The 72,089-nt window shown below is 38.6% G+C and overlaps 5 protein-coding genes and 1 pseudogene across 5 annotated transcripts; 5 read left to right on the top strand and 1 right to left on the bottom strand.

Moving 5' to 3' along the window:
• Window positions 1-2,932: 2,932 nt before the first annotated feature.
• On the top strand, window positions 2,933-3,904 carry LOC136175655 (olfactory receptor 5M5-like). Its single transcript, XM_065945905.1, has one exon. The coding sequence runs from the start codon at window positions 2,939-2,941 to the stop codon at window positions 3,902-3,904; it is 966 nt and encodes a 321-aa protein (XP_065801977.1). The 5' UTR covers window positions 2,933-2,938.
• Window positions 3,905-14,976: 11,072 nt separating this feature from the next.
• Window positions 14,977-15,885, top strand: LOC136174606 (olfactory receptor 5M5-like). Its single transcript, XM_065944779.1, has one exon. The coding sequence runs from the start codon at window positions 14,977-14,979 to the stop codon at window positions 15,883-15,885; it is 909 nt and encodes a 302-aa protein (XP_065800851.1).
• Window positions 15,886-29,714: 13,829 nt separating this feature from the next.
• On the top strand, window positions 29,715-30,652 carry LOC136174947 (olfactory receptor 5M8-like; annotated as a pseudogene).
• An 11,192-nt stretch (window positions 30,653-41,844) lies between these two features.
• Window positions 41,845-42,774, top strand: LOC136175654 (olfactory receptor 5M3-like). Its single transcript, XM_065945904.1, has one exon. It carries the CDS (start codon window positions 41,845-41,847, stop codon window positions 42,772-42,774), a length of 930 nt encoding a protein of 309 aa, XP_065801976.1.
• An 8,823-nt stretch (window positions 42,775-51,597) lies between these two features.
• On the top strand, window positions 51,598-52,530 carry LOC136175042 (olfactory receptor 5M3-like). Its single transcript, XM_065945353.1, has one exon. The coding sequence runs from the start codon at window positions 51,598-51,600 to the stop codon at window positions 52,528-52,530; it is 933 nt and encodes a 310-aa protein (XP_065801425.1).
• Window positions 52,531-67,506: 14,976 nt separating this feature from the next.
• LOC136175653 (olfactory receptor 8U3-like) lies at window positions 67,507-68,463 on the bottom strand. Its single transcript, XM_065945903.1, has one exon. The coding sequence runs from the start codon at window positions 68,461-68,463 to the stop codon at window positions 67,507-67,509; it is 957 nt and encodes a 318-aa protein (XP_065801975.1).
• Window positions 68,464-72,089: the final 3,626 nt, after the last annotated feature.

The raw sequence follows: 72,089 nt of genomic DNA, 5'->3' as shown, positions 1-72,089 counted from the left end.
AGAATACTGGAGTGGGAAGCCACTCCTTTGGGTAGAGATCTTCTCAACTCAGCGATTGAAACTGTGTCTACTGTTACAGGCAAATTTTTTTACCATCTGAGTCACCAGGGAAGCCCCCTTTCTGTTACCATGCCCCTCTAATTGCTAACTTTCATCTGATGAAGGTGATATGTTCCCCCCCAAAAGAAAAAGGCTGTCATAAATGCATGCATCAAGAATAAGACACAATTCAGTCTGTGAAATGCTATCAGTTCAGCTCAGTTCAGTTCAGTCGTTCAGTCTTGTCCGACTCTTTGTGACCCCATGGACTGCAGCACGTCAGACCGCCCTGTCCATCACCAACTCCCAGAGTTTACTCAAACTCATGTCCATTGAGTAAATGATGCCATCTCTGTTTGTGCCATTTCCGTTGGTGAAACACTATAATGTAACTCAAATTCAGGCCTCATTTCTAAATACTGGGCCAGGTGTTTTGAACACTTGCCTCATGGACAGGTAAGTGCAGTATCTCGTTAGGTGAAAATTACCACCCTCATGAACATACACATGCAAAAACTGAACAGGTTTATATTCTGGCACTTTTCTACTCCTGAAAATATTTATAAATATACTGTGGAGTAGCATCTTAATGGTGAAAACATATATCAACGGTCACATCATGACACAGCCTCAGAGCGAGGGTGATTGTCGAGAGTACAGAGTTTGCCATTCCTCAGAGCCATTTCTTCCGCTTCTCTCTGAGTTTTTCTTGCCCAGTCTTCTAAGATACCGTGTTCTGTATTTGATATCAAAGGTCATGACCATAGAGTACTCAGGTAACTGATCTGGAATGGTCATTGTTTGCACTGTCTCATTTCTGCACAGTGAGAATCGAATGGAGATGCTAATCATTTGCAGTTTTGACTGAGGAGTCAATAAATACATAGTAAAGACACAATCCTTACTCTAAAATATGTTTACTTACTACAAGAAGAACTATAATGCTCAGTTCAGTAGCTCAGTCGTGTCTGACACTTTGCACCCTTGGACTGCAGCACACCAGGCCTCCCTGTCCATTATCAGCTGCCGGAGTTTACTCAGACTCATGTCTATCAAGTCAGTGACGCCATTCAACCATCTCATTCTCTGTCATCTCCTTCTCCTCCTGCTTTCAGTTTTTCCCAGAATCAGGGTGTTTTTCAATGAGTCAGTTCTTTGCACCAGGTGGCCAAAATAGTGGAGTTTCAGTTTCAGCATCAGTCAGTAGTTCCAAGGTACTATAATCTTAGAAAATTATGAAAAGAAAACCAAATGATTGTCATCCTAGTTGATTTTGATGACTTCTCTTTCATTTTCCAACCCTGTTCAATAAGTTCATATATCTCAGGAGTGTAATGAAGTATTGTCAATTCGAAAAAAAGGAGGGCTGGTTCATGTACAAGGTGATTTAAATGTGACCTATATCCATTCTTGGCACTGGAGCTATTAATGTGTCTTTATAACAATGACATACCTGGTTATGTGCTGTTGAAAGAAAGTGTAGTTTTTTAGCATGGCCTTCATGGTCTTCTTTATCATGCATAAATTTTGAGAAATGCACTTTATTCTTTCTTACAAACTTTCTCAATTTTATGGGCAATATAATTTTTATTATCAGTGTTATCTTTTACATGTTTTAAAAAACTTAGAATTCTTGGTGTAGATTTTATCTTTATTCTCTGCAAGAGTTAAAATGCAGTAGAGTGCAATAAAATCATTACAGTTTAGGGATGTATCTATCAATCACCTTATAATAATTGTGTCTTCTCCTAAGAGGAAACTTTTCATGCATTACTTTCCCCCAATAACACATTTAATGCATTATTGCTTCTCCAACAATATGTTTAATGAATTTAATACATTATTGATCCCCAAATAATATGTTTAATAGATTATTACTCCCTCATTTAATACCACTGATACAAGTGCATGTATAAAAGTATACACATATTGTTTATGTACTATATGCTTACCTGCTTTTACACCAAAAAAAGTGGCTTATTTGTGCCCCAGGAACCAACTTTTGCCCTCACTAATTGGCTGTAACATAGTTCAGTTCATTTCAGTTGTTCAGTCGTGTCTGACATTTGAGACACCATGAACTTCAGCACACTGTAATCTAGAAGGACAAGGATATCCTGAGATGTCTTAAAAGTTAAGTAAGATTTGGTGAGGGCCACCAGAGAGAAGCAAGAGTGGATAAAATGAACATATATCGCAAGGTTGAGGGACTATTTCTAAAATGACCTTGAGATTAGAGTGGCAGGTAGACAGACAGTGGTCCTTTAAATTAGTGTCTATTTCACTTACATAAGCCCATTCAACTGTTAAAAAATTAGTTTCATGTACTGATGTTTTTGATACATTATCAAAATTATACTAAAATCAAAGGATCATAATTTCAAAATGATACAATATATAAAGAATTTCAGTGGTCAATTCAAGCTAATGTTTTGCAGAAAAGATAAAAGCTTTTCAACTATGAAAAGAATAACACAGAAGCACTTGAAAATATGATTGACTTTCTGTAAAGAAACTGTATTAAGTTAGATAATAAAAATACATAGTTCATGCTTACTAGCTTATTTTTGTCTTTAATTTCTGATGTGGCCCATTTATAAAGTCTTTATTGAATTTGTTATATTATTAGTAAGTGTATAGTTCTATGTTTTGGTTTTTGGCCATGAGGCATCTGGGATCTTAGCTGTCTAACTGGGAATGAAGCACACACGGACTGCATTAGAAGGTGAGGTTGTAACTGCTGGATCACCAGGGAAGTCCCCTAAGTTATTTCTTTATACCACATGTATTTATGGGGAATAGGCAGCAGATAACATGATGTAAGGAATGGAGAAACGACAAAAGACCAATTCACTTTTATTTCCTTTTCTTTAGACATCCCCGGAAGCTGAGCAACACCATGTTCAAGGACAACTACACAGAGGTGACTGAGTTTATCCTCGTGGGGCTGACAGACCGAGCTGAGCTGCAGCCTGTCCTCTTTGTGGTCTTCCTAGTCATCTACCTGACCACAGTCTTCGGCAATGTGAGCATGATTTTGCTAATCAGAGCTGACTCAAAGCTTCAGACTCCAATGTACTTCTTCCTCAGCCACCTCTCCTTTGTAGATCTCTGTTATGCCACCAATGTCACTCCTCAGATGCTGGTTCATTTCTTATCTGAGAGAAAAACTATTTCCCGCCTTGGTTGCTTTATACAGTTTGACTTTTTCATTTCCTTGGGGATCACAGGTAGCTATATGCTCACAGTGATTGCCTATGACCGCTACATGGCCATCTGCAAATCCCTGTTATATGGCAGCAAAATGTCCCGAGGTGTCTGTGTCTCCCTTGTTGCTGCTCCTTATATTTACGGCTTTGCAAACGGTCTTGCACAGACCATTCTGATGCTCCGCCTCTCCTTCTGTGGACCCAAGGAAATCAACCACTTCTACTGTGCAGACCCACCGCTCATAGTCCTGGCCTGTTCAGACAGTTATGTCAAAGAGACTGCCACGTTCATTGTGGCTGGATTCAACCTCATGTGTTCTCTCACCATCATCCTCATCTCCTACATTTTCATCTTTACAGCCATTCTGCGTATCCGCTCTGCAGAAGGGAGGCGCAAGGCCTTCTCCACCTGTGGGTCGCACTTGATGGCCCTCTTTGTATCTTATGGGACACGGTTCTGCCTGTATTTGAGGCCGCCTTCTGAGACCTCTGTAGAACAGGGCAAAGTTGTAGCTGTTTTTGCTGTTTTTGTGAGTCCTATGCTAAACCCTTTCATCTACAGCCTTCGGAACAAAGACGTTAAAAGAGTAATAAAGAAAGTGATTCCAGAGAACCTGTTTGTCAAACCATGTTCGAATTTGTTCAGCAGTAGGTAATATTTTTGTATTCTCTGACAAATTAGAGAGACTGTTGAATTAATAAGTCACTTTTTGGCATTGGATTATTTTCTTTTGTAAATCACTTACAAAACTTGAAGGAATCTGTAAGGTCATTACCTTGTGATATTTCACTGTATTTAAAATGAATATCACTATTCCTGCTTTCTGGAGAGATTTAATCATAAATGAGTGTTGAATTTTGTCAAAGGCTTTCTCTGCATCTATTGAAATAAAACCCTAAAGACTCTACCAGAAAATCACTAGAGCTAATCAATGAATATAGTAAAGTTGCAGGATATAAAAGTAACACACAGAAATCCCTTGCATTCCTATACACTAACAATGAAAAAACAGAAAGAGAAAAAAGGAAATAATACCATTCACCATTGCAACAAAAAAAATAAAATACTTAGGAGTACATCTACCTAAAGAAACAAAAGACCTGTTCATAGAAAACTGTAAAACACTGATGAAAGAAATCAAAGAGGACACAAACAGATGGAGAAACATACCGTGTTCATGGATTGGAAGAATCAATATTGTCAAAATGGCTATTCTACCCAAAGCAATCTATAGATTCAATGCAATCGCTATCAAGCTACCAACGATATTTTTCACAGAGCTAGAACAAATGATCTCACAAATTGTATGGAAATACAAAAAGCCTCGAATAGCCAAAGTAATCTTGAGAAAGAAGAATGGAACTGGAGGAATCAACCTGCCTGACTTCAGACTCTACTACAAAGCCACAGTCATCAAGACAGTGTGGTACTGGCACAAAGACAGAGATATAGATCAATGGAACAGAATAGAAAGCCCAGAGATAAATCCACGAACCTATGGACACCCTATCTTTGACAAAGGAGGCGAGGATATACAATGGAAAAAAGACAACCTCTTCAACAAGTGGTGCTGGGAAAACTGGTCAACCACTTGGAAAAGAATGAAACTAGAACGCTTCCTAACACCATACAGAAAAATAAACTCAAAATGGATTAAAGATCTAAATGTAAGACCAGAAACTATAAAACTCCTAGAGGAGAACACAGGCAAAACACACTCCGACATGAATCACAGCAGGATCCTCTATGAGCCCCCTCCCAGAATATTGGAAATAAAAGCAAAAATAATCAAATGCAACCTAATGAAACTTAAAAGCTCTTGCACAACAAAGGAAACTATAAGTAAGGTGAAAAGACAGCCCTCAGATTGGGAGAAAATAATAGCAAATGAAGCAACAGACAAAAGTTTAATCTCAAAAATATACAAGCAACTCCTGAAGCTCAATTCCAGAAAAATAAATGACCCAATCAAAAAATGGGCCAAAGAACTAAACAGAGATTTCTCCAAAGAAGACATACAGATGGCTAACAAACACATGAAAAGATGCTCAACATCACTCATTATCAGAGAGAAATGCAAATCAAAACCACAATGAGGTACCATTACACGCCAGTCAGGATGGCTGCTATCCAAAAATCTACAAGCAATAAATGCTGGAGAGGGTGTGGAGAAAAGGGAACCCTCTTACACTGTTGGTGGGAATGCAAACTAGTACACCCACTATGGAAAACAGTGTGGAGATTTCTTAAAAAACTGGAAATAGAACTGCCATATGACCCAGCAATTGCACTTCTGGGTATGCACACTGAGGAAACCAGATCTGAAAGAGACATGTGCACCCAAATGTTCATCACAGCACTGTTTATAATAGCCAGGCCATGGAAGCAACCTAGATGCCCATCAGCAGATGAATGGATAAAGAAGCTGTGGTACATACACACCATGGAATATTACTCAACCATTAAAAAGAATTCATTTGAATCAGTTCTAATGAGATGGATGAAACTGGAGCCCATTATACAGAGTGAAGTAAGCCAGAAAGATAAAGAACATTACAGCATACTAACACATATATACGGAATTTAGAAAGATAGTAATGATAACCCTATACACAAAACAGAAAAAGAGACACAGATGTACAGAACAGACTTTTGGACTCTGTGGGAGAAGGCGAGGGTGAGATGTTTCGAGAGAACAGCATGTATATTATCTATGATGAAACAGATCACCAGCCCAGGTGGGATGCATGAGACAAGTACCCGGGCCTGGTGCACTGGGAGGACCCAGAGGAGTCGGGTGGAGAGGGAGGTGGGAGGGGGGATCGGGATTGGGAACACATGTAACTCCATGGCTAATTCATGTAAATGTATGACAAAACCCACTGCAATGTTGTGAAGTAATTAGCCTCCAACTAATAAAAGTAAATGAAAAAATTAAAAAATAAAAAAATAAATAAAATGAATATCACATAGAAATTCAATGATAAGACCAAACAGCATGTTTTTGCTCTCTAAAATTAATAAAGGCCAGATAATTCTACCCACAATATTTATGAGTAAAAAGTTCCAAAAGTCATAATTTCCAAATGATGCTAAGGCAAGTATAATTTGTTAGAGATGGGAGGCTTAATAATTTCCAAACTAATTTTCAAAACTTGGTTATTAGGAGGAGAAGTCTTTTGTTTGTATGTTTGTTTATTGTTTTTCCTTTATGTACATTTTACATCTGTTAAAATCTTTGAGTATCTTAAGCCACTTCTCTAGGATATATATTTAGGTATTAGTATTGACCTATTTCTGCTGAAGGAAATGGCAATCCACTCTAGTATTCTTGCCTAGAGAATCCCATAGCCAAAAGACCCTGGTGATCCCCAGTCCATGGGGTCACAAAAAGTCGGACTTGACTGAGCACTAAAACACACACGCACTGGTCTGTTTAGGTTTCCCTGTGGTTCAGATGGTAAAGAATCTGCCTGCAAAGCAGGAGACCTGGGTTCCATCTCTGAGTTGGGAAATTCCCCTGGAGGAGGGCATGGCAACGCACTCCAGGATTCTTCCCTGGAGATCCCCTTGGACAGAGGAGACTGGAGGGCTATAGTCCATGGTTTCCCAAAGAGTCGGACATGACCAAGCGACTAACCCCACAGTGGGATTCTCATTCATAAGACTTTTGACAGAAATCTCCGTTAATCAGTATGTCTACTTTGTAATGAAATAACAGAAGTATCTTAGAATATTTTAATTCTAGGTACATTCTGCTTCTAACTTATGTGACATCATTTGGAAGTATAAACTTGATTCTTGCCAATACCTTTTATTTATAAATGAACTTTAAATATTATTATTGTATATGAATGTAATTATTATTATATAAATGCTTATTTAATATGAATATTTCTTTAACTTTAGTGAACTTTGCCAATGTATCCCTCAGTGTTCTCATTACTCCCACACTTCAGGTTTAGTTTTCTTCTGTATAATAGATACCCTTATATTCAGTTATTTCAGGGAAACTTTGTGTGAGACAAATTCTCCTTTTGTATATTTCTGAGAATTCCTTTCTGTAATTACAATTCTCAAAGAATGTATTTGGATATAAATGTAGATATACAAATACTTTCTTTTCAGACTTGAAAATATTCCATTATCTGTCTTCCATTAGTTTTAGTAATACAGATGGTTGCACTATCAGATAATTTGTATTTCTCTGTAGGTAAAATATTGTGTTTTTATAATTTGCTAATTTTCAGTTTCAGCATTTGTCTTTGTTGGTATTTAGTTATATTTATCTTTTTACATTTTAATTGCCTCCTTGGCTGACCTTTCCAAGTCATATCCTCTTAGTATATGCTTTTAAAATATCATATAACTTTAGATGATAAAAGTTTTCACGATTGCTATTTTAGCAATATTTTTGTGATTTTTTTTAGTTTATTTCATCCCCAGGATCATCATCTTCAAATTGATTTAGGTCCATGTTTGAATTTGCTCAATAATTTAAAGTCAGTGTATATCCCCAAACCTAGCACCCAGGTGGTTCAGTAAATATCACTTGATTTAATAAACTGTCACTATGCCTTTTGCATTATAATTGAGTAATTCAAGATCTAGTCTCTTCAACTTTCCAACATGATTTTCACTGATACTGAAAGTTAGCTGCACAGTCTTGTCCTACTCTTTGCGATCCTATGGATTGTATCCTACTGGGCTTCCCTGTCCATGAATTTTCCAGGCGAGGAATGGGTTGCCATTTCCTTCTCCAGGGGATCTTCATGACCCATGGATTGAACCCAGGCCTCCTATACTGCAGGCAGATTTTTTACCAACTGAGTCACTAAGGAACTCTTCTAATTCTTAATAATTTAAAACCATATTGTACAACTGCAATGCTTCACCCTTCCCACCATAATGAAGACATACTTTAAAGACACAAAATATGGTTTGACTTTCTCTTAAACACTTTTCATTAAGCATATGGTGACAAAAAGAGTGCTCTCCCTGGATATTTTTTAGTTATGTGGATGAAGGAATGAATAAATTGACAGATAAATGAATGCCACAATATCCAGAGGATGTGTATATTTTGAAAATTTGTCATATTTATTTCCTAAACTCCTTGATTAAAAAAAACAAAACTATCTATTAGCCTGTTTGAATCCCAGTCTCACAATTCATTAGTTATCTCACCCAGAGAAAGTTAATTATACTCTACTAACTTCAATTTCTAATCTAAAAAAAATGAAGACAATAGTACTAATGGCCAATGGATTTGTGAGGATTAATTAAGGTAATACGTGTAAAGTGATTACCCTACTGTTGGCATAAATTAAGGATTCAGTGCCTATGATCTATATAAGTAATTACTCCAATTCTGTTTTCTTTCCTATAATATTTAAACAAAAGAATCACTTATGCCAAAGCATCTCCCTATAGAGTTTCTGTTTGAATGGATAAGGATGTCTCCAAAGAATTCAAAATTACCTGAGAAAGAAAAGCCAAGATTTGCTGTACAGTTCCTGAGTTAAATGCACACTGCACTTTCTTTCAATTATTCAGCATATATTTGCTCTTCAATTATCTCCAAAACTTTACTAGCTGTGGGTATCAGATTCTTGTTAAAAGTGTTTGCAAGCTATTAGTAGCAACAGAAATATTAGTAGGTAATGGAAGCAGTATGTAAGCCAAGGATATGGCAGAGTAGTGATATAGCATGTAGTATGGAGGTTAATAGCTTCAAGGGATTAGATCTGATAGAGTGCCTGGAGAACTATGGTCCAGGGTTCATAACATTGCAGACGAGGAGGTGATCAAAACCATCCCCAAGAAGAAATGCAAAAAGGCAAAATGGTTGTCTGAGGAGGCCTTACAAATAGCTGCAGAAAGGAGGAAAGTAAAAGGCAAAGGCAACTAGGAAAGATATATCCATCTGAATACGGAGTGCTGAAGAATAGCAAGGAGAGATAAGAAAGCATTCCTAAGGGATCAGTGCAGAGAAATAGAGGAAAGGAGTAGAATGGGAAAGACTAGAAATCTCCTCAAGAAAATTAGATACCAAGTGAACATTTGGTGCAGTGAACATTTGGTGCAAAGGGGCACAATAAAGGACAGAAATAGTAGGACCTAACAGAAAACTCAGCAGTGGCCACAGGACTGGAAAAGGTCAGTTTTCATTCCAATCCCTAAGAAAGGCAATCCCAAAGAATGCTCAAACTATTGCACAATTGCACTCATCTCTCACGCTAGTAAAGTAATGCTCAAAATTCTCCAAGCCAGGCTTCAGCACGAGAACCGAGAAATTCCAGACGTTCAAGCTGGTTTTAGAAATGGCAGAGGAACCAGAGACCAAATTGCCAATATCCGCTGGATCATCGAAAAAGCAAGAGAGTTTCAGAAAAACATCTAATTTTGCTTTATTGACTATGCCAAAGCCTTCGATTGTGTGGATCACAATAAACTGTGAAAAATTCTGAAAGAGATGGGAATACCAGACCACCTGACCTGCCTCTTGAGAAACCTGTATGCAGGTCAGGAAGCAACAGTTAGAACTGGACATGGATCAACAGATTGGTTCCAAGTAGGAAAAGGAGTACGTCAAGGCTGTATTTTGTCACCCTGCCTATTTAAATTATAGTCAGAGTACATCATGAGAAACGCTGGGCTGGAAGAAGCACAAACTGGAATCAAGACTGCTGTGAGAAATATCAATAACCTCAGATATGCAGATGACACCACCCTTATGGCAGAGAGTGAAGAGGAACTGAAAAGTCTCTTGATGAAAGTGAAAGAGGAGAGTGAAAAAGTTGGCTTAAAGCTATTTAACATCAATTTATACATGTATAAGATTTATGTTATGTTATGTTATTCTATTTTTTTTGACTGAACAATTCTTTAAAATCTGTAGTGCTTTGAAATTTTCAAAAGGGTTATACATATGATTTTATATTTTCTCATAACAACTTCTTTTTCCCCTAATGCTGTATTGCATCCCCTTGCTTCCCTCCCCCCATTTTAACCACTAATAGGGTCTATATCTGTGACTCTGGTTCTTTTTGATTATTCACAATATTGTTGTATTTTTATATTACACCTATTTTTATATTGCACCTATCATGCATCATTTCTTTCTTTTTGTCTCTTTCTGCCTTGTTTTATTAGCCCAATGCCCTCCAATACATCCATGTTGCCACAAACAGCAAAACTGCATTCACATAAAATAGGTCCTTTACATGTGAACTTTCAAGTTGTGAATTTCAAAGATGTGAATGTGTGTTCACAGGACCAATCACGTAAGTTAGTTCACATGGCTGGCCTACATTATGCGCGTGCATCCTTTACAACCGACTGTGCTTTTGTGTACTCTGCTGTTCCGTACTGCGGAGAGTATACTGGCACCGTATGTTTATTTCAAGTCAAACACGTCTGGAAGCAACCATAAACACACTGGGACATGAAGTACACTTTAGATACTCTCCACTTACAACGACTTACTTACAGGCGATGGGTAACAAAGTCCCATCTCAATCAGGCACCCTGCGTGGTCTTGGCTCTGGAAAGGGGAGGAGGGAGCAGTTGATATCTCACTGCTCTGCAGTGCCTGGGTGATTCCAGTTGTCAAAAAAAAGGGGACAGAAAAACATGTCTAAGATACATTTTCAAATCCAGTTTTATCGGTGATAATCCCAGTAATGTAAATTTGATTCCTGTGTTTAGTCTGCAAGTGATCCATGATCCAGAATGATGATGATTCGAGGGCCCCTTTAGGATCCAGCAATACTGAAGCCAGAAATGCATATTCTACTGCAGCGTTTATTGAATAACTAGTGTCTGACACCCTGGTGTGGATAAGGATGAGAGAGAAAATTCTACTCAGATATGTTAATTAAAGAGAATTTAATGGAACAAATTTATAAAGAGAATGCAGTCAGAGTTAAAGAAATCAGTCCAAGAAGTTAAAGTGTCTGGAGGCTAAGTCTAGAAAGCAATTTTCTTCCCAGACCTGATGAGGCCAACACAAGTGCTACTGTCAGGAGTCCTGTGAAACCAGATCCAGGAAAAATGCCCAGCCCACCTTCTCAACACACACCTCAGCAGGAAATTTCCTTGGAAGGATGCAGCCACCCTAGCACTTCATTATGAAACTGGGAGAAAAATGGAAAAGAATTTTGGATACTTTCCTCTTACTCTCCCTTGTGTTATGCTCTTGATTTGTCCCACTGGCTAAACTCAGAACTAGTTACCTTAGGGGCTCTACTGATGGAATCTAAGGAATAAACTACAAGGGAACAACAACAGCAACAACAATGTAGAGAAAAAGACAATAGATCTAGATGGTCTGGGCTGACAAAGAAAGAATCAGCAGCACATTTATATTATGTCTACCCACAGTGTTCCCATCACTGTGCGTTTATTACTATAACTATCTGAAATATAGAGAACAAGTTTCAGAATCAGGACATAAGTAGGCCAAATGCAACAAAAGTTGTCTGATCATCCGATGGTTCACCCATGTCATGATCTCTTCCATGTTTCTTCTTGTAAACAGGAGAACCTAACATGTTCCTCAAGTCAAGTCTCAAAATATCAAGTCATTTAGGCATAAGTTAAAATAAATAATGAATCACATTGCTTCACTACTTCAGGAGATTTTATTCCCTGATAATATTGGGGATTGGCAAGAATTTATGTTCTCAATGGATTTAAGATTGTAAAAAGAGTGAAACCCTTGTTTATAGTCTAAGTGATTTTATGTTAGAAATAATTGAATCCTAGAGAGTTGGTTCCTCTGTGACAATAATAGTATAAACTCCTTAGGTTCTTCACTTCCATGCTATCACTGCGAAATCACTCTTATTTCAAAGGTAGGACTAGTTATTATTAAAATTTTTTGAAATCCCAAAATAAATATTTTAATCAATAAAATCGTAGCCTGAAACCTATTCTCATAAATTAGCAAATGTCTTTTTTAACAGATCTTAAATGAATTTTAGTAAAAGTTCTGCCTTAGCATAGAAAAGAACAGTACAGATTTAGAATAAATACAATGTAAGGTAAATTCTTTGTTGAATATTGTATGAAAATCATTATTTTATAATCTAGGGAAAGTTCTTTTAAATGTTATTTTTCTTCTTTTTCTCTGTAATGGGGGTAAAAGAAGATCTAGCTGTGCCTAGATCATCAGCTAAGTAATTACTGCTTTTTGATTACTTTCTGCAATAAAAATGAAAAAATAAGTGAAAGCATTAGCCCCTCAGTCATGTCTAGCCCTTTGCTACCCCCTGGGCTGTCTCCCACTGGTTTCCTCTGTCTATGGAATTCTCTAGCAGAGAATATTGGAATGGGTAGCCACTCTTTTCTGTAGAGGGTCTCCCCAACTCAGGAACTGAGCCGGTGTCTCCCGCATTGCAGGCAAATTCTTTACCATCTGAGCCCTTGGGGAAGCCCCCTTTCTATTGTCCTGCCCCTCTGATTGCCAGCTTTCACCTGAAGGTGATGTGTTTCCCATAAAAAGAGATGTCATAAACACACACACCAAATATAAGACACAAACATAAATTTGAGAATGCTGTAATGTAACTCAGATTCAGGCGCCATTTCTAAATACTGGTCTGGGTGTTTTGGACACTTACCTCAAGGAGAGGTAAGTGCAAGATCTCATTAGTTGAAAATTACCACCCTCATTAACATACAGATGCAAAAACTGAACAGGTTTAAATTCTGGTATCTTTCTACTCCTAAAAACATTTATAAGTGTACTGTGGAGCAGCATCTTAAGGGAAAAAGCAATAGATCAAATGACACATGACAGTCTCAGAGTGAGGGTGACTGTCGAGAGTACAAAGATTGCTATTCCTCAGAGCCATTTCTTCCACTTCTCTCTGAGCATTTCTTGCCCAATCTTGTGAAGGTACTGTGTTCTGTTGCTTGAAAAGAAAGATCATGCCCATAAAGTACTCAGGTAAGCGATCAGGAATGTTCATTGCTTACACTGTCTCATTTCTGCACAGTGAAAATTGAATGGAGATGATGATTGAGGACTCAATAAATACAGGTTAAAGACACAATCCATACCCTAAAGCACATTTACTTATAAGAAGAAGTATAGCCTTAGGAGCGTATAAACGGAAGACCAAATGACTGTGATTTCATTGATTTAGATGACTTCACTTTTATTTTACCACCCTAGTCAATAAGTTCACATATCTCAGGAGGATCCTGAGTTAGTGCAAATGGGCAAAAAAAGCAGCAGTGGTTCATTTACAAAGTGCTTTAAATGTGGTCCGTGTCCATCCTCGGCACTGCAGCAATTGGTATCTGTCATTATAACAACGATGTACCCGGTTATGTGCTCTTGAAAGAAAGTGTAGATTTTTCTAGCATGGCCTTCAAGGTCTCCTTTATCATACACAAAAGTTGAGAAATGCATTTTATGGTTTCTTACATGCTTTCTCAATTTTATGGGCAGTATGGTTATTATTATTAGTGTTATCTTTCACATGTTTTAAGAACTTAAATAGAATTCTTATTTTAGAGATTATCCTTATTCTTTGCAAGAGTTAAAATGAGGAGGAGTTACAGTAAAATCATTACAGTTTGGGGATGTGTCTGTCAATGATGTTAAAATAATTGTCTCTTCTCCTAAGAGGAAATTTCTAATACATTACTTTCCCCCAATAATACATTTAATATGTTATTACTTCTCCAACATTATGTTTAATATATTTAATACATTACTACTTCCACAATAATATGTTTAATACATTATTACTCCCTATTTTAAAATTTAATACCACATCTACAAGTGTTTGTATAAAAACATACACATATTATTTATGTACTATATACTTACCTGATTTTACATCAAAAAACAGGTTTAGTTTGTGCCCTATGAACCAACTTTTGCTGTCAATAATTGACTGTAATATAGTAAGCTAAGGATATCCTGAGATATCTTAAAAGTTAAGTAAGATTTGGTGAGGGCCACAGAGGAAAGCAAGAGTGGATAAAATGAACATACATCACAAGGTGAGGGACGATCTTTAAAATGACCTTGAGGTTAGAGTGGCAGGCAGACAGACACTGGTTCTATAAACACCTGTCTATTCCACTCATGTAAGTCCATTCAGCTGTGGAAAAAAAATGAGTTTCAATTATTGATACTTAGATAACACATTAAAATTATACTGAAAACAAAGGATCACAATTTTGAAGAGAAGCAATATTTTAGGAATTATGTGATCAATTTGTGCTAACATTTTATAGAAAAGATGAAAGTTTTCAACTATGAAAAGAATAGTGAAACGCATTTGAAAATATGATTGCCTTTACGTAAAGAAACTCTATATTGTTAGATATTGAAAATACATAGTTCATGCTTACTAGCATATTTCACCTTTTAAAGTACTTTCTGATGTGGCACATATATAAAATTTTTACTGAATTTGTTGTATTATTACTACTGTTTTATGTGTTGGTTTTCAGGCCATGAGGCATCTGGGATCTTAGCTGTCTAACTGGGGATCAAACACTCACGAACTGCATTAGAATGTGAAGTTTTAACTACTGGATCACCAGGGAAGTCCCCTCCATTATTTCATTATACCACATGTATTTACAAGTTTGAAAGGAATAGGCATCAGATGACACGATATGAGGAATGGAAAAACGACAATGGCAAAATTCACTTTTATTTCCCTTACTTTAGACATCATTGGAAGCCATGTAAACACCATGTTCAAGGACAACTGCACAGAGGTGACTGAGTTTATTCTCCGGGGGCTGACAGACCGAGCTGAGCTGCAGCCTGTCCTCTTTGTGGTCTTCCTAGTCATCTACCTGACCACAGTCTTCGGCAATGTGAGCATGATTCTGTTAATCAGAGCTGACTCAAAGCTTCAGACTCCAATGTACTTCTTCCTCAGCCACCTCTCCTTTGTAGATCTCTGTTATGCCACCACTGTCATGCCTCAGATGCTGGTCAATCTCTTATCTGAGAGAAAAACTATTTCCTTCCTTGGTTGCTTTATACAGTTCAACTTTTTCATTTCCTTGGGGATCACGGATTACTACATGCTCACAGTGATGGCCTATGACCGCTACATGGCCATCTGCAAACCCTTGCTATATGGCAGCAAAATGTCCCGAGGTGTCTGTGTCTCCCTTGTTGCTGCTCCTTATATTTACGGCTTTGCAAATGGTCTTGCACAGACCATTCTGATGCTCCGCCTCTCCTTCTGTGGACCCAAGGAAATCAACCACTTCTACTGTGCAGACCCACCTCTCCTAGTCCTGGCCTGCTCAGACACTTACGTCAAAGAGACTGCCATGTTCATTGTGGCTGGATCCAACCTCACGTGTTCTCTCACCATCATCCTCATCTCCTACGTTTTCATCTTTAGAGCCATTCTGCATATCCGCTCTGCAGAAGGGAGGCGCAAGGCCTTCTCCACCTGTGGGTCTTATCTCACAGCTGTCACTGTGTTTTACGGGACACTGTTCTGCATGTATCTGAGGCCTCCTTCCAAGACCTCTGTGGAACAGGGCAAAGTTGTAGCTGTTTTTTATATTTTTGTGAGTCCTCTGCTAAACCCTTTCATCTACAGCCTTCGGAACAAAGAAGTTAAAAGAGTAATAAAGTAAGTGATTCAAGAAAAACTGTTTGTCAAACCAGGTACACACTTGTTCAGTGGTATGTAATATTTTGCATTCTCTGACAAATTAGAGAGAACATTAAGTTAGTAAGTTACTTTTTGTCATTGGCTTATTTTTTCTTTTGCAATTCACTTACCAGACTTGAAAGAATGTGTCAGGTCGTTACCTTGTGATATTTCACTGTATTTAAAATGAATATTACATAGAAATTCAATGACAAGACCAGACAGCATTGTTATTGGTCTGTAAAATGAATAAAGCCAGATAATTCTACCCACAACACTCATAACAGTATTTCCAAATGCTGCTAAGGCAATAATAATTGCCTGAGCAATACTTTGTTAGATATAGGAGGCTTAATAATTTCCAAACTACTTTTTAAAACTCGTCAACCATATCAGGAGGAAAAATTTTTGTGTGTTTTGTTGTTTTCTTTCTTTATGTACATTGTATGTCAGTTAAAAATCTTTGAGTACTTTAAGTTACTTCTCTAAGAAATATATTTAGGTATTAGTATTGGCCTATTTCTGGAAAAGGAAATGGCAACCCACTCCAGTATTCTTGCCTGGAGAATCCCATGGCCAGAACAGCCTACTGAGCCCTGGTCTATGGGGTCACAAAACATCAGACATGACTGAGTGACTAAGACACACAGACACACACACACAGACACAGACACAGACACACACACACACACACACACACACACACACACGTACACACACACACGCACACACACACACGCTGGTCTATTTAGGCTTCCCTGCTGGGTCAGATGTTAAAGAATCTGCCTGCAAAGAGGGAGCTGGGTTCAATCCCTGGGTTAAAAAGTTCCCCTGGAGGAGGGCATGGCAACCCACTCCAGTATTCTTGCCAGGAGAATCGCCATAGACAGAGAAGCCTGGCATGCTACACTACACGTGGTCACAAGGAGTAGGACATGACTGAAGTGACTGAGCATGCATGAACAAAGGGACCGATGTCATGATCTTAGTGTTTTGAATATTGACTTTTAAGCTAGCTTTTTCACTCTCTTCTTTCACCCTAATTAAGATGCTCTTTAGCTCCTCTTTACTTTCTGCCATAAGAGAGGCATCATCTGTATATTTGAGGTTGTTAATATGTATCCTAGCAATCTTGATTTCAGCTTGTGATTCATCCAGCTCATCATTTCTTATGATGAATTCTGCATATAAGTTAAACAAACAGACTGACAATATACAGCCTTGACACACTCATTTCCCAATTTTGAACCAGTCTGTTATTCCATTTCCAGTTTTAATTGTTGTTTCTTGACAGACATACAGGTTTCTCAGAAAACAGGTTAGGTGGTCTGGTACTCCCATTTCTTTAAGATTTTCTGCAGTTTGTTGTGATCTCCACAGTCAAAGGTTTTAGTGTAGCCAGTGAAGCAGAAGTAGATGTTGTTTTGGAACACCTTTGCTTTCTCCATGATTCAATGAATGCAGTCAATTTGATCTCTACACTTACAGCAGTAATACAAGAACCATTGCTATTTAGATGTGGGGGCTTTAGGGAAGTGATTAGGTCACTGAGGCTTGGCTTTGCCCTAATGAATTGGATTAGTGCCTGCACATAGTTAGTCATGTCCAACTCTGTGACCCCATGGACTGTAACCTGCCAGGCTCCTCTGTCCATGTGGTTCTCCAGGCAAGAATACTGGAGTGGGTTGTCATTTCCTCATCCAGGGGACATTCACTATCCAAGGATCAAGCTCAGGTCTCCTGCATTGCAGGAAGATTCTTTATTTTCTGAGCCACTAGGGAAGCCTATGAACTGGATTAGTGCCCTCATAAAAGAGCCCAGGGCACTCCCTTGCCCCGTGTAATGTACAACAAAAAGACCTATACGATGCACAACAAAAGAGAGCCATCTACGAGCCAGAAAGAATGCTTTCATCAGAACCCAATCCAATCTTAGACTTCCAGCTTTCAGAACAGTGATAAATAAATGTCAGGTGTTTATAAATCATTTGTTTATGTTATAATTACTATAACAGTCCAAACAAGCTAAAACAATAATCAACATAATGTTCAGATATGAACAGAATTTTCACCAAAAGGCTATACATGAAAGAATATGTTCTGTTTGATTCCACTCATGTAAAATTCAGAAAAAGACACAAACTATGTAGAGTGCTAAATAAAGATTCATCTAACTTGAGGGAAACTGACACAGGAGATGAGAAGTTTGTCTGATGTAGTGTTGGTCTTCTACTTGGTTTAGAGGTTTGGTCATAAAGGCATTTTTGCTTTGTAAAAATTCAATAAGCTGTAAACTTATATTTTGTGCACATTTTGAATGTGCACTATAAGTGTTTGAAATATATTAAACATGCTACTACTCTTCAAAGAAGTAAAGCTTCCTTTGAATATGAAAGCAGTCTCTTTGTCTACAGAAGGAAGAACGTAGTTTGTGAGGGCTGCTCTAAGTACCATGGACTGGGTGGTTTAAACAAAAGAAACTGATTTCCTTCCAGTCTGGAGAATGGTAATTCAAGATTGAAGTGTTAGTGGGGTCGGTTTCATTCTGAAACCTGTCTGGCTTATAGACGCCCACCATCTCCTGTGTCTGTCACAGTCTTTCCTGTGTGTATTTTTGTGTACTAACCTCCTTTCTTAAAAAAGATACCACTTTCTCTCCTAGAAATTCATCAAAAGAATAACTGAACGCAGAGCAAACTTCACAAAACAACTTCCGATCGCTAGCTGAGGTCACCAGGCGCCCAGAAAAGCAGCCCATTGTCTTCGAAAGGAGGTAGGACAAAATATAAAAGATAAAAAGTGAGACCAAAGAGCTAAGGACAGAGATCCGTCCCGGGAAGGGTCTTAATAGAGGACGTTCCCAGACACCGGGAAACCCTCGCACTGGCGGGCCTGGGGGAAGTGTTTGAATCTCGGAGTTTGAATCTGGCTGGGAGGGATAGAATAAATAAAACCCACAGACTACGAGCCTAAAAGCAACTCCCAGCAGAAAAGTACCCCAGACGCCCGCATCCGCCACCAGCAAGTGGGAGCAGAACGGAGAGGAGCGGGCGGCATTGCTTGGGGCAGGGTCCGGGCCTGAGTGCCCTGAGGACAATCGGAGGGAGCTTCTGTGAGTTCCCAGCTTGAACTGTGGGAGAGCAAAAGAGAGAGAAAATTAACCGGCCCGAACACACTGCCGGCCGTTCGCAGAACAAAGGGACCGAGAAAGTCCTGAGAAGAGCTCGCAGGCTGCGGACCGGCCCAGCCCCGCCGGAGGCAGGAGGCAGGGGGGAGGGGAAGGGGGCAGGCTCGGCCCCGAGGACCGCATCCCCTGCGGCACTGCAAACGGGCCTCCACCTTCTAATCAAAGACCTCCGGGGATTCTGGATGGTCGGCATCCGCCGGGAGGGTCGTGGCTAGACACAGTACACGCACCCGGCCAGTGCGGGCGGGATTGGGGCTGGGGACGCAGGGCAGAAGGCGCACGCACCCGACTGGCGCGGCGGAAACTGAGGCTGGGATCGCGCAGGACAGAAGGCGCCCCGCACCCGGGGAGAGAGCGCCCGTCAAGCGCCTAGCTGCCTGAGCCACTCAGGCGGCGTGGGGACAAACCGCGGGCGCAGCTTTGGGTTCCGCGCTTTTGTGAATCACCCGAGGGCTGGAACCGCCTGGAGCCTGAGCAGCCCAGACGGAGAAAACAGCGCCAGCCCCTCCCTGCAGCGCCAGCTCCACCCCGAAGCGCTACGGAACTAGCTACCTGAATAAGAATCCACCTCCGCCCACCTGTGTCAGGGCGGAAATTAGGCCCTGAAGAGACCGGCAACAGAAGCCAAATAAACAAAGGGAACCTCTTCAGAAGGGACCGGAGCAACAGATTAAAATCCCTGAAGAAAACACCGACTTCACCAGAGGACCTATAGATATCGAGAAGTATAAGCTGGAACAAGGAAATATCTGAAACTGAGCCGAACCCACACTGACCGAAACAGCTCCAGAGAAATTCCTAGATATAATTTTTTCTTTTTTCTTTTTTTTTTAATTTTTTAAATTTTTTTTATTTTTTTTCCCTTTAAAATTCTCTATTACTCCCCCATTACTCCTTAACTTTCATTTTCATAAGATTTTTACGACTTTTTTTACTAGGTAAAACAATTTTTTTCTCTTTTGTTTCTTTTTCTTCTTTTTTTTCCTTTTTTTTTTCTTCTTCTCTTCTATTTTCTATTTTTCTTTTTCTCATTCCTTTTAAAGTCATCTAGTACTCCTCTTACTACTCCTTAATTTTCATTTTAAATACACTATAACCTTACAGGGGAAAAAAAAAAAAAGAAGAAGAGAAGCCCTATTTTTAAACCAAACTTCATATATATTTCTAAAAAATTTTTTTTATGTTTTGGTTTTTGTTTTTAATATAGTATTTTTAAGAGTCTAACCTCTACTCTAGATTTTTAATTTTTGTTTTTCAGTATATGATATAAATTGTGAACATTTAAGAACCCAATATTCAGCTCCCATTTTTATTCAGGAGTGTGTTGATTATTCTCTCCCAATCTTGACTCTCTGTTTTCTACCTCAGAACACCTCTATTTCTTCCTTTCCCCTTCTCTTCCCAATCCAATTCTGTGAATCTTTGTGGGTGTCTGGGCTACGGAGAACACTCTGGAATCACACAACTTCGTAGATCTGTCTCTCTCCTCTTGAGTCCCCCCTTTTCTCCTCCTGCTCATCTCTATCTCCCTCCTCCATCTCCCCTTCCTCATGTAACTCTGTGAACCTCTCTGGGTGTCCCTAACGGAGGAGAAACTCTTCACCTTTAACCTAGAAGTTTTATTATCAGTGCTGTATAGTTGGAGAAGTCCTGAGACTACAGGAAGAATAAAACTGAAATCCAGAGACAGGAGACTTAAGCCCAAAACCTGAGAACACCAGAAAACTCCTGACTACATGGAACTTTAAGTAATAAGTGACCGTCCAAAAGCCTCCATACCTGCACCGAAACCAACCACCACCCAAGAGCCAATAAGTTTTAGAGCATGACATACCACGCAAATTCCCCAGCAACGCAGGAACATAGCCCTGAAAGTCAACATACAGACTGCCCAAGGTCACACCTAACACATAGACCCATCTCAAAACTCATTACTGGGCACTCCATTGCTCTCCAAAGAGAAGAAATCAAGATTCACGCACCAGAACACTGACGCAAGCTTCACTAATCAGGAAACCTTGACAAGCCAATCGTCTAACCCCACCCACTGGGTAAAAACTCCACAATAAAAAGGAACCACAGACCTCCAGAATACAGAAAGCCCACTCCAGACACAGCAATCTAAACAAGATGAAAAGGCAAAGAAATACCCAACAGGTAAAGGAACATGAAAAAACTCCACCAAGTCAAACAAAAGAGGAGGAGATAGGGAATCTACCTGAAAAAGAATTTAGAATAATGATAATAAAAATGATCCAAAATCTTGAAAGCAAAATGGAGTTACAGATAAATAGCCTGGAGACAAAGATTGAAAAGATGCAAGAAATGTTTAATAAAGACCTAGAAGAAATAAAAAAGAGTCAATTAAAAATGAATAATGCAATGAATGAGATCAAAAACACTCTGGAGGGAGCCAAGAATAGAATAACGGAGACAGAAGATAGGATAAGTGAGGTAGAAGATAGAATGGTGGAAATAAATGAAGCAGAGAGGAAAAAAGAAAAAAGGATCAAAAGAAATGAGGACAACCTCAGGGACCTCTGGGACAATGTGAAACGCCCCAACATTAGAATCATGGGAGTCCCAGAAGAAGAAGACAAAAAGAAAGGCCATGAGAAAATACTCGAGGAGATAATAGCTGAAAACTTCCCTAAAATGGGGAAGGAAATAGCCACCCAAGTCCAAGAAACCCAGAGAGTCCCAAACAGGGTAAACCCAAGACGAAACACCCCAAGACACATATTAATCAAATTAACAAAGATCAAACACAAAGAACAAATACTAAAAGCAGCAAGGGAGAAGCAACAGATAACACACAAAGGGATTCCCATAAGGATAACAGCTGATCTATCAATAGAAACCCTCCAGGCCAGAAGGGAATGGCAGGACATACTGAAAGTAATGAAAGAGAATAACCTACAACCTAGATTACTGTACCCAGCAAGGATCTCATTCAGATACGAAGGAGAATTCAAAAGCTTTACAGACAAGCAAAAGCTGAGAGAATTCAGCACCACCAAACCAGCTCTTCAACAAATGCTAAAGGATCTTCTCTAGACAGGAAATGCAGAAAGGTTGAATAAACGTGAACCCATAACAACAAAGTAAATGGCAACGAGTCCACACCTATCAATAATTACCTTAAATGTAAATGGGCTGAATGCCCCAACCAAAAGACAAAGATTGGCTGAATGGATACAAAAACAAGACCCCTATATATGCTGTCTACAAGAGACCCACCTCAAAACCAGAGACACATACAGACTAAAAGTGAAGGGCTGGAAAAAAATATTTCACGCAAACGGAGACCAAAAGAAAGCAGGAGTCGCAATACTCATATCAGATAAAATAGACTTTCAAATAAAGGATGTGAAAAGAGACAAAGAAGGACACTACATAATGATCAAAGGATCAATCCAAGAAGAAGATATAACAATTATAAATATATATGCACCCAACACAGGAGCACCGCAATATGTACGGCAAACGCTAACAAGTATGAAAGAGGAAATTAATAGTAACACAATAATAGTGGGAGACTTTAATACCCCACTCACAACTATGGATAGATCAACTAAACAGAAAATGAACAAGGAAACACAAACCTTAAATGATACAATGGACCAGCTAGAGCTAGTTGATATCTATAGGACATTTCACCCCAAAACAATCAACTTCACCTTTTTCTCAAGTGCACACGGAACCTTCTCCAGAATAGATCACATCCTGGGCCATAAATCTGGTCTTGGAAAATTCAAAAAGATTGAAATCATTCCAGTCATCTTTTCTGACCACAGTGCAGTAAGATTAGATCTCAATTACAGGAAAAAAAATGTTAAAAATTCAAACATATGGAGGCTAAATAACACACTTCTGAATAACCAACAAATCATAGAAGAAATCAAAAAAGAAATCAAAATATGTATAGAAACGAATGAAAATGAAAGCACAACAACCCAAAACCTATGGGACACTGTAAAAGCAGTGCTAAGGGGAAGGTTCATAGCATTACAGGCTTACATCAAGAAACAAGAAAAAAGCCAAATAAATAACCTAACTCTACACCTAAAGCAATTAGAGAAGGAAGAAATGAAGAACCCCAGGGTTAGCAGAAGGAAAGAAATCTTAAAAATTAGGGCAGAAAGAAATGCAAAAGAAACTAAAGAGACCATAGCAAAAATCAACAAAGTTAAAAGCTGGTTTTTTGAAAAAATAAACAAAATTGACAAAGCATTAGCAAGACTCATTAAGAAACAAAGAGAGAAGAACCAAATTAACAAAATTAGAAATGAAAACGGAGAGATCACAACAGACAACACTGAAATCCAAAGGATCATAAGAGACTACTACCAGCAGCTCTATGCCAATAAAATGGACAACCTGGATGAAATGGACAAATTCTTAGAAAAGTATAACTTTCCAAAACTGAACCAGGAAGAAACAGAAGATCTTAACAGAACCATCACAAGCAAGGAAATCGAAACTGTAATCAAAAATCTTCCAGCAAACAAAAGCCAAGGACCAGATGACTTCACAGCTGAATTCTACCAAAAATTTAGAAAAGAGCTAACACCCATCTTACTCAAACTCTTCCAGAAAATTGCAGATGAAGGTAAACTTCCAAACTCATTCTATGAGGTCACCATCACACTAATTCCAAAACCAGACAAAGATGCCACAAAAAAAGAAAACTACAGGCCAATATCACTGATGAACATAGATGCAAAAATCCTTAACAAAATTCTAGCAAACAGAATCCAACAACATATTAAAAAAATCATACACCATGACCAAGTGGGCTTTATCCCAGGAATGCAAGGATTCTTTAATATCCACAAATCGGTCAACGTAATACACCACATTAACAAATTGGAAGATAAAAACCATATGATTATCTCAATAGATGCAGAGAAAGCCTTTGACAAAATTCAACACTCATTTATGATTAAAACTCTCCAGAAAGCAGGAATAGAAGGAACATACTTCAACATAATAAAAGCTATATAGGACAAACCCACAGCAAGCATCACCCTCAATGGTGAAAAATTGAAAGCATTTCCTCTGAAATCAGGAACAAGACAAGGATGCCCACTCTCACCACTGCTATTCAACATAGTGTTGGAAGTTTTGGCCACAGCAATCAGAGCAGAAAAAGACGTAAAAGGAATCCAGATAGGAAAAGAAGAAGTGAAACTCTCGCTGTTTGCAGATGACATAATCCTCTACATAGAAAACCCTAAAGACTCTTCCAGAAAATTACTAGAGCTAATCAATGAATATAGTAAAGTTGCAGGATATAAAATTAACACACAGAAATCCCTTGCATTCCTATATACTAACAATGAAAAAACAGAAAGAGAAATTAAGGAAACAATACCATTCACCATTGCAACAAAAAGAATAAAATACTTAGGAGTATATCTACCTAAAGAAACAAAAGACCTATACACAGAAAACTATAAAACACTGATGAAAGAAATCAAAGAGGACACAAACAGATGGAGAAACATACCGTGTTCATGGATTGGAAGAATCAATATTGTCAAAATGGCTATTCTACCCAAAGCAATCTATAGATTCAATGCAATCCCTATCAAGCTACCAACGATATTTTTCACAGAACTAGAACAAACAATTTCACAATTTGTATGGAAATACAAAAAACCTCGAATAGCCAAAATAATCTTGAGAAAGAAGAATGGAACTGGAGGAATCAACCTGCCTGACTTCAGACTCTACTACAAAGCCACAGTCATCAAGACAGTATGGTACTGGCACAAAGACAGAAATATAGATCAATGGAACAGAATAGAAAGCCCAGAGATAAATCCACGAACCTATGGACACCTTATCTTTGACAAAGGAGGCAAGGATATACAATGGAAAAAAGACAATCTCTTTAACAAGTGGTGCTGGGAAAACTGGTCAACCACTTGTAAAAGAATGAAACTAGAACACTTTCTAACACCATACACAAAAATAAACTCAAAATGGATTAAAGATCTAAGTGTAAGACCAGAAACTATAAAACTCCTAGAGGAGAACATAGGCAAAACACTCTCTGACATAAATCACAGCAAGATCTTCTATGGCCCACCTCCCGGAATATTGGAAATAAAAGCAAAAATAAACAAATGGGACCTAATGAAACTTAAAAACTTTTGCACAACAAAGGAAACTATAAGTAAGGTGAAAAGACAGCCCTCAGATTGGGAGAAAATAATAGCAAATGAAGAAACAGACAAAGGATTAATCTCAAAAATATACAAGCAACTCCTGAAGCTCAATTCCAGAAAAATAAATGACCCAATCAAAAAATGGGCCAAAGAACTAAACAGACATTTCTCCAAAGAAGACATACAGATGGCTAACAAACACATGAAAAGATGCTCCACATCACTCATTATCAGAGAAATGCAAATCAAAACCACAATGAGGTACCATTACACGCCAGTCAGGATGGCTGCTGTCCACAAGTCTACAAGCAATAAATGCTGGAGAGGGTGTGGAGAAAAGGGAAACCTCTTACACTGTTGGTGGGAATGCAAACTAGTACAGCCATTATGGAAAACAGTGTGGAGATTTCTTAAAATACTGGAAATAGAACTGCCATATGACCCAGCAATACCACTTCTGGGCATACACACTGAGGAATCCAGATCTGAAAGAGACACGTGCACCCCAATGTTCATCGCAGCACTGTTTATAATAGCCAGGACATGGAAGCAACCTAGATGCCCATCAGCAGATGAATGGATAAGGAAGCTGTGGTACATATACACCATGGAATATTACTCAGCTGTTAAAAAGAATTCATCTGAATCAGTTCTAATGAGATGGATGAAACTGGAGCCCATTATACAGAGTGAGGTGAGCCAGAAAGATAAAGAACATTACAGTATACTAACAGATATATACGGAATTTAGAAAGATGGTAATGATGGCCCTATATGCAGGGCAGAAGAAGAGACGCAGAAGTACAGAACAGACTTTTGAACTCTGTGGGAGAAGGTGAGGGTGGGATGTTTCAAAAGAACAGCATGTATATTATCTGTGGTGAAACAGACCACCAGCCCAGGTGGGAGGCATGAGTCAAGTGCTCGGGCCTGTTGGGCTGGGTAGATCCAGAGGAATTGGGTGGAGAGGGAGGTGGGATGGGAGACCGGGATGGGGAATTCGTGTAACTCTATGGCTGATTCATATCAATGTATGACAAAATTCACTGAAAAATAAAAATTAAAAAAAAAAAAAAAAAAGATACCAGTCATCTTGGGTTAGGATGCACTCATCTGAACCCATCACGACTTAATTTCCTCTTTGAAAACTATATCTACAAATTCAATCATATTCAGAAGTACTGGGAGTCAAGATTTCGATAGATATTAAATAAACTATTTAATCCATAACCCAAAGTGAGATGGCAATAGATTGTGGCACAAAGTTATGATAACTGTGTGGAAAAAATTGTGTAAATTGGATTAAGCAAATATTACAGGTAGCAGAATATGGCATGAGTATCGATGGCAGACATCAATATTATGATGTGGACTTCCCAATGAATGAAGAAAAATATTGACACTGAATCTAAAAAAACAAAACACTAGAAAGTAATTGGGTCCCATGGCAAATCTGCATTGCACCCAGTTGTTATTTCTCCAGAGAACTCATTTAGGGAAAAACATTATCTAACAAAGTAATTACTTAATGCTCACCTATATGTGTAATCTCTTAGGGATATGTTATCAATCTACAAATAATATAAGTTCAGCCTGCATTATTCAGCAGAAGAGCCATGACATTGATATTCTTTCTAAAGATGGCTCTTCCTCCATAGGTATGTAGACTTCTGTGTTATACATTTATTTATAACCATCAAAACTCTACTTTCTTATATGAACAATCATGTGCATTACCAAGACTAGAAAACTAGACTTAATGATTCATAAAAGACAAGATGGAAAAAGGAAGTGCCAATGACCAGAAAAGTGTGGATATTTACTATTTTAGGCACTGTTACTTATAAAGTGCATTAAGTCATTTAGGTGGATTATAAGGAAATTGAAATATATTGAATGCCATTTTCTATGATTCTTTACTTAATGACTAATAGCAACCATTTATTGAGGACTAGCCAATCCATGGAGGTACAAAGTGTCAGAAATGACTGAGTATGCACACATACACAGACATGTATGGAGAACAATATTTTCCATATTGCATACTTTATATTGTATAATTCTCAAAATATCCCTACCCATATAAGTAATCTATTTTGAGGGTAAGAAAAAAAAAAAGATGAAGCCTAGAAATATTAAGAAACAGTGTCCTGAGTGGTTGGATCAAAATTGCTAAAGCCAGGATGGGAATTCATCAAGTTGACTCCACAGCCCATGTTTTTACCAGTCATTTCTATGGCACATACATTATTTCCTTCTGTACTAAACCTGAGAACTATAATACTGGATGTTTTTCTGATGGACAGAATAGTAATGGTTGGTTTGAGAGTTAAATGAAGTGTTATTTAGATCAGAACTTGGCCTATAAGATACCTTGATCTCAGGGCTTTATAAATATTCATTTGTTTAATCCTCAAACCCACCCTACAGCATCCTGTTCCTCATTAGATATGGATTTAAAACATGGGCTCCTATGATTAAATGGAAGTAGATCCAAATATACTTTGATTTTGAGAAATAAAATACCACGTGCCCTATCAGTACACCAAGGATGTCACTGTCACTGGTGATTTGCAGTCCTACAAAGGTGAGCCGGTGAGCCTGAGGGAAGTCAGGAAGGAACCAAAGAATATCTGACAGCCAGCAGACGTCAGAGGGCTTGCCGGGTAGATCAAACTGCAAAGAATCTGCCTGAAATGTGGGAGACCTGGGTTTGATCCCTGGGCTGGGAAGATCCCTGGAGAAGGGCATGGAAACCCCCTCCAGTATTCTTGCCTGGAGAATTCCTTGGACAGAGGAGCCTGGCGAGCTACAGTCCATGGGGTCGCAAAGAGCTGGACGTGACCGAGTGACTGACACTATAACGCCAGCAGCCGTCAGACTGCAGCCACCACAGATGGTGATCCCTGAGGACACTCAGGGTTTGAAAACGCATGATACTGGCCCCAAATAGCTGAGAAGGATGTCAAAGGAATGGTTTCAGTGAGCCCAGATTCTTGCACATCCCCATACAAAGAAGAGTGATAAATTCTGAAACTTTTCTTAACTGTAAACACTTATTCCTACTACCTGCCCTTCATTGCAAAACATTCTATCTACCCTAGATCACCCGCTATCATCCTCTGAGCAATTTTCTCAAGGCAACTTGGGAGGCTGCCTCCTGGGTTTGGAATCCTAAATATTTCCACCCAATAAAACATAAATCTCAACTTTTAAATTGTGCATATATAGATTCAAAGATTCGCTTTCTGTATCATGTTCTCAGTGAATATAGATGAACTCTACATAGAAAAGCAAACACTCATCCTTTAGCCGTTATTGTTAATATTAGCTTTTGTTATTTTATTTCTTGCAACAACGGAAGTCACCTGTAGGTATCTTAAGCACAAGCAAACTGTTCTGGAAAGACATGTCGTATTCCAAGTCAATGTGCTGCCACAATACCAGGCTTCGAGAACAACCCAGGCAGTTTGGAGGCTAGGCAGCTCAGACTTCATAGAGTCAGTCTTCTTTTGCTGAATCAATCTGATCATTAAAGCTCACTGCAGTCCATGAAATGCAAAAACATTTTGTGCGCCTTGCGCCACTAATTTACTCAGTAAGATATATAGGAGCAAGCATCTGATTTCAGCCTAGTCCTCTATGAACCAGGACTCTTGGCCCTCAGATGTCACAGTGCAGAAGTGAGAGACCAGGAGGACGGGATTTCCGTCACTGCCGACTCCATGCAGTGGGAAATTCTCTGCAAAAGAATCCTAGCAGGGATCTACTGGTAGGAGAATCTAAAAGCTGGCCAACAGCCGAAATGCAATTATGGGTATGTTGTTTAAAAAGTGAAGACAAAATTCCAGTTCCTCACCTAGAAGGTCCCTATGCTATTGACTCTGAAAAGGTTGGAAAGCATCAAACTTGTTCAATTTAATTATTTTGGATTCTCCAGTAGGAACTGGTTAGGTAAACTTATCTAAAATGTATAAGGTCATTTGGGAAAATATTTCCTTTGATCCTCCATCTTTTTTTTTCCTTTCAAACTCTCATATCTTTGTATAATTGGAGATAAAAATGAGTAAACCTGAGGGTGGTATCTGGGATCAAGCATGCACACGAAGTTTGTTTTGCAAATAAAAGACCAGGGCCAAGAAAGACAAGGAGAAACTGGAGAAAGAAAACAGTGAATAAATCCTAATTAGATAGGAAATGAAAAATAAGGAAATAGAAAGTAGAGGGCTATGTCAAAAAAAGAAAGAGCTGCCTTGAATACCACTAGATTCCAGTCCCAGGCTGAGATTATGTTTACTTAGAATGAACACCAGTTGAAATAGAGTGAAAAAAAATGCTGAGAAGGAAAAGAAATTAGTAAGAAGGTCATGAGTGACATAGTAATATTTATTTTTCATTTTCCTGTTATCCAATATAAATACACAGATCTCTCATCTCATGGAGTAAATTATGAGAAAAAACATCACTTCAGTGACTGAGTTCATTCTCTTTGGACTGACCAGTTGCCTGGAATTGCAGATTCTCTTCTTTGTGCTGTTTCTGGCCATTTACATAGCCACGGTGGCAGGGAATTTGGGCATGATTGTCCTCATCAGGGTCAATGCCCGCCTCCACACCCCCATGTACTTTTCCTGAGCCATTTATCCTTTGTAGATCTGTGCTTCTCGTCCAGTGTGACTCCCAACATGCTAGCAATTTTCTTATCAGAGAAGAAAACCATTACTTACTCTGCTTGTCTGGTACAGTGTTACTTGTTTATTGCCTTGGTCCACGTGGAGATCTCTATCCTGGCTGTCATGGCCTTTGACCGGTACATGGCCATCTGCAATCCCCTGCTTTATGGCAGCAGAATGTCCCAGAGTGTGTGCGCATCCCTCATCACGGTGCCTTATCCATATGGAGCGCTCACGGGGCTGATGGAGACCATGTGGGCCTCCAACCTAGCCTTCTGTGGCCCTAATGAAATGAATCACTTCTACCATGCTGACCCACTGCTGATTAAGCTGGCGTGTTCCAACACCTACAACAAAGAACTGTCCATGTTTGTTGTGGCTGGATGTAACCTTTCCTTTTCTCTTCTCATCATGCTGATTTCTTACCTTTATATTTTTCCTGCTATCCTGAGGATTCGTTCCACAGAAGGCAGGCACAAAGCTTTCTCCACCTGTGGCTCCCATCTGACAGCTGTCACCATCGTCTACACAACTCTTTCCTTCATGTATCTTAGACCCCCTTCAGAGGAGTCTGTGCAGCAGGGGAAAACGGTGGCTGTGTTTTACACCACAGTGATCCCCATGTTGAACCCCGTGATCTACAGTCTGAGGAACAAGGATGTGAAAGAAGCTTTGATGAAAGAACTGTTCCGCGGGAAACTGCTTTCTAAGTAAACAGAGTGCTAATTTTATTATTTTTACTTTCTATACCCAATGACTTTTCTTAGTCCAGTAATAATTTGTCCAAATGTATATCTTTTTCTTGGGGGACATTTCCACGGAGAAAGTTGGACTAAAAAGAAATCTGAGAACCCATGTCATTGGACAGGGATTTTGAATCCTTCAACAAAGCTTTGCTTACCCCAATCCAAATGTAAAGATCTTTTTGTGGCTAGTTATGTCCGGCTCTGCAACCCCAAGGACAGCAACCTGCCAGGCTCCTCTGCCCATTGGATTTTCTAGGCAAGGATACTGGAGTGGGTTGCCATTTCTTTCTGCCAAAGACCTGTATAGAGAAGGATAAATATCAGTGGAAAATCCAGTTTACACCTTGGAGAATAAAGCCATTAACACTTCCTTTTTTGGAAGAACTGAGTCACATAGCTTTAGACTGTCTCTTATTGGGGAAAAATTGCTTTATTTTTTTTTTTCTTCCACTTTTATTGAGATATAACTGACATACAGAACTGTATAAGTTTAAGGTGAACAGCATAATTTGATTTACATATTTCATGAAATCATCACAATAAGTTTAGTGAAAATCCATCATCTCATACAGATGGATTAAACAGAAGATGAAAACATATTTAAAAAGAAAAAATTGAATAGAAAAAGATTTGTTTTCTTGTGATGAGAACTCTTAGGATTTCCTCTCTTAATAACTTTTGCATATAATATACAGCAATGTTGATTATGTTTATCATGTGGTACATTGCACCCTTAGTAATCGTTAATATTTATCTTGTAACTGAAAGTTTGTTCCTTTTGGCTACCTTCATCCAACTTCCCCTCTCTCCACCTCTCACCTCTGGCAACCATAAGTCTGATCTCTTTCTATTAATTGGTTTTATTTAACCTTAAAATTCACCTTACCTATTTTGAAAAATAAGTCAGTACTAAACTTCCAGTCACCTCTCTTGACTCATAAAAATTTACATAAAGTATGTTTAAAATTATTTTATTTCTTTATATCAATTGTCTGTAGATGACAAGATGCTTCTCAGAACACTGTAGTTGAATGTATATTTAGAAAACCCTAATGTTCATCGCAGCACTGTTTATAATTGCCATGACATGGAAGCAACCTAGATGCCCATCAGCAAACGAATGGATAAGGAATTTATGGTACATATACACAATGGAATATTACTCAGTCATTAAGAAGAATTCATTTGAATCAGTTCTAATGAGATGGATGAAACTGGAGCCCATTATACAGAGTGAAGTAAGCTGGAAACATAAAGATCAATACAGTATACTAACACATATAAATGGAATTTAAAAATATGGTAATGATAATCCAATATGAAAAACAGAAAAAGAGACACAGATGTACAGGACAGAATTTTGGACTCTGTGGGAGAAGGCGAGGGTGGGATGTTCTGAGAGAACAGCATCGAAACATGTATATTATCAAGGGTGAAACAGATCATCAGCCCAGATTGGATGCATGAGACAAGTGCTTGGGCCTGGTGCACTGGGAAGACCCAGAGGGATGGGGTGGGGAGAGAGGTGGGAGGGGGGATCAGGATGGGGAGCACATGTAAATCCATGGCTGATTCAGTGTATGGCAGTGTATGGCAAAAACCACTACAATATTGAAAAATTGCTTTAATTATGTAATTAGTGCATTGTAAAAAACTTATTTCAACTCATTAAGTATGCCTCCCTTAGCCCTGAAAGCCAGCACTTGAACTGTCAGAGAGGGGAAAATTTCCCCCAATTTCCCTTGATTTTTTCTTTTTTTTCTGGTCACATAAGTAAACTGACACAAGACAGAGGGAAAAAATTAATTCATACGCACTGAGGTCTAAAGAAATGAGACGCCCAAAGTAACCAAAGCAAACTGTTTCTATATCAGTTTTAGACAGAGACCTAATTCTTTGTGGAAATTTAGCAAAACAAAGGGACTTTTGCTCAGGGTAATGAACTAATCAAAAATAATAGTTTCTAAATGCAGCTTTCTTACTCTTGAATTCTCTACCCCTGTTGATAAGGACACTTTCTCTCCTCATGGTGTAAGGAGGATATTTTCACACGGTATATTTCCTTCCTATTTTTGAGGAGAAAAGGAGGTTCAGACTTTTTTTAACATATATTTTTTCATTACCTATTTTGCCAGTAACCTTGATTCAAAATAATCAATATATCCTGTGATATATCTTGGGATGAGCTTCCCTAAGCCCATAAATCTCATCCCTTTTTACTTACCTGTCAAATTTGTTCTTTTGTCGATTTGCAGGTCTAGGTTTACAATGGTTTCATGAGCTGTCAAATTACAAGCCAAAAAGTGAATTTAAAGGGATCCTAGTTTAGAAGAAGCTTCATGGGACTGAAACAAACAAACACAAATGCAGGACAGAACGATCAACTATCAGTCAGTTCAGTTCAGTCACTCAGTTGTGTCCGACTCTTTGCAACCCCATGAATCGCAGCACGCCAGGCCTCCCTCTCCATCACCAACTCCCAGAGTTTACTCAAACTCATGCCCATCGAATCAGTGATGCCATCCAACCATCTCGTCCTCTGTTGTCCCCTTCTCCTTCTGCCCCCAATCCCTCCCAGCATCAAGGTCTTTTCCAATGAGTCAACTCTTCGCATGAGGTGGCCAAAGTATTGGAGTTTTAGCTTCAGCATCAGTCCTTCAATGAACACCCAGGACTGGTCTCCTTTGGGATGAATTGGTTGGATCTCCTTGCAGTCCAAGGGACTCTCAAGAGTCTTCTCCAACACCACAGTTCAAAAGCATCAATTTTTCGGCACTCAGCTTTCTTCACAGTCCAGCTCTCACATCCATACATGACCACTGGAAAAACCATAGCCTTGACTAGACGGAACTTTGTTGGCAAAGTAATGTCTCTGCTTTTTAATATGCTATCTATGTTGGTCATAACTTTCCTCCCAAGGAGTAAGTGTCTTTTAATTTCATGACTGCAGTTACCATCTGTAGTGATTTTGGAACCAAGAAAAATAAAGTCTGACACTGCTTCCATTGTTTCCCCATCTATTTCCCATGAAGTCAACTATCAAACTTAAAAGAACTTCCACAGATAAAGTCCTTGTTCATGCAAATTTGCAAGAAAATACAGGTGAATACTCTCAACATCACATATTAGAGTTACATGATGCAAATTATAAAAAAAAAAAAACACTTAACAGTTAAAAGAAATAAAGGTTAGTATTGAAACTGCAGGCCTATAAAGATGAAAAGGAATGACTAGAACTTGCAAGGAAACTATCTAGAAGAGTACAAGGAAAATAAGCTTCCATGAATGAGAACAAACTTGTGACTAAACATGCATAAAATCAGACTATATAGAGCAAAAGTATATAACTTGTGGGTTCAAAAGATAGAATTGACTTATTGCTAAACAAATTATAAAGAGGGAGGAAGAAATGATAGCTAAAAGGATTTTTAATCAGCAATTTTTAGGCAAAAAAAAAAAAAACACACATTGGTTAAAAAGGTTAATTAAGTTTAGTGCAGTTGTTAAAATACAAATGTTATTAGTAAAACACCAAACATAGAGTCTATTTTGCAAGTAATTAGAAGATTAATAAATAAAAAAATATATAGTGTTAACTATTTATCAAATAACAATCAACAGATATTTTACATTTTTTCCAGATATTTGTAGATATGCTGTCAATAGTCATTGGAACAGCTGAGACAGGTGATGTTATTGTTTCAGGATTTTACTTCGGAAAACCTGAAACAGTGCCAGTAAGTGACTTGCCTGATTACAAAGGAAGTGAGTGGTAGAACTGGGAAATGTGTTACTTGACTCTAATTCATTACAGTGCATTAGACTATTCCTCAATTAATCCACAACTGCATTAAAAATGAATGACAGGTTATGAACAGGTAGGTTCTGAACAAAAATTTTCAAAGAATGAAGTAACATGTCACATGTGTTCATCTTCAGGAGTGATTAGGGAAATGCAAATTATTAAGTTAGTTGTATCTATACATATAACCCAGAATAGAAAAATTGTAATAACACACCTTATAAGATTAAATACTGGTGAGACTATGAAACAACAGAAGTCACGAGGGCTTGCCTTTAGCCTCTTGAAATGGATCTGTGCTCCTCCAGTAGATCTAGGAGAACCAGCTTGCCTTCTATCTCGTGAGGACACTGAAAAAGACTGCCACCTATGATCCAGGAAGCAGGCTCTCATCAGAACCCAACTTGAACTTAGACATCCTGCTTCCAGTCAATGAGGAATAAATTTCATTTGTTTACGAGACACTTTCTAAAGGTATTTTTTTTTTATTAAACCATCCAAACAAACTAAAGCAATCACCTGCATAATGTCCAGATATCAACATAGTGTTCCACAAAGTATTTTGCATAGAAGCCAATGTATTCTTTGATTCCAGTTATGTGAAATTCAGAAACAGACACATTAGTTATAGCATTAAAAGTGAGAATATAGTTAACTTGAAGGATAGTGAGTGCAAAAAGAGGTGAGGAGCATGTCTCATGTAGGGTTAATCTCTTTGATTCAGATGTTTGATCTTACAGGTATATTTATTTTGTAAAAAATCCACTAACCTGTCCAGCTATGTTTTGTGCACATTTTCTATGTGTGTATTAAACTTTGTTATAAAAATTACTCAAAAACAATTTAAAATAAAGCTAGAATCCTAAGAAGGAAAGCTTCATCCCAATATCTAAACATTCTATTTGTCTATAGAACACAGGGTATATTAATTTGCTAGTGCTGCCATTAACAAAGCATGACAGACTAGATGCTGAGACAAGAGAGATTGATTTCCTTCCAGTTTGGAGGCTGAAAATTCAAGGTCAAAGTGTCAGCAAGGATAGTTATTTCTAAAGCTTCTGTCTGGCTTATAGATGGCTGTCATTCCCCTGGCTCAGTATTCAGTTTTTCCTCTGAACATTTCCATGACGTGATCTCCTGTCATCTTGAGTTGGGACCCACTCGTATGAACTCATGACACTTTAATTTCCTCTTTGAAGACTCTATCTCCAAATTCACTCCTATGCTGAGGTACTTGGGATCAAGACTTCAATATATGGGTTTTAAAGAGACATGATACATCCCACAACACAAAGTGAGGTGGCAATAAACTGTGACACAAAGCCATGTGAATGGTGTGGAGGAAATTCAGCTAATATATAGAAAACAGAAGGTATGACCATCCATGGATAGACATCAATGTCATGGTGTGGACTTCCCAATGACTGAAGAAAAATATTGAGACTGACCATAAGGAAGAAAAATGCTAGACAGTGGTGTGAGACCTTTTGATGGTATTTCAAGGGGCTCTGAGGAGCTCCAGTCCTTTATCCCTCAACACAGAACAAATTCAATTAGAGGCAAAATGATAGATAAGATGTGATTTATTAGAATAGGACATGTGAGACTTTAAAACAGGCAGATGATATGGCTCTGTGTCCTGAGAACTTATTGGATTGCAGTTTTATAATGCAAAGAAAAGTGGGGATGGGGAAAAGGCCACTTTCTTACTCATTCTTAAGTGGATATTACGTTTCCAACTTCAGTTCCTCTTCCAATTTGGGCAGGGATATTTTTTTGTCCCCCACTTGGTCAAGCTGGAACAGTCATGGCACTAAGGAAAATGTATGTTAGGTCTCAGTACAATGAGGGCATTTCACTTTGAAATGCAACTTTTCCATGAATTGCTATTTTTTAGTGTGTGTGCAGAGCATGTCCTAGGTGTTATTAACTTACTGAGCTCCCTGGGTAGAATGTGGTCTCATGCCATCATTGTTTGATTATTTGGAGGCATATCTCATGATTATGCTGAACAATTTGTTGCTAAGCAAGTCTGCTTGGTTTTATGGTTAAGAAAACCTATTTTCAAGTTTAATTAGATCCCATTTATTTATATTTGCTTTTATTTCCAATATATTGGGAGGTGGGTCATAGAAGATCCTGCTGTGATTTATGTTAGAGAATGTTTTGCCTATGTTTTCCTCTAAGAGTTTTATAGTTTCTGATCTTACATTTAGATCTTTAATCCATTTTGAGTTTATCTTTGTGTATGGTGTTAGAAAGTGTTCTAGTTTCATTCTTTTAAAATTGGTTGACCAGTTTTCCCAGCACCAATTGTTAAAGATATAATATTTTCTCCATTATATATTTTTGCCTCCTTTGCCAAAGATAAGGTGCCCATAGGTGCATAGATTTATCTCTGGTCTTTCTATTTTGTTCCATTGATCTATATGTCTGTCTTTGTGCCAGTACCAACTGTCTTGATGACTGTAGCTTTGTAGTGTAGCCTGAAGTCAGGCAGGTTGATTCTTCCAGTCCATTCTTCTTTCTCAAGATTGCTTTGGCTATCAGAATGGGAGAAAATAATAGCAAATGAAGCAACTGACCGAGAATTAATCTCAAAAATATAAAAGCAACTCCTGCAATTCAATTCCAGAAAAATAAACGACCCAATCAAAAAAATGGGCCAAATGTGTGTTTGTACATGTGTGTGCATGTGTATGTTTCAGAGTATTCAACTTGATCAATACTTTCTAGGAGTTTTGTTTAGGAATTTACCTCAGGGTCAAACTAGTTTTCACATAAAATAATCAACATTAATAACATATAATATTGTATGCTATTTTTCTCTTATTTATGTGTGTAACTCTAAACTGCCTAGCTTATCAACAGCAGAACTAATTTCTCTATTTAGCTGTATTCTTGCCCTAGATTATAAAACTTAATCAATTTGAAAGCCAGAGAATTTCAGAGGTTATTATGCAACTAGTGCAATTTTAACTACTATGAAAAACTGTATAATCATTCACACAAAAGTTATTGCATTACACACATATTTAAAATATTTATAATTAATTTATATAGTTTGCAATTTAGTTTTTGCATGCAGTCTGAAGCGAGATACCAACACTAATTCTCATAAGATATCCCATTAGTAAATTAATAATTTCTCTATCCTTAATCATACTAAAATGCCAATAATAATATACATAAACTTGTTTATAATTATTTTGGCCTACTTCTCAGCATTTTAACCTGAAGTTGAATTAATTAATTCACTTATTTGCTCAACGAATATTAGCTGAGTGCCTGTTATGTTTGAGTCTCTGTTTTAGTTATTTGCTATCAATGAACAAAACAGCAAAAGAAATCCTTGATCTCATGAGATTTATATTCCAGTTGTGTGAAACAAGCATAAACCGTCAGGAAAACATGTAAATAAATTGTAGAGTATATTAGTGATGTTATGGAAAAATCTGGATAAAAATCATCTTGTAAGATAAAGGAGCAAAGGGGTACCCCTGGCTCAGATATGAGAATGAAGGTTGATTTCATTGAGAAGATGATAATTGAACAAAAATCTCATGAAAGTGGTTTAGAGATGAGCCATGGAGGTACTTACGGAGCAGCGTTTTAGACAGATGGAGTAACTAAGGAAAAGGCAGATGCAAGCATTCAAGGAAAGTTTTAAGAACAAATGGAAGCCAGTGTGGCTGCAGCCTAGGGCAGTGAGAAAATTAATGGAATATGAGATCATAGGCAGATAAGGGACTAGAGGCCAAGATCCTGTGAGCCACTGGAAGTCTTTTACCCTGAGAAAAACGAGAAGCTCTGAAAAGTTTCCAAGTTAAGAAACAATTTGAAATGACTTGCTTTTAAAGACCCACTTTGGTTTTCAGTTTAGAATGGAGTGTAATTCAGAGTCTGTGATTTAGGCGAGAGAGATGGTTGCTAGAATATAGGAGTAAAGGTCATGAAAGGCTCGCAGATTCTGGAAATACTTTTCCTGCCTTACTACGCAAATAAAAGTATGTTATTAGATCCCAGGATACTTTCAAAATAACTTGAATTTGAGGGAAAAATAAATTTTACAAATCTATTACAAAACAAAACTCAGCGATCAACTTTTCCTCTAGAGATATACTTTCCCCAGGGTTATTTCTAGAAGAAGATTCTTAATTGCATTTTTTTTTAAATAAGGCATTCATTTCAGGGAAACTTCTCTTGTGGATTTCCAGTGTCTTTTCTGCCTGGCATCATCTCATCTCTTACACAACATTCACTTTCCCATTCTGCATCCTTCCTGGGAATATTTGCTCTATTTAGAGGTTGGTATACAAACATATCTATCTGGAGCTGGAAGATGAAGCTTTCATCATATACTTCATTTTGTTGTATTCTTTGTTAATTAACATTAATTGTTCCATTTATATTATCCAGGTATGGAGGTGTGTATTTGTCAGAGAGAGACAGAAATTTTTATATTGAGATTTGAATATTTGATTATTAAAAGCTATTAATGAAGCTACAGTTTCCACAAGTGCATTCAGTAATAATTGCATCTTCTTATCTATTACTGGAGGAGGAAATGGCAACTCACTCCAGTATTCTTGCCTGGAGAATCCCATGGGCAGAGGAGTCTGGTGGGCTACCATCCAGGGGTTGCAAGAGAGCTGAATATGTCTCTTCATACTCTCAAGCAATGAAGCTAATACTGTTAATTAATACTTATTATATCATATTAAGACATAGAGAAATGAAAAACAAAACAAGCTAAGAAGAAAGCCTGCCTAAGTTCATAAATAAGTCATGGAGCCAGAATTCAAAAACACTTTTACAATAGAAACAGAATTCTCTAACTGGAATACTTAATGCTTCCTCTTTTCTGGCCCTGGGGGGAAAATAATCTACAATTACTGGTAACTTGATTTGAAAGGCAGAGTGATACAATATGGGGAGCTTGTGTGTATATTTTTGCCTGAAGAAGATGGTGAGTAAAACCGTCTGTCTCCAAATCCTTCTCTTTTTTCCAGTCTCCATAATTCCTAGGATCAGACCTGACTATTCCATTTTCCCCGTTAGTTTGTCAGAGCTTTCAATTACCTGTTAAATCACCACGCAGGTTTTCATGTATTTTTCTTTGTGAAATATTAACAACACTGGTCTTTCATACCATCCCTCTGAATCGTCCTTGGTACAGTTAGATGCAGTGAGATCTGACTTTTCAGATAAAAATTCTTCTTCTGCTAATATTTTAAAAATAAGCAGACAATACAGGCACACTCTGTTAACTCAATATCAATATGTTCTATTAACATATTTTTAATGTGTTTCCATGTTCAGAATCTCTCCTTCATCTTTATATTTTCTCTATCATTTACGATGATGTCTAAAACGTATCTTTCAGTAATTTCCCAATCTTTAAAAATCCATCTTTTTTTTTTGTTGTTTAGGACATTCATCTTTTTCAAAAGCTAACATATTATTTTTAAAACTTTTTATTAAATTGTATTGTCTGGGTGGTTTACAAGTAGTTCTGTGTTCCATTTTTCCTGTTGTAGTTCCCTTGGATTGAGCAGGTCCACAAGCAGCTCAAAATGATACTGTGGCACATTTAGGACAAATACGGCTCTCCTTTGTAACTCAGTAGGATTGCTTCTAGAACACCACCCTCCACCCCATTCCCCCAGGGCCCCCAAATCTGCAGAAACTCAAGTCCATTGTATACAATGGTGTAATGATTGCATAAAATCTATGCACATCCTTTCATACACTTAAAATCATCTCTATCACTCTCTCATTTCTCTCATTTAGAGCTAAGTAAATGCTAGCTAGACTAAATGTATTAGAATTCTTTCCCAAACAGTTTTGCATAGTTTATGAGGTAAGTTGCATAATTGTAAGAATTTGGATAAGACACAAAGATTTCTCATTATTTGATGAATAAACATTTATGGATTTTCCTCCATTATACTTATTAACAGAATTCAAGGCACTAGTATTTTCTCAGGAAAATATTTTGTGAGGTACTGTACTGGAAAGGTTCATGTGATACAATCTCTATTTGAAAATAAATTTGTAACTATCCAAGAAGCTTTCCTAGACTCCACTGGATCTCCAAAGAAGAGTCAGTCATTCCCTGCTTTCTCCTCCGAGTATGAAACTGTAGGAATACATCATGATTTTACAAGGTTTAATTACATTACTACGACTCTCCCTAGTGACACTGATCTCCTGGTTTTATCTTTGAATCTGAGGAACATAACAGTGGAGGGCATCTAGCAGATTATAATTACATGCTAGGTTTGTCAGAGTCCTTATCCAGGGAACACACACAGCATATCAAAGTGTGTAAGTGATTCAACCCTTCATTTCAAAGATTGCTGTGAGCAGTTTGTCCTTCTTTAAATGAGGCCAAGTATGAGGTTAGATTAAAAATAAATTTTATCTGATATTTAGGGCTGACAATTTATTGGATTAAATGGTTTTGCTCTAATAATCCTGGAAGTGAAAGTGAAGTCGCTCAGTCGTGTCTGACTCTTTGCACCCCCATGGACTGTAGCCCACCAGGCTCCTTCATCCATGGGATTTTCCAGGCAAGAGTACTGGAGTGGGTTGCCATTTCCTTCTCCAGGGGTTCTTCCTGACACAGGGATTGAACCCAGGTCTCCCGCATTGCAGGCAGACACTTTACCATCTGAGCCACCAGGGAAGCCCATAATCCTAGAGAACATGCTTATATTAAAAAGGAGGAAAAGTATTATTTTTGAGTTACATTAAAAAGAGAAATCTAACCCTCTATAAATATCTTAAAATGAATATTTACCAAAATGCCAGTTGGAAGCAAGGGATATTTAAGAAATAGTCTTGGGCTTCCCTGGTGGCTAAGTGGTAGAGAATCCACCTGCTGATGCAGGAGACTCCAGTTCAGCCCCAGGTTGTGAAGCTCCCCTTGAGGAGGAAATGGCAAGCTACTCCAGTATTTTTGGTTGGAAAATCCCATGGATAGAAGAGTCTGGGGGGCTATAGTCCCTGGAGTCATAGAGTCGGACACAACTGAATACACACACACACACACATTTGGACAATTATAATTCTTAGGAATAGCATGTTTCAATCACATTTTGTACAACTCTTATGTAAGTGGGTTAGTATATTATATCTATCAATGTAAATACCTTCAGGGAGCTTATTAAACAGCAGATACTCAGAAACAAATTGCTGAAAAAGAGTGTCAAAATGAAGTCATAGATATTTAGTTAAAAAAAAAAGGAGCATGAATAAAATATACATTGATAATGATCAACATTTGATTTTAAATTTATTTCCTCTTAGTTATCAGAGAAGTTTGTATGGGATATTGACTTAGAGCAGAGAAAATGCTCAGCTTGACGGATGTGCCAGAGTTTATTCTTTTGGGACTGACCAGTCGTCGGGAATGGCAAGCTCTCTTCTTTGTCATTTTCCTGCTGGTCTACATGGTCACTGTGGTGGGTAATATCGGCATGATCCTGCTAATTAAGGTCAGTCCACAACTCAGCAGCCCCATGTACTTTTTTCTGAGTCATTTGTCATTTGTTGATGTGTGGTTTTCCTCCAATGTCACCCCTAAAATGCTGGAAAACCTGTTATCCGAGACAAAAACGATTTCTTACGCTGGTTGTCTGGTACAGTGCTTCTTCTTTATTGCTCTCGTCCATGTAGAGATATTTATTCTTGCTGCGATGGCCTTTGACAGGTGCATGGCCATCGGGAGCCCTTTGCTGTATGGCAGCAGAATGTCAAGGATTGTCTGCATCCGACTGATTTCCTTCCCTTACGTGTATGGTTTTCTGACTAGTCTGGCAGCAACGTTATGGGCCTATGGCTTGTCCTTCTGTGGGAAGATTGAGATCAACCACTTCTACTGTGCAGACCCACCTCTCATCAAAATGGCCTGTGCTGGAACCTTTGTAAAAGAATATACAATGCTCACACTCGCCGGCATTAACTTCGTATATTCTCTGACTGTGGTTATCTCATCTTACCTCTTCATCCTCATTGCCATTCTCCGGATGAACTCGGCGGAAGGGAGGCGCAAGGCCTTTTCCACCTGTGGGTCCCATCTGACCGCCGTCGTCATATTCTGCGGAACCCTCATTTTCCTGTATCTCAGACGTCCCCCGGAGGAGTCTGTGGGGCAGGGGAAGGTGGGGGCCGTGGTTTACACCACGGTGATCCCCATGCTGAACCCCGTGATCTACAGTCTGAGGAACAAGGATGTGAAAGAGGCCTTGAACAAAGTCATCGGCAGAATTTTAATAAGTTAAAGTTCTCTACTATTCATACATATTTGTCAATGGATATAGATAACTACATAGCTGAAGACTTTGTGCATAAAAAGAAAATCAAGATGAAGACTAAAATTCAGAGAAAGAAGTAGCATGAATCCATTTATGTTCATATAAGTAAACAACTTAAAATTAGTAAATAAATTAATGGAAAATGTTATTTGAGCCTAAGTTCACAGGTCTACTCATTGAAGTGGTTCACACTCTTAGCGAGAATGAGATAATATTGCTTTTTTTAAATTAAAAAATGCAGTGGGTGAGTTTAGGAAAGGCTTATCAATTCACCTATTTAGAGGTTAATTTGTTGCAGAAAAGTAATATTTTATTTAGTTTTCTAGGCTGAGTGTGTAAAAATTGTGGCCTTGCTAATGGTTCTGAGATTGTGTGATATTTAATGCTACTTTCAGTGGATAGATCAGTTCAGAGACTTCTGACCCCTCGGCAAGATCCAGGGGGCCCCCTCAGGATGAACAGTGTCGGCAATAGAGAGAGAAGACACGTGAGACCAGCCTTGATAGGGCCAAGTCTGCGAGGGAGAGAGAGAGAGAGAGAGAGAGAGAGAGAGAGAGAGAGAGAGAGAGAGAATGACCAGACGGGGGTGTTTGCAGGGTCTGGCAGAGTCTGGCAATGCTTTATTTTTTACCGTGGCTTTTATACCCTAAATTAGTACATTTCTAAGGGGAAGATAGTTTAACATTACATCAGCTTGTTCTTCAAACCAGGGTGTTTTCTGCATACTTCTTTGTTTATGAGGGTCTTGTACATTGTCTTCTGGCCTTGGGGCCTATTGACATTTTATGACCTAGGTGAATGCAAAGCTGTTTTCTGTAATCTATTCTTTAATGAACACAAAGGTCAGTCCTTTTGCAGAAGTTATCAGTTAAATTTATCTAAAATGTTTACCACAAAAGACTCTGCAGCTCCAGTGAGGCAGCACCTGTTTAGCATTCCTGGTTAAAATTAACAATTTTAAGCTCTTATTTTTCTAAATCTTTAACTATAACCACTTTTAGAATAATATTTTTATGTTCTCTAGTAGGGCTTCCTCACCCCCGAATGGCTCTGTGCCTATTAGGGCCTTTATGTGATCAAGTTCTTTATGCTGTTTTATGATTAGGGTATTATAAGCAATCATGCATATTAGTACCAAGGGCATAAACACATTTGCCAAACAAACTAAAATATCAGCAAAGGAGTTTAAATTAAAACCCTCCTTTCACCCTGGATAATCTCATAAAATACCACCACCGGGGAAACTTATTGGTTAAAGTTCTAAATTGATTCTTCTTTGGAAAGAGATGGGGGAAGGCCTATTGCCTGTGTCACAGAAATTAGGGAGTAGTCTATTGAAGCAAGCATCAGAAAGACAGAGATCATCTTTAAGGTGAGCGCCGGGGGCAGTTTTTTGGAATCCCTGAAAACCTGATCCGTCTTCCCTATCAGGTTTTCTCCTCATGACCTTGTCATGGGTGGGATCTCGTGTGCCTGCTCCCGGCAACTTCTGCTTTGAAAACAGGAATCCTATTGTATTTCATCTTTCTTCAGTTTTTTGGTGTTCACAAGACAGAGCAGAGTGTCTCTTTACTGATTCCCAAAACTTCTATATTCTAACTCTAAGGTCAACAGGGACCAGACTGGGCACATCTCATGTACCTCAACTAATGTCTTCATTCTCACTGAAAAGTGGGTAGAATTAGTAAATTTCTCATTTCGAAAGCACAGTTCTCCAGACTCCACTTAAAAATTAAATCGATATTCCTGTGGAATATTTTGCCCATTTTTGATCAAATAATTATTTGAAAATATTAAAATATTTTAAAATAATGTTTGCATTGAAAGAAATAAAAATTTTGTTGTGGTCTATTTGCTATTAACAGTGACATGATATATGTGTGTGTGTGTGTGTGTGTGTGTGTGTGTGTCCATGTGTACATAGATACAATATTACCATAATTTAGCTTCTCTCTTGTAATTCAAGAGATAAATTTTGTTAACACAAGAATGAGCCAACAACTTTAAAATTTGATTTTCTTTAAAGTTTCTATGTCTTCAAATATAAATAAATAGTTCAAACCTACTGAAATGTCATTTGTGCATTTAATTTATATACTTAAGTAATCACAAAATTAGCTGCTAAGATATCAGTATAAAATTATACTGTTGCACTATGAAAACAAATTTTCTTTGTGCAAGTGGATATTTTTATTTACCTCTGGAAAAGCAGAAATACACAAGAACTAATTTCCACATACAGATAGGTATATCATGAGTGGTATTTTAAAGGTCTTTGCGTATTAAAGTTGCTAATTTTGATTAAATTATATTAATGTTACCGTGTCTAGACTTGGAAAACTTAAACCCCTTAGACATGTTAACATCTTACACAGTTAATGCTACTTATGAAGTGAGTTAAAAGTGATCTCTTTTGGCAGTAAGACCATGTGTTTATCATTTCTTGCAAAACTCTCAATATATCAAATTAGTTACTGATTATTAATACATTTAAAATCTATTTTAAAGCCTTTTAATTCTATGTTAGCAAATGGATTTGAATAACCTTTGTTACCTCTTTTTTGTTTTGTTTTGTTTTCAAAAGTGTACCGCTTTCTCTACTTTTTTTTGAAAGTTGGTTTATTGTTACATGGAAAATAATGATGTAAAGTCAATGTTAAATCATGTTACTGATTTTGCATATTTCACATTACTTTTGGGTGACCTTGAGCCACCTCCTTGATAGCTCAGCTGGTAAAGAACCCTCCTGCAATGCAGGAGACTCTGATTCGATTCATGGATCAGGAAGATCCACTGCAGAAGGGATAGGCGACCCACTCCAGTATTCCTGGGCTTCCCTTGTTGCTCAGCTGGTAAAGAATCAGCCTGCAATGCGGGAGACCTGGGTTCGCTCCCTGGGTTGGGAAGATGACCTCGTGAAGGGAAAGGCTACCCACTCCAGTGTTATGGCCTGGAGAATTCCATGGACTGTATAGACCATGGGGTTGCAAAGAGTTGGACATGACTGAGTGACTTACACTTTGAGCCACTTATTATTTTTTTTTTTTTTGCTTGCTTGTTTTTATCCAGTGTATTTGTAGATTGTAGCATCTGATCTCAAGATCTTTCTGGCTCATAATTTCCATGAGTCTGGATACTTTGGCAGAACTTAAAGCAATTTCGCTACTTGCTGAATATTTGGGATAGCTTTGTAAAATAGATTTTATGGTTGCATTCATTCTACATCTATCATATAAAACTCGTTATACTTAAGCTCTCCAATGTAAGTTGCATTTATCTTTCTCTGGCTCTCTCTTCCTTCTTCTCTGCCTAATACAGACAAACACACAGAAGCACATACACACACATCACATTTTATTCTTTTCAAATTTACATTGTTCTTGAGAGAATGCATATTGTGTTGTGATAACCTGGTACAAATGTGTTGACATGAGTCACTTTTGCCATAATAACTGAGAAGAAACTCAGGAGTCCTGGGTACTTGGCCACTGAAGTTATAACCTCCAGCTCTTCTCTCACAGGTTCCTGAAACTCTGTTAGCCATTTTATTTGAAAATACAAGGGTAAGACTTTACTTATTCTTAGGCTAAATAGGCTCCAGGTTTCCTGGTAGAATCCCATGTAATATTCTAATGGAAGCCCATTCCATCATCCAAAATATATAAGAATTCTTACAAATGTAACCCCATGAGAAATTCAATTGCAACCAAAATCTGAGTTCCACTGCCTCCTAAGATGAACGTGTGCATTTTGGAGTGTGTGCTAGTTGAGTGGGGAAATGTGGGTGGGATTTACGGAGATGGATATGTGGGATATCTATTACATATTCTATGTGTCTCTGGGTATGTGTACCCATGTGAATGAACAGGATAGGAACATATGCCTTATACATTCTCCGTATGATACCCTCTACATGACCTAGGAAAACACTTTGTATTGAATAATTATAAAGGATGCAAGAAGGAGTAAGACACTATTTCCTGTCTCAAATTGTCCATAGTTTCAAAACAGACACATACACGTGATAAAATGTGATAAGAACTCTATAAGCAACAAGAACTAAATGCTAAGTAAATTCAGTGGAGGAGATTATTAATTTTATATAGGGAAACTCAAAGAAACAGAGAAGGCTGTTTTTGCAGGAATCACATAGCCACACCTTAAGTCATCGTCTTTGTGACCTGGATATAGAATCACAGGACTCAGGGCCTTGCTCCCTGGCACTTCCCTGCCCAGATTTCCCTGTGTGAAAGGAGCGGTCCTCATTCACACACTGAGAACCACGTTTGTACCGTAAGACACAGAGGAATCACATGAGGTTGCTTCATGACTTATAGAGGCTGGCCTTAAAAAATAAAACTAAATAAAATATTTGAGGGGATAAACATAGTTAATTAGCAATTGAAAAAAAAATCTGGGCTCAGAGGTGGGTTACTGTCTAAGATGCTAGTTCCCAGACTTCTGTGGGGAGTAGACTCCTAGCCCTGGGAGCACACGCATTCTCTTAAGACAGCACTTTTTCTCTGAAGCTCCACATGCAGCAGATTCACAAATGCTTAGTGAGCACTCTTCAATTCCAAAATATGGTTTCATTGTAAGCATGGAGCCTTTCAATCTTATCCTGAGATGTATCCAGGCATCACTCAGATATGTGCCTTTCTTACCTGTATAGTTCACTTGCTGAAAACATGATAATTGCCCATTTACTTTACTGAAAAAATATTTCTTGTGCATGTACCATGCGCCCAGCATTGTTATAGACCCTGGGGCAGGGCCGTGAGCAATGCCCTCTCATCAGAAATTTATTGCAATGGAAGAAGAACAGGTTCGGAGGACAAGCAGCAATGTCCTCCACAGATCATAAGCCGAAATAGGCTGCTGTTGAAGGAACTGAAGGGGAGGTGGTGTGAGTGCAGTATCCTGAAGAAAGGAAACATGTTTGAGAGGGGGGCATGAATCCCTAGGCAACTCAAATGCATGCATCAGTAAAATTACCCATAATTTTTAGGCTGTACAAAGAACACATTTTTATTTCCCAAGTACATAGCATTGTTGTAGAACACTTAAAATACCTCAGTAATACAGAGGAAATGACACTCTTTGAGGTCAGGACTTGAGTTTTGCTTTGCCCTATTGAAAAGAAAAGAAAGTGAAAGCAAAGTCGCTTAGTCCTGTCTGACTCTTTGCGACCCCATGGACTGTAGCCTACCAGGCTCCTCCGTCCATGGGATTTTCCAGGCAAGAATACTGGAGTGGGGTGCCACGTCCTTCTCCAGGGGATCTTCCCAACCCGGGGATTGAATCCTGGTCTCCTGCATTGTAGGCAGACGCTTTACCCTCTGAACCACCAGGGAAGCCCTAATATTTACTGAGCAATAGAATGGGATGATGAATAGTGCAATTCTGGAATCAGGAATTTAGTGCCTGATTCACTGAAAGTGTGACCTTGACCAAGTCACTTAACCTCTCTAAGACTAAATTTTTGGTCTGAAAATGGATAACAGTAACGATTACCTCAGGAGGTAGTTATGAGAATTAAGATACCATAATGGCTGGCATACGCTAACTGTAATAAATGTTTTGTTGTGGTTGTGATTAAGTTTCTAGTTCTCCTTGTTTATAAAATGAGGAAGTTAGAAAGGATACATTCTTCATGCTTTGAAAAATGCATTTTGAAGATACATTTTTTTGTGCATTCTGTTATATGCCTTAATTTTGGTTATAAGGAGTAACACTCACTTCATCTTTCACTGGAAAAGTCAAGTGGCACAGCCCAAGAAGCCCAGAGCACGGACTTGGCTTATGCAGGATGACAGACTTCATCACAGAGATTAGTGTGATCCAAACCCAAACAAATTATGTTATTTGATCCCAGGACACTTTCAAAGTAACTTGAATTGGGGGGAAAGTAAAATTATGCAAATCTGTTACAAAAAGTAGGACTCTTCCTCAGAGATTTCTAGGGAAATTTCTAGGGAAAACTTAATTGCTTCTTTTTTTTTTTTTCCTAAGGCAGGCATTTAAGGGAAAATTCTCTTGTGGATTTCCAGTTTCTCTTTTGCACATTGCCGTCTCTTATATGGCAGTTTGTTTTGAATTCTGCATCTTTACTGGGAATGCTTCCCTTTATCCTGAGATTGGTATACAAATATATCTATCTAGAGCTGCAAGAGGAGGATTGTCCCTTAGTTTTTATTTTCTTTTGTTATTTACCAATTAACATTAATTATTCCATATGTGTTATCCTTGCCTGGAGGTGTATATTTGTGTGTTTGTCAAAGAGGGAGACAGGAAATTTTTTCCAGAGGTTTGATTATTTGACTGTTACAAACTATTGATGGAAACTACTATTGACAGGAGTGCATTTAATAATATTTCTGCCTTGTATATTTATTACATTTTTATATGTATATTATTGATGTGTAATGTCTCTTTTCATACTCACAATGAATTTAGCAGTATATTAATATTATATCATATTAAACACAGAGAACGACAAAACAAAATAATAATAAAATTGCCCAAGTTCATAAAGTAAGTCATGGAACCAAAATTCAAAATCTCACAATAGAGACAGACTTCTTTAAATGGAATACTTAATGTTTCCTCTTTCCTGGCCTTGGGGGAAAAATAATCCACATTTATAGGTAACTGAATTTGAAACACAAAGAAATACAACATGGGAGGTTTTGTGTCCGTAAGTTTGCCTGGAGAAGGTGGGGAAAACCATCCAAGTGTTTCTAAGTTCCCTAGCCTCTTCACTTTTTTCCACACCTCATCCCTCCTAAGATCAGACCTGACCACTCCAGTTTCCCTGTGAGTTCGCCAAAGGCAACAATTATCAGACTAACCAGCACTCAGAATTTCCGTATTTACCTTTGGCAAAGCACCAGCACCAATACCGTCTCATGTTGTAGGGTGAACACCACTAGTAGCCACAAGCACATTCTGTGGATTTAATACCAGTATGCCCTGCAGATATGTCTGCAATCCTTTCCAGGGATGAAACCTCTCCTTCACCTTTGTGTTTCCTCTATTATTTATGATGGTTTCTGCAACTTATTTTCATCAATTTCTCTTTGAATATGAAATTGCCAAACACTAAATACCCAGTGTTCTTGTTCAGGGCATTCAACTTATTTCCAAAATTTAATAAATCATTTTAAAATTTTTAATAAACTATCATTATTTGGTCAGTTTACAGGTAAATCTGTAATCTGATTTTCTTTTTCCTGCTCCTGTTGGGCAAATAAGTTCACAGGAAGCTCAAAATGACCCTTGGACACATTTGAGACAAATACACTCCTGCTTCAGTATCCAACAGGGTTTGCTTCTCTGCCCAAGACACCAAACTCTGTAGAGATTCAAGTCCTTCCTACACAATGACCTAGTGTTTGCATATAACCTATGCATATCCTCCTGTATAACTAACCATCTCTAGAATAGTTATGACATTATAGTATTTATTACATTAGCAATAATCTAAAGATAATCTAAAGATTACCAAGATTTTTCCAGTGGTCATGTATGGATGTGAGAGTTGGACAGTGAAGAAAGCTGAGCGCCGAAAAAGTGATGCTTTTGAACTGTGGTGTTGGAGAAGACTCTTGAGAGTCCCTTGGACTGCAAAGAGATCCAACCAGTCCATCCTAAAGGAGATCAGTGCTGGGTGTTCATTGGAAGGACTGATGCTGAAGCTGGAACTCTAGTACTTTGGCCACCTGATGTATTGGAATTGGAAAAGACCCTGATGCTGGGAGGGATTGGGGGCAGGAGAAGGGGACGACAGAGGATGAGATGGCTGGACGGCATCACCAACTTGGTGGATATGAGTTTGAGTAAACTCTGGGAGTTGGTGATGGACAGGGAGGCCTGGCGTGCTGCGATTCATGGGGTCGCAGAGAGTCAGACATGATTGAGCGACTGAACTGAACTGAAAGATTAGCATTAATCCCTTTGCCTTATTTATTTCTCAGTCTGTATCACATAATAGTGGATGTTATCTAGTTGATTATAATTGCATGTTAAATATGAAAGAGTCCTTAGCCAGGGAATATGAATAATGCTTGAGCATGAGGTTTGCCTCTTTATTTTGATGACTATTGTTCCCAGGTTATCTCTCTTTAAATGAGTACAACTAGTAGGCTTAGATTAAGGATAACTTTTTGTTTGGCAATTAAGGTTGATAATTGAGTCTGACCAATCTCAAGAGTTACTGATAGACAGGGAAGCCTGGCATGCAGCAGTCCATAGGGTCACAAAGAGTCAGACACAACTGAGTCACTCAACTGAACTGAGGGCTGGTAATACATCTGATTAAGTAGCTTCCATTTATAATTTTGGATAATATGGTTACAATTAGAAGGAGATAAAGCAGGATTTGTGATGTGTTAAAAAGAGAAACTAACATCCATAAATATTTTAAAATTGTGCGACTACCAAATATGCCAGTGTTAGAAACAAAGGATATTTAAAATGTACTTAATGGACAATTGGCCAGTTACAAATTTTAGTATTAGCCTGGTTCAATCACATTCTGTACAACTGTTATGTAATTAGAGTTGTGTATTTATCCATCTAATATTCATAATTTTCAGTTTGTTACATAGCAAGTGTTCAGACATGATTTGTTTAAAAGAATGGAATAACACATTCATAGATAATTAATAAAGTAAAAATTTAAAGGGGACATGAAAAAAATATAAATTAGCAATAAATGTTTGACTTTAAATTTGTCTCGTTTTAATTATCATATAGGCTTGTAAATAATATTGACCAAGAACAGAGAAAATGCTCAGCTTGACGGATGTGACAGAGTTTATTCTTTTGGGACTAACCAGTTGTCGGGAATGGCAAGCTCTCTTCTTTGTCATTTTCCTGCTGGTCTACGTGGTCACCGTGGTGGGTAATATCGGCATGATCCTGCTAATTAAGGTCAGTCCACAACTCAGCAGCCCCATGTACTTTTTTCTGAGTCATTTGTCATTTGTTGATGTGTGGTTTTCCTCCAATGTCACTCCTAAAATGCTGGAAAACCTGTTATCCGAGACAAAAACGATTTCTTACGCTGGCTGTCTGGTACAGTGCTTCTTCTTTATTGCTCTCGTCCATGTAGAGATATTTATTCTTGCTGCGATGGCCTTTGACAGGTGCATGGCCATCGGGAGCCCTTTGCTGTATGGCAGCAGAATGTCAAGGATTGTCTGCATCCGACTGATTTCCTTCCCTTACGTGTATGGTTTTCTGACTAGTCTGGCAGCAACGTTATGGGCCTATGGCTTGTCCTTCTGTGGGAAGATTGAGATCAACCACTTCTACTGTGCAGACCCACCCCTCATCAAAATGGCCTGTGCTGGAACCTTTGTAAAAGAACATACAATGCTCACACTCGCCGGCATTAACTTCGTATATTCTCTGACTGTGGTTATCTTATCTTACCTGTTCATCCTCATTGCCATTCTCCGGATGAGCTCGGCGGAAGGGAGGCGCAAGGCCTTTTCCACCTGTGGGTCCCATCTGACCGCCGTCGTCATATTCTACGGAACCCTCATTTTCCTGTATCTCAGACGTCCCCCGGAGGAGTCTGTGGGGCAGGGGAAGGTGGGGGCCGTGGTTTACACCACGGTGATCCCCATGCTGAACCCCGTGATCTACAGTCTGAGGAACAAGGATGTGAAAGAGGCCTTGAACAAAGTCATCAGCAAAACATTTTTAATAAAGTAAAGTTGTGTTACTTTTGTTCTCTGCATTTCATCCATATTCGTTTGTCAAAGATTATTGCTTAGTACACAGCTTTAGAGAATTCACGAAAAGTAAGAACTTTACCCCTTACGAAAAGCAAGAAAAAATTAAAATTCAGAAGGAAAAATTGAATTTTCTCTCTTATTGATACAAGTAGTCAAGCTTAGCTAAAATTAATAGAGATTAATTTCTATATTAATTATCTACATTAGTAGAGAAGATTATTTCAGCCCAAGTTCACAGGTATATGTGTTGACATTGCTTACATCCTTTGTTAGAATAAAAGGATTTGTTTTTCTTAGTAAAAAATGTAGTGATGAATTTAGGAAATACTTATCTATTTGTTTATTTAGATTATAATCTGAGGTAGAAGAAATAACAACATATTTCATTCAGTTCTCTAATGTAACTTCATAGAGATAGTGGTCTTGCTAATGGTTTTTATTTTCCTGAGGGGAAAGGAGAAGCACATGTGAACTCATTTCTGCTCACTCGCACGTGCATTTTGGGCAACATTTCAAAGCTCTTTGCACAGAAATAAACTGGGAATTTTGTTCAAATTATAATAACATCACTGGGTAGTTGAGAAACTTAAGCCTGATATTTAATGTCTTTTTCAATGTGAAAGGTGGATCTGTTCAGAGACCTTTGTTTTGAAAATAAAAAGACTATGATATGTAATTCTTTTCCAGTATTTCTGTATTTAAGAAATACAACAGCGTGTCTCTCTTCTACTGATTCTAATAGCTGCTGTGTTTCAACTCCAAGGTCAACAGGATCCAACTGTGCACGTGTCATGTACCCCCGCCCAAGTTCCGTCATTCTAACTGAGAAGTAGATAGAATTAGTGAATGTGTCATTTTGCAAGTACAAAGCTTCAGATTTCTCCCCACAAATTAAATTAATATTCATGTAGATTATTGTGCACATTTTTGACCTAAGCATGATATTAAATATTAATTTCTTTTTACTTGAAAGAGGGACTATTTGGGTGGTCTATTTTTTGTTAGTAAAGACACAACCTGGCTTAATAGTGTAAACATAGTTTGGCTTCTCTCTTATAGCTCATTTCATCTAGTACAATGATGAGGCAACAGCTTTACAACTTGGACATCTGTAATGTTTCTATGTCTTCTGATATAAGCAAAGAAATAAACAAATAATCTGATATCTTGACACAGAAACATATAGCCACTGAAATGTCACTCACACATTTAAATCATCACAAAATGCATAATTTATCTATATAGATGTAGATGTAAAAGGAGAATGATGTATAGAGAACAAACATTTCTCTTTGTCCAGTATTATTTTGATTATGTTTATATATTTATTGTTGAATGTGCTGGATCTTCATTGCTGTGAGGCTTTGCTCTAGCTGTGGACAGTGGAGGGAACTTCTATTTGGGAAGGCTGACCTCTAGTTGCGGTTCATGGGCTTTTCATTGTGGTGGCTTCTCTTGTAGCCCAGCGCAGATTCTAGGGTGTGTGGACTTCAGAGGTTTCAGCACATGGGCTCACGAGTTGCGGCCCCCAGCCTCTAGAGCACAGGCTCAATAGTTGTAGCGTCTGGGCTTAACTGCTCCGTGGCTGCTGGCATGCCTTAAAAGCTTTAAATTACATTTAAAAATTGATTAGTAATCAGCAACTAATTTGGAATACCAAGAGTTTTCCAATAAATGGTGAAATGGTCTTAGAGACAAAAAGAATTACTTTTAGCTCACCCAAATAGAAACATTAAGTAAGAGCTTAAATTCTTTAGAGAGGTTAAGTTTTGCATTACAGACACAATGATATTACTATAATTTAATCCAAATCCCAATTTGTTTACATGCAAATAGCTTTGAAATGTTGCCCATGATGTGTGTGTGAATGAATGGAAATGAGTTTGCGTGTGCTTCTGCTTTCCCCTGAGGAAGACTCACGCTGGACAAAGGACTTCCCTGGCGGTCCATTGTGAAGAAGGCCAGCGCAGGAAACGTGGGCTGATCCCTGATCCAGGAAGATCCCAGCAGCCACGGAGCAGGTAAGCCCAAACGCTACGGGATCAACCCGTGTTTGTGCATGCTTACTGGGAATACTTCATTCTGAGGATGGTACACAAATCCATCTATCTGGCAATGGAAGATAGAGGCTGCATCTTAGATTTTATATTCTTTTATTCTTTATTAAGTAATATTAACGCCATATATGTTACCCATGTATAGGTATGTATGAGCAGGAGAAACAGAGAGAGAGAGATGGGAAAGAGAGTGAGATTTTCTTTAGAGATTTGATTATTGCAAACTATTAATGGAAGCAAAACTTTCCAGGAATGTATTTAATAATAATTGTGCTTAGTATATTTGTTATGTAATAATGTGTAATATCTATTTTCATACAAATATACCATGAATTTAATACTATAACTATTGCAGTATCATATTAAGATAAATAAATGAAAAGCAAAAGAAAATAATAATAAAATTTGTCCAAGTTCACAAAATAAGTCATGAAGCCAGAATTCAAACAAAGTCTGACAATGAAACCAGAATTCTATAACTGCAATACTTAGCATTTTCTCTTTCCTGATCTTGAGGGAAAAAGAATGTAGCTATTGGTAACTGAATTTAAAATGCATAGGGATACAATATGGGAAGTGTGTGTATATATTTTGGCCTGGAAATGGTGAGGAAAGTCCTACAAGTGCTTCTAATATCCCCAAACCGTTCAATTTTTTGAGACATCATGCCCTGTATGATTGGACCTGACCACTTCACCTCTCCTGTAAGTTCGTAATTGCTATCTATTTCCTGGCTAAGCACCACTCAGGTTTTCATATATTTAGCTTTTGCACATACTTACCTGCCTCCTGACAAACCTGTATGCAGGACAAGAAGCAACATTTAGAAATGGACATGGAACAATGGACTTGTTCAAAATTGGGAAAGGAGCAGGACAAGGCTGTATATTTTCACTCTGCTTATTAAACTTACATGCAGAGTACATCATGAGAAATTCCAGGGTGGATGAATCACAAGCTGGGATCAAGGTTGCGAAGAGAAATATGAACAACCTCAGATATGCAGAAGAAGCTATTATGATGGCAGAAGGTGAAGAGGAAGTAAAGAGCTTTTTAATGAGGGTGAAAGAGGAGAGTGAAAAAGCTGGTTTAAAATTCAACATTCAAAATACATCCAGGCCCATCACCTCATGGCAAGTAGATGGGGAAAAAGTGGAAGAAGTGACAGATTTAAATTTCTTGGGCTCCAAAATCACTGTGGATGGTGACTGAAGCCACACAATTAAAAGATGCATGCTCCTTGGAAGAAAATCTCTGACAAACATAACAGCATATTAAAAAGCAGACACGTCACTTGGTCAGAAAATGTCCGTATAGTCAAAGCTATATTTTTTCCAGTAGTCATGTATGGACGGGACAGTCGGACCATAAAGAAGGTTGAGGGTCAAAGAATTGATGCTTTTGAACTGTGGTGCTGGAGAAGACTCTTGAGAGTCCCTCGGACTGCAAGGAGATCAAACCAGCCAGTCCTAAAGGAGATCAATCCTGACTGTTCACTGGAAGGACTAATGCTGAAACTGAAACTCCAATACTTAGTCCCCTGATCCAAAGCGCTGAGTCATTTGAAAAGACCCCGGTAGTGGAAAAGATTGAGGGTAAGAGGACAAGGGGGCAACAGAGGGTGAGATGGTTGGATGGCATCACTGACTCGATGGACGTGAGTTTGAACAAACTCCAGGAGATGGTGAAGGGCAGTGAAGCTCAGCGCGCTGCAGTTTGTGGAGTCTCAAAGAGTCAGACATGACTTAGCAACTCAACAACAACAAGCTTTTGCAAAGTATTAACACTACCATTTTTTCATATCTTTTTTTTTCCCCCTGGCTTAATCTCAGTCCCACAGAATTAGATACATCTTTCCAAATAAAAATTCTTCTACCATTAATCTTGAAAAGTGTGGAAGGGTGAAAATCACAAGCAGTCAGAGGCGCATTCTGTTGAATCAATGTCAGCATGCTCTGCTGACATGTTCATAATGTTTCTCGGGAATCTCATCTTCTTCTTTGTATTTCCTCTATCATTTATGATGTTATCTAAGACTTATTTTCTTTCAATAATTTCTCTTTGAATACTAAGCTGGCAAACTTTAAAAATACACTTTTTTTTTCTCGTTATGGAATCATCTTTTTCAAAACTTAACATGTTACAGGGAAGAAAAAATCTGACTACCTGTTGGATTTATTTTACCTTAACCTTTGCTACCTATGGCTTGTGTTCACTAAAAAGACAGTGTCTGCATATAATGGGCTTCCCTGGTGGCTCAGACTGTAAAGAACCCACCTGCAAATGCAGGCCATGCAGGAGACCCAGGTTCAGTCCCTGAGTTGGGAAGAGCCCCTGGGGAAGGGAACGGCAACCCACTCCAGTATCCATGCCTGGAGAATGCCTTAGGCAGAGGAGCCTGGTGGCCTTCAGTCCATGGGATTGCAGAGTTGGACATGCCTGAGAAACCAGCCAGCACAAATAGCACATAATGGGCTGCCGCGGGGAACACGCCCCCTGCCTGGGTGTTAAATCAAAGTGCTTTTGTGCAGGGAAGCATTCTGAGCCTGTCCACCTGAGCCAGAAATAGGAAATTAACGCATGCCCTCCCTGAGGCCGGCCATTCCAGGAGATATTTGGAAGATTAATCTTTGTACTTCACTTCCTTACCTCCTCCCCCTTTGTTGCTGTTGTTCAGTCACTAATTCATGTCCAATTCTTTGCCACCCCATGGACAGCAACACGCCAGGCTTCCCTGTCCTTCATTATCTCCCTGAGTTTGTGCAAACTACTCTTCAGAAGTAACTGGCATCCAGACCCTGATAATATGGTTACTTTCGGTTATCAGTCTGCCATCTTCTTGCTCTGCCAGTTGTCCAAATAAAGCAGTTATTCCTTGCATTAGCATCTGGTGTGTGTCCAATTTATTGCCTGTCGTGTGGCAAGTAGGGCTTCCCATACGGCACTAGTGCTGAAGAACCTGCCTGCCTGTGCGGGGGACATAAGGAACCCGCGTTCAGTTTTTGGGTTAGAAAGATCCCCTGGAGGAGGGCATGGCCCCTGTCCCTAAATTCACAAAGATTTAGACACTACTGAAGTGACTTAGTGCATAGGCAGGTGGTGAGTAGGGCAAGTTTGGACTCTGCAACACACTCTTTTTTTGGTTGTTTGTTTTGTTTTAATAAAATAGCATTGTTTGGGCAATTTACAGTTAGATCTGTAAGCTACTTTTCTTGATGCTGTTTCCATGGACTGAGGATGTCCACAGGCAGTTCAAAATGATCCCGCAACATATTTGGGACAGATATAATCATCCCTAAGTATCTCAAGGGAGATTGGTTCCAGGATAGCCCTTCCCACCACTCCCCAGGACGCTGAAATCCACATGCTCAACTCACCCCTACAAAATGGAATCGTGTATTATTATACAGACCCCATGGACTGCAGCCTGCTCGGCTCCTCTTTCCATGGAATTCTTTAAGCAAGAATATTGTAGTGGGTAGTCATTCCCTTCTCCAGGGGATCTTCCCAACCCAGGGATCGAACCCTGGTCTCCTACTTTGCAGGCAGATTCTTCACTGCATGAGCCTCCAGGGAAGCCCATTATTATAATCTATGCACATCCCAATATATATTTTGTCATCTCTAGGTTACATGTATCCTTATAATATTTAGCTACGTCATTACCACTCTAAATAGTGACATTAATCTCCTTGTTTACATTGCTCTTCTTGTTTACTGTGCAGAATATAAGAGTGAAAGATACATAGTAAGTTTAAATTGCTTGTTAGGTATGGAAAAGAGTCTTTATCCAGGAAATATATATAATATATGAAGGTGTTTGAGTGATTTACCACTTTATTTTGAAGTCTACTGTGATCAGGTTGTCCCTCTTTAAATAAGTACAAGTATGAGATTAGACTAAAAATAATTTCTGATCCAACATTTAGGGATGATAGATTATTTGATTAAATGGTTTCCATCTCCAACCATGGAGAATATGATTATAATAAAAAGAGCTAATAGGATATTTTGAGTTATATTAAAAAGAATATTAACTGTCCATAAATATCTTAAAAATAGATGACTACAAAATATACCAGTATTGGATAAAAGGAATATTTAAGAAGTATTTTTGGACTTCCTGGTGGCTCAGATGGTAAAGAATTTGCCTGAAATGCAGAAGACCCAGGTTTGAATCTGGATTGGGAAAATCCTTGGGAGAAGGGAATGGCTATCCACTCCAGTATTCTGGCCTGGAGAATCCCATGGACAGAGGAGGCTGTGGGCTACAGTCCACGGGGTCACAGAGAGTGGCGCAAAACTGAAAGACTAACATTTTCACTGTTTTCTCTTTCAGTCTTAGATAAATGGCCATTTATCCAATTTATCCATTTAAAATTTAAACGATTTTTAGTATAAGCTTTGTTCAATCACTTTTTGTAAAAATCATGACAACGGCAATGGGGTCTGTGTATTTTTCCATTTAGGTAACCTTCAGAGAGTTTGTTAAATAGAAAATGCTCAGAAATGATTTTCTGAAAGGAGTGTCAAAATACAGCCATAGATCAGTTCAATTCAACTGCTCAGTCATGTCCGACTCCTGACACCATGGACTACAACATGACAGGCTTACTGGTTCAACAACAACTCCTGGAGATTGCTCAAACTCAAGTCCATCAAGTCAGTGATAGCATCCATCCATCTCATCTGCTGTCATCCACTTCTCCTCCTCCCTTCAATATTTCCCAGCATCGGGGTCTTTTCCAGTGAGTCAGTTCTTCACATTAGGTTGCCAAAGTATTGGAGGTTCAGTTTCAGCATCAGTCTTTGCAATGGATATTCAGGACTGATCTCCTTTAGGATGGACTGGTTGGATCTCCTTGCAGTCCAAGAGATTCTCAAGAGTCTTCTCCAACACCACAGTTCAAAAGCATCATTTCTTCTGCACTCAGGTTTCTTTATGGTTCAACTCTCACATCCATACATGACTACTGGAAAAACCATAGCTTTGACAAGACAGACCTTTGCTGGCAAACTAATATCTGCTTTTTAATATGCTGTCTAGGTTGGTCATAGTTTTTCTTCCAAGGAATACTCATAATTATTAGTAATCAAAATAAAGTGTCCATAAATAACAAGCATAAATTAATAAACAATCAATACTTGTATTTAAAATTTGTTTCCTTTTTATTATCCCAGAAGTTTGTGTCTAATATTGACCAAGAACAGAGAAAATGCTCAATTTCAAGGATGTGGCAGTTTATTCTTTTGGGACTAAGCAGTCATCAGGAATGGCAAGTTCTCGTCATCATTTGCCTGCTGGTCTACATGATCACCATGTGGGTAGTATCGGCATGATCCTGTTAATTAAGTTTGGCCCCAACTCAGCAGCCCCATGTACTTTTTTCTGAGTCATTGGTGTTTTGTTGACATGTGGTTTTCTTCCAATGTCACCCCTAAGATGCTGGAAAATCTGTTATCCGAAACAAAAACACTTTCCTATGCTGATTGTTTGGTACAGTTTTTCTTCTCCATTGCTCCTGTCCATGTAGAAAATTTTATTCTTGTTGTGATGGCCTTTGACAGATATATATAGCCATTGGGAAACCTTTGCTCCATGGAAGCAAAATGTCAAGGATTGTCTGTATCTGACAGATTATTTTCCCTTATGTATATGGTTTTCTGACTAGTCTGGCAACAATATTATGGGCCTATGGCTTGTCCTTCTGTGGGAAGATTGAGATCAACCACTTCTACTGTGCAGAACCACCCCTCATCAAAAAGGCCTGTGCTGGAACTTTTGTTATATACATATATATAGAAATATTATATGTATATAATCTTTATTATATACAATAGTTTGAATATAAAATGATTATTTGTGCCTACATTAATCTCACCTATTCTCTGGCTATAGTAGTCATATCTTATCCATTCATCCTCATTGCCATTCTACAGATACATTTAGCAGAAGGGAGGCACAAGGTCTGTCTAGTCAAGGCTATGGTTTTTCCAATAGCCATGTATGGATGTGAGAGTTGGACTATAAAGAAAGCTGAGCATTGAAGAATTGATGCTTTTGAACTGTGGTGTTGGAGAAGACTCTTGAGAGTCCCTTGGATTGCAAGGAGATCCAATCAGTCCATCCTAAAGGAGATCAGTCCTGAATAGTCATTGGAAGGACTGATGCTGAAGCTGAAATTCCAATACTTCGGCCACCTGAAGCGAAGAGCTGACTCCTTGGAAAAGATCCTGATGGTGGGAAATATTGAGGGCAGGAGGAGAAGGCGATGACAGAGGATGAGATGGTTGGATGGCATCACCGACTCAATGGACATGGGTTTGGGCCGACTCCAGGTGTTGGTGATGGACAGGGAGGCCTGCCGTGCTTTAGTTCATGGGGTAGCAAAGGGTCAGACACGACTGAGAGACTGAACTGAACTGACTGAAAAAGAGTGAATGAAAAATATACAAATGAGATAATTTAGGGGATGGAGTGAGACAAAAACGGAGCATGCTGATAAACACAGAAATAAGAAGAGGCGGGATGCACACAGAATGGTCAAAGATCTCTCTGAGGATGTGACTTTTCAGTTACGGGCAAGTAGCCAGCTATGTAAAACATTGAGGACAAAGAGAACAAAAATACAAAACTTACAAGAGGAACTATTTTAAAAAGTGTATAAACTCTGTGATTGTATCATGGCTCCCTCCAACTAGTAGCAACTCACAATTTGGAAGTTGATTAATCACTGTGAACTATTTTCCTACCCCTGAAATTATTCATATGGGAATCAAATACACCGTAGAGAAAATGATTTGGGCATATAACCTAGGCACTGATATTTCAGTTCTGGTCTGGGTTCACCTGTACCCCCTATATTTTCATGATCGTAGATCATCATTGTCTGATGACTCTCAGTCTAGCATTACTTTTATTAGAACTCTATGAGGTTAACATCAGTGTAATGATTTAGCAAAAATAAGTGTCTAATACTTGTAGTACATGAATGCAATTGTCTGTTTTCGAGTTAAGAAACTAATAAATATTGCAATACTTACCTATAAGGGCTATTAAAGAAAATAAATGTGATTATATAGTCTTACGTTAGACTTTGTGCAAAGTCTACATTGATTTTTATATTATTTGAACTAGAATATTGATAAACATGACTCAAAATTTTCAAGAATAAAATAAATCCATTCATTTCTTTTAATTTTTCCATAGGCAATGCAGACTGGGTCTAAGTGAAGGCAATGCCAAATTTCACAGATGTGACAGAATTTATCCTTCTGTGGTTGAGCAGTCATCAGGAGCTCCATTTCTCTTTTTTGTGGTGTTTCTAGTAGTTTACATGATCACTCTGATGGGGAACATCGGTATGATTATTTTGATCAGCAGCAGCCCCAGCTTCAGAGCCCCATGTACTTTTTCTTGAGCCATCTGTCTTCTGTGGCTGTGTGGTTCTCTTTCAGCGTCACTCCAAGGATGCTGGAAAACTTGCTATCAGAGACAAACCCACTTCCTATGTGGGGTGTCTGGTGCAGGGTCACTTCTTCAGAGCCCTTGTCCACGCGGGAGCATGTATCTTGGCTGTGATGGCCTTTGATCACTACACGGCATCTGCAACCCTCCGCTTTACGGCAGCACAGTGTCCAGGGCCGTCTGCGCTGGTCCCATCTCCGCGCCCTGCGTCTGTGGCTTCTGTGAGCCTGATCTGCACTCCGTGGACACGTGGCCTGCGCTTCTGCGGAAACTTTGACATCAGCCACGGCTCCTGTGCTGGCGCTTCTCTTATCTGAGGAGGCGTCCACACTGAAGAGCACACCGTGACTGTGGTTGCTGGGATGGAGTTCTCACGTTCCCTCTCCGTGTTCTCACTCCCTAGCCCGCATCGCAGCGGTCATGCCGCGCGCGCGCCCTGCCGATGACAGGAGGAAGGCGCTCTCCCCTGCGGGTCCCGCTGACCGATGCTACCAGGATGCGCGGACTCCCGTCTTCATCCGTCTCGGGAGGCCCGCTGAGGGGTCTGTGGAGCAGGGGCAGCTGGTGGCCGTGTTCTACACCACAGTGACTCCCGTGCCGAATCCCGTGATCCACGGTTTGAGGAGCAAAGATGAGAAAGAGGCGGCCAACAAGGCAATCGTCAAGGCAGACTCGAGGCAGCGCACCCGCAGGACACAGCTCCGTGTGTGCCGCTTCCTGTTACAAATGCCCAGGCGTGTAGACTCCCTGTTTAAAGTAGGCTGTGCACAGGCAACCCTGACAGATACGAAGAGGTCCAGCCTAGCACAGCGACGGTTTACCCCGTGAGTGCACGCTCAGGACTAAGCCTCCTTTATCCACATGTGGGAACATACCAACACCGACCTATTGCTGTTACCTATTCATTGTTAGTCACAGGGAATGCAAATTTGTGCCAAGTGTAGTCATCATAACTGATAAAGACATGTGGATAAGCACATGTTAACTTGGAGGTATCTTAGTAAGAGCTGAACATGATTTCTTAGGATATTTTCTATATATAATTGCCTTTCACTTGTTTCATAAGTAATATATAATTTCATGAGAAAACAATAAGACTTCATCACTTTTCTATGAATATAACAGTTGATGGATTCTAATTTACCAAAAATAGCTTTCAATAACATTCATACATGCATGGACTTTTGAAAGCAAAAATGTATTCAGAATCTTCAACTTGTGTCGTGAATCAATCAGAAGGTTAATTCTCAGTATCTATTGCTCTATAATTAACACTATTTGTGTTTCAAACAATCTTTTGACTCACCGTAATTCTTCTCTTTGGTTTGAATTTTGGCTAGTTATTTTTCTCTTTATTAATTTAAATAGGTGAAATATTTATGACTAAAGCCTATCCTGTCCTTCTCATAGTTTAAAAAGATGAAGCAATATGGATTTTTGTCATTTAAAATCTGACTTTTGATCAGAAGAATGTCCTGTTAAACCTTTGATTGCTATGATAAAGCTATTGTTTGATTCCAAATTCTTGTCACTAACATTACACTCTTAAGTCTGTGTTTAGCTGCTTAAGTCAAGTTTTAATAACTAGAGTGGGTCAACCAGATAAGAATCTCTGTAAAACTGAATGCCATTGCACTAGACATGTGTTAAAATGTGATCAGCACAGCTCAAACTGGTATCCATTGGGATCTGATTACAAGTTTACTATTCAATTTATATTGATTGGTGTCCACTTAATCTACTTTCATTCCTATTATAAGTAGAATACATTTTTTGTCCTTGTTGACTCTTGCTAATAATACCAGCATAAAAGCAAATCAGAAGCAGAAGTTATTTCTCATGAATGAGTTTATTCTTGTTTAAGGGCTAATTCAATTAAAAGGGGTACACAATTGAACATGTGTAGAAAGACTCTGAGAAGTAGCATTTACTTGTGGTAATATCACTGGAAAGATGGATTCATTTAAGCACAGAAAGTATTGTTACTCTAATTTACGAATTACCCACAAGCCACATTCCCTAAGATTGGTTCTGAGAAAAGGCAGATGGTGGGAGGAAAGTTCTTTTTCATAACTTTAGGTTCTGAGAAAGAAGAAAGAGTACTGTTTGATTAGTATTGGAAACTACATTAACAAAGTTTTTGTTTGTTTGTTTGTATGTTTATGTTTGCAAATCACCCAAGTTTGCTTCTAACAAGTTGGTGTCAAGTATGAAATGATAGGCTGCTCAAGAAGCAATCATATTGACAGAGATCATTATAACTTGACCCTTTAAGATCACATTTTCTGTGATCCTTATGGCAGACATATTCCTCAGTGTCCACTACTTTATATTTTATTTTATGAGTAAAACATTTGCCCTCCAGCTGTTAACCACCATTCCCATTGTCCCTTGTCAGTGAGATACATAATGTTGTCCAGTCTTGGCAACGAGCCATCAGTAGAAAGCGATGCCTAAAACCTAAAGATCATCTTCTGTACATTAAAGTGGACTTTTTTCTCTTCCTTGCCACTTGAAAATGTTGCCACTGAAATGATCACTTTTTAGACAAAGATGGAAACCACATGTCGAGGGTCTAGTTGCCTTTCCCAAACCCCTTAACTCATACTGCTGCCTGAATAAAGGAATAAATTATTAAGTCACTGCATCTTGGGAGTTCACTTAGCTATAATGCTATACTTGCTCTTATAATACTTTCCATAAACACATCCTCGGCATGTCACCTCTGCATCTTACCACTCAATAGGATGACTTTTACCTGAGAATGATCAAGTCTCTTCAGAAACTATTCTGGTATTGAGAGAAGGGCGTCTTGTCTTCTGTCTTAACCAGAAGGAGAAAAGCTCAACCTTCAGATCTATCTCAGATATTAGGTTATATATCCTTTGTCCTAACTACGTGATGAGTCCTTGGACTTGTTATGACCTTTAAGACTCCAGTTGTCACCTTAACTGGTTTTGGACCCCTTTTGACCCATCATCTAGGCCATTTCACTAGCCATTTTAGGTACTTACAGGTCTCTTTCTTAAAGTTAGGAAACCTCAGCTATTTTTTTTTTCTGCCCTGTGCTTACAAGTGTAGATAAGATGTGTTTTCACCAGACATTTGAGCCAGCACATCTTTAACTGTTCTTACTTATTAGTGGGGCTTCCCCAATGGCTCAGCAGCAAAGAATCATCTGCAATGCAAGAGTCATAGTTTCAGTCCCTGGGGGAACATCCCCTGGAGAAGGAAATGGCAACCCACTCCAGTATTCTTGCCTGGAAAATCCCATGGACAGAGGTGCCTGGTGGGTTATAGTACATAGGGTCACACAAAGTCTAATACAACTGAGCATGCACACACTTACATGCACTTAGTATGAGTGAAATTGTTCCCCCAAAAGATGTGTTAAGTTCCTAACCTGAAGATCCTCAGAGTTTGATTTAGGGTCATTGAGTTATAGGGTCGTTGAAGATACAGTTGTTAATATGAAGTCACACTGAAGTAAGGTGGACCGTTAATCCAGTGTGGGTGAAGTCCTTACAAGAATGAGGAAATGTGGACGCAGATGTAGAGGGAAGAAGACCATGTGAAGACAGCAGAGACTGGAGTGATGTTTACAAGCCAAGGAATGCCTGGGGCCACGAGCGGCTGGAACAGACAAGGATGGAACCTCCCCTAGAGCTTCACAGAGAGCGTGGTTCCACCAGTACCCTGACTTCAGACTTGTAGGCTCCAGAAATGCAAGAATATAATGTTTGTTGTTCTAAGTCAACGAGTGTGTGGTATTTGTTAACGCAGACTGATGAAACTAATATGTTTCTTTACTGTGTTGTCTCAGTGTTAGAACTTTCGTTTTACTTTAGTCTTTTTTAACCTCCCAGCCAATCATCTTTCTGCTCTGGGAGCTCTTCAATTGTATCTGACTGTCTTTGGTAAACATGTGGTTTTGCAGCAACCTCCCCTGAATCCAGTGTGCTACCCAGAAGGGGCACCAGCTTCCTTTTGAAAGTTTCACTAACCTTTAAACCCTTCCCACACTGCCAGTCTCAGTTTCAGCCCTTACTCTGCAGTTTGCTATATAAACTCGATGCTGTGCTTTTAACTATTTAAATTATACTTTGGGAATTATTTAAAAAGTTAGCAATGACTAAGATATTCTCTTTTCTTGAGTTTTATCTTTGGCAATTGACAGTCATGATTTCCAAGATTGATTTTTCTGCAACTGTGCTCCCTGATTCTGAAAGAAGTTGAATTAAGAGTTTGAAAATCAGGATTGTAACTCATTGCTTCTCTTCAGAATTTGTACAATGTACAGCCATTTAGAACACCTTGTTGCTGCTTTAGTAATGGCATATATTAAAAGCATATATTAAAATAGAGGCATATTTAAAATAAAGTTTAATATAAATAGCATAGCAATTTTGACGTCTTCACATAAATCTGAAATCTAATTTAACAATGAAACATGTACTAAGATAACTTGGATAAAATAAGCTAAAATGTTTCTGAATAACTTATACAATCATTGTTTATTCACCAGTATTTTCCAAAATAGCAGACTGTTCAGCATATTCAGGAGTGTTTTTGATTTTGCCCTACAAGAATAGCTCACAATATCACCCACATGGTAGACACCAAACATTTGAATCTGAATTTAGAAAAAAAGTACATTCCAGTTGACGGTTTAAGTGGGTCTTAGATTGCATCACTTTTCAACCATCCCAACATAAAACTATACTCCGGACATCTGACAGCAACCACATCTATAACTTGATTTTAAACTACTGCTTCCTGTCCCCTCAACCCTTGGTAATTTCTTCAAATTCCTAAAAGATAAAAGGATCTTAAGCTTTGCTGAGGGAATATAGGGTTATGTCTTCATTTTTGTTTTGATACAGAAAAAGAGAGTATGACTTTCCAAAGGCTGACCCTGATTCCCAGATCTGCGTGGTGAAAAATTATATCTTTTTAAACAAAATGAGATCCATGGAATTACAGAGAGTGACCAACAGTGAATCTAGTGGGAGTCAGATGCAGAGAAGAATGATTTTTAGCAGACAGGATGCAGTTGAGGAATGGCTACTGCAGGAATGATGAGGGGATGGACGAGAAATTTACTTTACCACTTCCCTTTTTCTGTCTCCACAATGTATAAAATAGAAACATCTTTGAAAGCAGTGGCTAAATCTGATTATCAGTTAAATAGAAACTCTCCAGATCAAAACTGTCAAGTGTCACATATGCAAATAGTAACAATTTGTTAAAACTGTGCATTATAATCTTTTAAACCTTTCATCTTACTTATAAATTATGTGAAAAATAGAACACATGTGCAAAGTCATTTTGCTCATATAAAAATGGTGAAAATAAAATTAACTTATCAAAGATAATAAAAACAACATATCTGCATGTGGTGTAGTTCCAAGACAGTCAATGTTGCGAGTTACATTCTAATGTTTATTAGAGACAGGAAATAACATTTTTCAAAGGCTTTCCTCAAGGCATTTTTTACCTCTTGGTTCCTCAGACTGTAGATCATGGGATTCAACATAGGAATGACTATTGTGTAGAAGACAGAGGCCATTTTGTCTGTGTCAAGGGAATGGTTTGATTTGGGCTGCAGATACATGAAGATCAGAGTCCCATAGAATATAGTGACAGCAGTCAGATGAGAACCACAGGTTGAGAATGCTTTGCGCCTCCCTTCTGCAGATTGGATTCTCAGGATGGCAGCCACAATGTATAGGTAAGAAATAAGGACCGTGGTCAAAGAGCTGATCATGTTGAACCCAGCAAAGATAAAAATCAAGATCTCTTTGAGGCTGGTGTCTGAGCAGGCAAGGGCCATCAAAGGTACATCATCACAATAGAAGTGATTAATAACATTGGGGCCACAGTAGATCAATCGAAAAGTCACAACAGTGTGGAGGAAAGCAACAGAAAAGCTGTATAAGTAAGGGCCAGCTACCAGTTGCACGCACACCTTTTGGGACATGATCACCATGTAGAGAAGAGGATTGCAGATGGCCACATAGCGGTCATAAGCCATCACTGCAAGAAGGAACATCTCCAAAATCAAGAAGCTCAGGAAAAAGTCCAGCTGTGCCGCACACGCATAGAAAGATATGGACCTGTGCTTGGTCAGGAAGGTCTCCAGGAACTTTGGGGCTATTGACGAGGAGTAACAAAAGTCTACAAAGGCCAGATTACTGAGAAAAAAGTACATGGGCATGTGAAGGTGAGGATCCAACCGGATTAAGGAAATCATGCCAATGTTTCCCACCAGAGTTAGAGCATATACCACTAAAATGAGAAGAAAGAGAAGGATCTCAACCTCTCTCTGGACTGAAAAACCCAAAAGAATGAATTCCATCACCCTGGTAATATTCTCTTCAATCATTTGTTCTAGTCTCTGAACTGCTGAAAAGAGACAAGTTAAAGACAGATAAGTTATCAGGAGTAAGGAATTGTCATCAGATCCCAAAACATGCGTGTTTTAACTTGAAGTAGAATAGCAGAACAAATAAATATATCCCATCTCAAACTCTTCCTGTTTGGCATTTATAATTTTTTGAAGCCAAAAACTGAGGTTTAATAAAAATAATGTTTATAAAGATATATAATATTTCAGGTTTACATTATTTAAGCTATATTTAATAGTAGAGAGAATAGAGATATTTTTAAATATCCTGCTGCCATATTTACTTCTCAATGGAGTAAAACTTTAATATGTAACACTTTATCTGTTTTAATAGACATTTATTTTAACAAATGTACATTATGCTAAATATAATACAAAGCTAAGCAAGATATTCAATGGATAGAAATATTTCTATTTGTTAATTAAGCAAATTTTGGATTCCGATGTAATTTATTCATTTTCAAATACTACTTTCTAAAAGTGAAAAATTACACTTGTATTTAGAGTAAGAATACACATATGTTTAAAAGTACAGTTCTTTATAATCATTTATTCAATGGACATGAGTTTGAGCAAACTCCAGGGGATGATGAAGGACAGGGAAGGCTGGCATGCTGCAGCCCATGGGGTCACAAAGAGCCAGACACGACTGAGTGAGTGAACAACAAATAGTTTTACATTAATTGTTATCAACACTTATAATCAGTAATGCTTTCTAAATTATCTGGTAAATTTTTAGTGTAACAATAGCAAACACTCTTACTTTTAAAAGGTAGCCATCTCTTTGACAAGAGAAGTAACAATTACATGGAAATGGTACTCCTATCATGATGTTCAACTTGCATAATATGGTTTTTGAGAGTTCTATGTTTCTTTCCACTCCTGAGGCTAAGAAAGATAACTAGCTAATTTCAATTTCAGGAGTAAAGTTTAAAGAAAAAAAAGAAAAAAAAACTCACCATATCAAATTAAAATGAAGTGTGCAAAATAGAAAGAGTAACCCCTTACTTTTCCCCTAAATATTTTACTCAAAGGGAAGATTTGCTTTTCTTGTTGCTGTTTTTTAACAAGTTACTGTGAGTAGTTAGAAAACGTGTCCTTTTAGTTTTTTCTCCTCTTTCTACTGACTCAGCTTAATGCGATGACTTGTAACTACTGTGTTTTCCAGAAAAAAGAAAAAAATACACACGCACCTATGTATACATATGTGTGTGTGGGTTAGGTCACTCCAGTTGTGTCCGACTCTATGCGACACTATGGGTTGCAGTCTGCAAAGGTCTGCTGGTCACAGGAGTTTCCAGGCAAGAAGACTTCAGTGGGTTGCTGTGCCCGTCTCCAGGGAATCTTCCCAACCCAGGAATCGAACTTGCATCTCCTTTGGCTTCCATGTTGCAGGCAGATTCTTTACCGCTGAGCCACTGGAGAAGCCCGTATATACATACGTACATACATCTATGGTAAGTTATCTGCCTGCAATGCAGGAGACCCAGGTTTGTTTCCTGTGTTGGGAAGATCCCCTGGAGAAGGAAATGCCAACCCACTCCAGTGTTCTTGCCTGGAGAGTCCCATGGACAGAGGAGCCTGGCGGGCTAGAGTCCATGGGATTGCAAGAGTCGGACACAACTGGGTGACTAAACTACACCACATATATATACACATACATCTGCGTATATACAAACACACACACTCACACATAAGCACATACATAAGATGTGACGTGAAAACTGTTTTCCCCATCCATCTGTTTTTCTCTTGCTAGGGGCAAAACCCAGCTTCTGAAAGGTGTGTTTCAACTAACTTACCTTCCTAAGCAGACAGCTTAACAGAGCTACTGGACTACAGCTCACCAATCTGGCAAAAGAATGGAAAATATAAAATATTGGTCTGAACATCATTTGCCCGTTTCCATGATGGTAACATAATAAATCTAGTCTCACTTTGGTCTTCCATAACTATCACTTTGGATATTTTAGAGGTAATTAGCAGAAATTTTGATACTGAGTTACTTTTATTTGAGTATACATTGAAATTAGGCGTATTTTCTTATATTTCTTCTTTGTAAAAAAAGGCAAAACTGCAAAACCCACACAGTCTCATCAATTCTGAAAAAGCGGGAAAAAAAACACCTCCCTATTTTGTGAATTACTTTCTGCCACAAATGTCTCTTTTTAACCTTTTGCTTTTGAACCATCAAAAGTTTCCCCTAAGAGAAAGGCAACATTCACATATACAAATGCTCTTCTTCCTTAGGAATTGGCTTCCAAATTTCATCAATAGTGTTTTCTCCTAAAGGAAACCCAAGTCTTGGGCAGAAGTCAAAGAGGATCTTTTATTTGGGGTGGGTTAAGAAAGGTATTTCATTACTGTGTATACATGTCAGCTTCATCCAGTTGGAGCAGAGTTAGACAGGGTCATCTACTTTCCTTTAAATGGCGAAAAGTGTAGAGGCTTGGAAAAGGAGGGTTATGAAAGTGACCGACAGTGCCTCTTAACCCATCAGGTTGTAGGAGAAATCTTCCCCTGAAAGTTGAAATGCCCAGGGTACCTGAATGTGTAGCGTAGGCCTTTATAAAGTGCAGTCTCTATTCCTTGGGGAGTTAATTCCTAATATTCCCCAGAGATGACTGCACCAGTTTCACTGACCCTCCAGGGTTCAACTGTGATTAGAAAACTTCAATTAGAAAAAACATTAGCCTATAAAGACAAAGGTAACAATAGGTCTTATTTTAAACTAGAATGATGTCATCATGAAATGGCTAATCCTTGATTCAGTTCAGTTCAGCCATTCAGATATGTCCAACTCTTTGCAGCCCCACGGACTGCAGCATGCCAGGCTTCCCTGTCCATCACCAACTCCCAGAGCTTGCTCAAACTCATGTCCATCAAGTCAGTAATGCCATCCAACCATCTGATACTCTGTCGGCCCCTTCTCCTCTCGCCTTCAATTTTTGCCAGCCTCAGGGTCTTTTCTAGTGAGTGAGGTCTTCTTAGCATCAGGTGGCCAATGTATTGGCATTTCAGCTTCAACATCAGTCCTTCCAATGAATATTCAGGATTGATTTACTTTAGGATAGACTGGTTGGATCCACTTGCTGTCCAAGGAACTCTCAAGAGTCTTCTCCAACACCACAGTTCAAAAGCATCAGTTCTTCAGCACTCATCTTTCTTTATAGTCCAACTCTCACATCCATACGTGACTACTGGAAAAACCATAGCCTTGACTAGATGGACCTTTGTTGGCAACGTAGTGTCTCTGCTTTTTAATAGGCTGTCTAGGTTGATGATAGCTTCTCTTCCAAGGAGCAAGAGCCTTTTAATTTCATGGCTGCAATCACCATCCACAGTGATTTTGGAGACCCCCCAAGAAAGTCTCTCACTGTCTCCATTGTTTCCCCGTCTATTTGCATGAAATGTTTGGACCGGATGCCATGACACTTGTTTGGTGAAAGTTGAGTTTTAAGCCATTATTTTCACTCTCCTCTTTCACTTTCATCAAGAGGCTGTTTAGCTTTCTTTCACTTTCTGCCTTAAGGATGGTAGAATCTGCATACCTGAGCTTATTGATATTACTCCTGACAATCTTGATTCCAGCTTGAGTTTCATCC

Source organism: Muntiacus reevesi, chromosome 9, assembly GCF_963930625.1.
Source record: "Muntiacus reevesi chromosome 9, mMunRee1.1, whole genome shotgun sequence".
Taxonomy (NCBI): domain Eukaryota; kingdom Metazoa; phylum Chordata; class Mammalia; order Artiodactyla; family Cervidae; genus Muntiacus; species Muntiacus reevesi.
This window is presented reverse-complemented; position numbering and strand designations above follow the sequence as displayed.

Excerpts from the sequence above, each read along its gene's own strand:
- LOC136174606 (XM_065944779.1), top strand. The coding sequence starts at position 14,977 with ATGTTCAAGGACAACTGCACAGAGGTGACTGAGTTTATTCTCCGGGGG.
- LOC136175042 (XM_065945353.1), top strand. The coding sequence starts at position 51,598 with ATGCTCAGCTTGACGGATGTGACAGAGTTTATTCTTTTGGGACTAACC.
- LOC136175655 (XM_065945905.1), top strand. The coding sequence starts at position 2,939 with ATGTTCAAGGACAACTACACAGAGGTGACTGAGTTTATCCTCGTGGGG.
- LOC136175654 (XM_065945904.1), top strand. The coding sequence starts at position 41,845 with ATGCTCAGCTTGACGGATGTGCCAGAGTTTATTCTTTTGGGACTGACC.
- LOC136175653 (XM_065945903.1), bottom strand. The coding sequence starts at position 68,463 with ATGATTGAAGAGAATATTACCAGGGTGATGGAATTCATTCTTTTGGGT.